The 62,086-nt window shown below is 48.9% G+C and overlaps 1 protein-coding gene and 1 pseudogene across 1 annotated transcript; one reads left to right on the top strand and one right to left on the bottom strand.

The window, feature by feature from the left end:
* Window positions 1-7,120: 7,120 nt before the first annotated feature.
* Window positions 7,121-8,343, bottom strand: LOC116809558 (synaptosomal-associated protein 29-like; annotated as a pseudogene).
* Window positions 8,344-14,596: 6,253 nt separating this feature from the next.
* Window positions 14,597-29,760, top strand: KCTD7 (potassium channel tetramerization domain containing 7). The gene is made up of 4 exons (XM_032757393.2): window positions 14,597-14,928; window positions 18,964-19,133; window positions 24,672-24,850; window positions 25,271-29,760. The coding sequence occupies exons 1-4, from the start codon at window positions 14,785-14,787 to the stop codon at window positions 25,645-25,647; spliced, it is 870 nt and encodes a 289-aa protein (XP_032613284.1). The 5' UTR covers window positions 14,597-14,784; the 3' UTR covers window positions 25,648-29,760.
* The last annotated feature ends 32,326 nt before the right edge of the window (window positions 29,761-62,086 follow it).

Genomic DNA, 62,086 nt, shown 5'->3' with positions numbered 1-62,086 from the left:
TTTGAGACGCAGTCTCACTCTGTTGCCCAGGCTGGAGTGCAGTGGTGCAATCTCGGCTCATTGTAAGTTCTGCCCCCAAGGTTCAAGTGATTCTCCTGCCTCAGCCTCCCAAGTAGCTGGGATTACAGGCACCCACCACCACACCCGGCTAATTTTTGTTGTTTTGGCAGAGACGAGGTTTCACCACGTTGGCCAGGCTGGTCGCAAACTCTTGACCTCAAGTGATCTGCCCACCTCCGTCTCTCAAAGAGCTGGGATTACAGGCGTGAGCCACCGCGCCGGGCCCCCCTGCTCTTACAGATTATTTAAATCATATACTGCCTTGGGATATTTTAATATTTCACTATGCCTTAATGTTTCTAGCCAACCAAAAGAACTCTTAGCTGGCAGTTCCCAACAAATGTCAGAACTCCAGAGCTAGAAGCCACCAAACGGCGAATTGTTTTTCCCTGGTACTCTACTCCTGCCTCTGAGAGAAGCAGGTGCATCCCGGCCTCAATCCAATGCTGTTCTTAAAAGGATGGGGAGGGCTGGGAGAAGGAAGCCTGCAGAGTGGAGAAGCCCTAGAAGATGGAGACATTAGGAGACAGGGTTCATTTTATCTGGGTGTTGGGGATTATATTTCCAGTGAAATTCTTTTTCCACTTAATGGAATCATACTGAGGTAATAGATATTGAAGTTGTTTGGTGCTTAAATCTGAAATGATTCACCAGTGGAGATGACACAGAAACTGGCCATGGGGTGGGAAGAGAACTGAAATAGTGGCTCCAATATACTTACACCCATGAGTGGGATTTGACCACAGTGCTTCCAGAGGTGGCTAGAACAAGAGCTCACTTAGAGACATAACGATTGAGCTAGGCACAGTGGCTCAGGCCTGTAATCTCAGCACTTTGGGAAGCTGAGGCAGGAGGATCACTTGAAGCCAGGAGCTCAGGACAAGCCTGGGCAACATAACAAGACCCTCATCTCTACAAAAAGTTTTAAAAACTGGCCGAGCGCGGTGGCTCACGCTTGTAATCCCAGCACTTTGGGAGGCCGAGGCGGGCGGATCGTGAGGTCAGGAGATCGAGACCACAGTGAAACCCTGTCTCTACTAAAAATACAAAAAATTAGCCGGGCGTGGTGGTGGGCGCCTGTAGTCCCAGCTACTCGGAGAGGCTGAGGCAGGAGAATGATGTGAACCCGGGAGGCGGAGCTTGCAGTGAGCCGAGATCGCGCCACTGCACTCCAGCCTGGGTGACAGAGCGAGACTCCGTCTCAAAAAAAAAAAAAAAAAGTTTTAAAAACTACCCGTGCAGAGTGGCTCGTTCCTGTAGTCCCAGCTACTTGGAAGGCTGAGGTGGGAGGATCCCTTGAGCCCAGGAGTTTGAGGCTGCAGTGAGCTATGATGGTGAAGGGGTGGCCTGCCTCTCCACACCTGTGGGTGTTTCTCGTCGGGTGGAATGAGAGACTTGAGAAAAGAAAGAGACACAGAGACAAAGTATAGAGAAAGAAAAGTGGGCCCAGGGTACCGGTGCTCAGCATACGGAGGACCCGCGCCGGCCCCAGTCTCTGAGTTCCCTCTGTATTTATTGATCATTAGCGGGCGTTTCTGGGAGAGGGGGATGTGGCAGGACAATAGGGTAATAGTGGGAAGACGGTCAGCAGGAAAACATGTGAACAAATGTCTCTGCATCATAAACAAGGTAAAGAAAAAAGTGCGGCCGGGCACGGTGGCTCACGCTTGTAATCCCAGCACTTTGGGAGGCCAAGGCAGGCGGATCATGAGGTCAGGAGATCGAGACCACGGTGAAACCCCGTCTCTATTAAAAATACAAAAAAATTAGCCGGGCGTGGTGGCGGGCGCCTGTAGTCTCAGCTACTCAGAGAGGCTGAGGCAGGAGAATGGCGTGAACCCGGGAGGCGGAGCTTGCAGTGAGCCGAGATTGCGCCACTGCACTCCAGCCTGGGCGACAGAGCGAGACTCCCCCTCAAAAAAAAAAAGAAAAAAGTGCTGTGCTTTTGATGTGCATATACATAAACATCTCAATGCCTTAAAGAGCAGTATTGCTTCCAGTATGTCTCACCTCCAGCCCTAAGGCGGTTTTCCCCTATCTCAGTAGATGGAATATACAATAGGGTTTTACACCAAGACATTCCATTGCCCCAGGGACGAGCAGGAGACAGATGCCTTCCTCTTATATCAACTGCAAAGAGGCCTTCCTCTTTTACTAATCCTCCTCAGCACAGACCCTTTACGGGTGTCGGGCTGGGGGGTGGTCAGGTCTTTCCTTTCCCACGAGGCCATATTTCAGACTATCATATGGGGAGAAACCTTGGACAATACCCGGCTTTCCTAGGCAGAGGTCCCTGCGGCCTTCTGCAGTGTTTTGTGTCCCTGGGTACTTGAGAGTAGGGAGTGGTGATGACTTTTAACAAGAATGCTGCCTTCAAGCATTTGTTTAACAAAGCACATCCTGCATAGCCCTTAATCCATTAAACCTTGAGTGGACAGAGCACATGTTTCTGCGAGCTCAGGGTTGGGGGTAGGGTTACAGATTAACAGCATCTCAAGGCAAAAGAATTTTTCTTAGTACAGAACAAAATGGAGTCTCTTAATGTCTACTTCTTTCTACACAGACACAGTAACAGTCTGATCTCTCTTTTCCCCACATGATGGTGCCACTGTACTCCAGCCTGGGGGACACCGGGAGATCCTGTCTCCAAAAATAAATAAACAAATAAATGAGAAAGAAACATAATGATGAAAAAGTAACATGCAATATTATGTAAGACAACTATGGATTCTCAAACTAACTTCAAGGAACACTATTTTCTTTTTTTTTTTTTTTTGAGACGGAGTCTCGCTCTGTCACCCAGGCTGGAGTGCAGTGGCGCGATCTTGGCTCACTGCAAGCTCCACCTCCCAGATTCACGCCATTCTCCTGCCTCAGCTTACCGAGTAGCTGGGACTACAGGCGCGCGCCACCACGCCCGGCTAATTTTTTGTATTTTCAGTAGAGATGGGTGTTTCACCGTGTTAGCCAGGATGGTCTCGATCTCCTGACCTCATGATCTGCCCACCTTAGCCTCCCAAAATGCTGGGATTACAGGCATGAGCCACTGTGCCCAGCTTTTTTTTTTTTTTGATATGAAGTCTCACTCTGTCACCCAGGCTGGAGTGCAGTGACGTGATCTCAGCTCATTGCAACCTCTGCCTCCCGAGTTCAAGCGATTCTCCTGCCTCAGCCTCCTGAGTAGCTGGGACTACAGGCGCACACCACCACACCTGGCTAATTTTTTGTATTTTTTTGTAGTAGAGACGGGTTCACCATGTTGGCCAGGCTGGTCTCGAACTAGTGACCTCGCAATCCACCTGCCTCGGCCTCACAAAGTGCTGGGATTACAGGCGTGAGCCACCTCAATATAATTATATTAATAATTATATTAAATAAAATAAATAAACAAAAATATAAAACAATTCATCAAAAGCTTACATGTAGGCTGGGCATGGTGCCTTATGCCTGTAATCCCAGCACTTTGGAAGGTTAGGACAAAAGGATCACTTAAGGCCAGAAGTTCGAGACCAGCCTCAGCACCATAGTGGGACCCTGTCTCTACACAAAATTTTAAAACTTTTAAAATTGTCTGGATATGGTGGTGCATGCCTGTAGACCTAGCTCCTCGGGAGGCTAAAATGGGAAGATCACTTGAGCTCAGGAGTTTGAGGCTACAGTGAGCTATGATCACACCACTGCACTCCAGCCTGGGCAACAGAGCGAGACCCTGTCTCAAAGAAAAAAAGACCAGCCTGGGCAATGTAGTGAGACTCCAACTCTATGAAAAATTTTAAAAATCAGCAGAACATGGTGGTGCACTCCAGTAATCCCAGCTACTTGGGAGGCTGAAGTGGGAGAATCACTTGAGCTTGGGAGATCGTGCCTGCAGTGAGCCATGTTCACACCACTGCACTCCAGCCTGGGTGACAGAGTGAGACCTTGTCTCAAAAAACAAAAAACAAAAACAAAGGCTGGGCGCAGTGGCTCAAGCCTGTAATCCCAGCACTTTGGGAGGCCGAGGCAGGCGGATCATGAGGTCAGGAGATCGAGACCATCCTGGCTAACACGGTGAAACCCCGTTTCTACTAAAAATACAAAAAAAAATTAGCCGGGCGTGTTGGCGGGCGCCTGTAGTCCCAGCTACTCGGGAGGCTGAGGCAGGAGAATGGCGTGAACCCGGGAGGCGGAGCTTGCAGTGAGCCAAGACTGCACCTGCGCCACTGCACTCCAGCCTGGGGGACAGAGCAAGACTCCGTCTCAAAAAAAAAAAAAAAAAAAAAAAAAGAAAAAAGAAAAAGAAAGGAAAAAGAAAAGGCCGGGTGCGGTGGCTCATGCCTGTAATCCCAGCACTTTGGGAGGCCAAGGCGAGTGGATCATGAGGTCAGGATAAGGAAGGAGACCACTACTACTCCTGCTGCCCTTCTCCCTCAATGTTGCCTAGTTCACAGAACAGGAGGAAAGAGAGAAAGCAAAAAGTTGGAAAGAAACAGAAGATAAGTAACCAGACAACCTTGGCACCACCATCCGGCCCTAGGAGTTAAAAATAATAATAACATCAACCCCTGACCTAAACTTGTGTTATCTGTAAATTCCACACATTGTATGAAAAAGCATTGCAAGACCTAGCTCCTCGGGAGGCTAAAATGGGAGGATCACTTGAGCCCAGGAGTTTGAGGCTGCAGTGAGCTATGATCACACCACTGCACTCCAGCCTGGGCAACAGAGTGAGACTCTGTTTTTAAAAAAACAACAAAAAGAAAAAGAAGCCTACCTGTAAAGAGCTTGAGTTGAGAGCACTTCAGGACCTGTGTCATTGTGCACAGTGAAGATATCTATGGTAACTAACGTGCATCCCAAACCAAAGAGCCCTCCCTGAATGCTTTGCTCTGGTTAATACTCCCAGGGACACTCACTAGTTAAGCCCATTCCCACCAGCCCAGCATTATAGTATCCTGGGATTCCCTACCTCTATGATATTAATAACAGCAATTTATTCCTCTATATGCTAATAGCACTAATGAAATAGATAAGAAAAAAAACCTACGGTCAGTGGTAATTATTTGAGCTTGATCATAGCACAAACTTCTTTCACATATCAATTTATTGAGTTTCTTTTTTTTTTTTTTTTGAGACGGAGTCTGGCTCTGTCACCCAGGCTGGAGTGCGGTGGCGCGATCTCGGCTCACTGCAAGCTCTGCCTCCCGGGTTCACGCCATTCTCCTGCCTCAGCCTCTCCGAGTAGCTGGGACTACAGGCGCCCGCCGCCACGCCCGGCTAATTTTTTTGTATTTTTAATAGAGACGGGGTTTCACCGTGGTCTCGATCTCCTGACCTCGTGATCCGCCCGCCTCGGCCTCCCAAAGTGCTGGGATTACAAGCGTGAGCCACCGCGCCCGGCCAATTTATTGAGTTTCTACTATGCGCCAGGCATTGTACTAGACCTCGGAGATATTACGGAGATGAATAGAACAGCAAAATGGATGCTTCCATCTGTCTTTTTTTTTTTGAGACAGAGTCTTGCTTTGTCACCCAGGAAGTGCAGTGGTGCGATTTCCGCTCACTGCAACCTCTGCCTCTCAGGTTCAAGCAATTCTCCAGCCTCAGCCTCCTGAGTAGTTAGGATTACAGGCACCCACCACCATGCTCAGGTAATTTTTGTATTTTTAGTAGAGATGAGGTTTCGCCATGTTGGCCAGGCTGGTCTCGAACTCCTGACCTCAGGTGATCCGCCTGCTTTGGCCTCCCAAAGTGCTGGGGTTACAGGCATGAGCCACATGGCACCCATCCATCCATCCAGTCTTTTGACATCCAGAAAGCTGGAGACCAACACTGGGACCTCTGCTACAGCCACAGCAAAAAAGAAAAGTCTTAACATATTCGTGTCCAAGCTTGCCTGCAGAAAGAGCAAAAAGATGGTCTTCAATCCGGTGTTCACGTTTGCCCTCCAAATTGCCAGAGCATTGATCCGCTTGGTGAAGGCTAGGTCACCTGCAGAACCCAGGACACAAGGTACTCCGGGAAAAAGTAACTTTTAGATTTCAAGCTTCCAGCATTCAAGTGAGGCACACTTTAGGGAGGCCAGAAAAGAGATGAGAGGGCTGGGAGAGGTGGCTCACACCTGTAATCCCAGTACTTTGGGAGGCCGAGGCAGGTGGATCACTTGAGATCAGGAGTTCGAGACCAGCCTGGCCAACATGGTAAAATCCCGTCTCCATTAAAATACAAAAAAAAAAAAAATTAGCCGGGCATGGTGGTGTGCGCATGTAATTCCTGCTATTCGGGGGGCTGAGGCAGGAGAATCCCTTGAACCAGGGAGGCGGAGGTTGCAGTGAGCCGAGATTACACCCCTGTACTCCAGCATGGGCAACAAAGTGACACTGTCTCAAAAAAAAAAAAGAGATGAGAAAGCCAATCTGAACTATTGGCCACATTTACGAAGTGGACAATGGGAAGAAAAGTCCAAGCTAAGAAATAACAGTGGGTAATGAATGCGGGTGTATCAGCGACTGAGGGGGAGTTGAGAGCAGTAGGCCCTTAGCCAACCTTTTATGCCAGGGGAGGCTGCTGGCAAAAATAACTTTTTTCTTTTCTTTTTTTTTCTTGAGACAGGGTCTCACTCTGTCACCCAGTCTGGAGTGCAGTGGCACGATCTCAGCTCACTGCCACCGCCACCTTCATGGTTCAAGTGATTCTCCTGCCTCGGCCTCTTGAGTAGCTGGAACTACAGGCACTCGCCACCACACCTGGCTAATTTTTTATTTTTGTATTTTTAGTAGAGACCAGGTTTCACCATGTTGGCCAGGTTGGTCTCTAACTTCTGATCTCAGGTGATCTGCCCTCCTCTGCCTCCCAAAGTGCTGGGATTACAAGTGTGAGGCACTGCATTTAACCCCTTCTCATGGATTCTGCAGTGTTGGATTCTAGAATTAGTCACTGGCTTGCTTCCTTTCCCGTTCTGCATATTCTCTCAAAGTGACTTCATCTGCTTTCTTGGTTTCAGCTACCACCTGTATATAGTAAAGATTCCTAAATTTAAATTTCCAACCCAGAGTTTTCTCTTGAACTTCAATTTTTTTTTTGTCTTAAGACCTACTCTATTATAACATTTGCAAACACACGTTAATTTACATACTAAAATAGTAAATGAGATTTCTTGGAAGTTCAAAAAAAGATCTTTCAATTCTTTTCATCACAATAGAGTGGAAATCCGTCTGTCTTCAGAGTTGTCGAACTTTTCTTTCTGTGCTTTTTATGTTGACATCTAACTTGTCTACTTTGGTTGTCAGCCGGTCAAGAATGTCATCTTACTCCTCAATTTCTGTCTGCATCCCCAGGGCTATGTCCTTCAGACGGCCCAGTCCCATGGACAGCTCATCTAGGTTGCTGTCGATCTTCTGGTGATAGGCTCGAAGGTGATAGGCTCTTTGGGTAAGCATCGGTAGTCATGGCAGAACCAGCCCCTCTGGGGACAGGGTCTGTATCACCCAGCTTTCTAAGGTTTGGGTGGCTGGCCTGGTACTTTGCTTCCTGTTCTTTACTTGTACTTATGGCTTCTTTCAATCTGCTGTTGGGCTGGGAGGCGAGGGTGCCATTCTGTTCGGGTGGGGTCTCTACTGGTTTGGATTTGAAGTAATTGACAAGCCCCCCAAACACACTCTTAATGCTATTGATGTGTTTCTGGCTGGTCTTCGAATCTTTTTTTTTTTTTTTTTTTTTTTGAGACGGAGTCTCGCTCTGTCGCCCAGGCTGGAGTGCAGTGGCGCAGTCTCGGCTCACTGCAAGCTCTGCTTCCCAGGTTCACGCCATTCTCCTGCCTCAGCCTCTCCGAGTAGCTGGGACTACAGGCGCCCGCCACCACGCCCGGCTAATTTTTTTGTATTTTTAGTAGAGACGGGGTTTCACTGTGGTCTCGATCTCCTGACCTCGTGATCCGCCCGCCTCAGCCTCCCAAAGTGCTGGGATTACAAGCGTGAGCCACCGCGCCCGGCTGGTCTTCGAATCTTGGTCCATCTTGTCCACCATCTTCTCTGTGCGCTCTAGGACTCCTCGCTGACCGGCGAGCTCTTCGGAAGAGGCGACCCCAACCTTCTCGGACTCATACATGAGGGCCAGGGACCTGCTGGTGCTGGCGGCCGTGGCCTCGGCCCTGCGGAGGACCTCCTGCCGCAAGTACTACTGCCTGTCTGCGGGCGCGTCGGGCCCGTCGGGGAGGCCTCGGGCGTCCCTCCAAGGGGCTGGCTGGGCGCCTTCGTCCTCCCCGTCGTCCTCGAACGGATTGTAGCTTTTAGGGTAAGCTGACATGGTGCCGGCGCGGCTCTGGGTCTGGGAAGGAGAAGGAGGAGCGCCGCTGCCGCCGCTGTCTAGAGCCTCGCCCCGCCCGCAGACCCCGCAGTCGTCGCGCGAAAACTTCAAATTTTTATCCTACGTAAAACCGACAGCTCCTGCTGATGTCCCCAGGCGCACCTCAAACTTACCATGTCCAAATCTAACATCATCTTCCCACCAAATATTTTCATCTGTCTTTATTTCCCTCAATTTTTCAATTTTTTTTTGACAAAGTCTCACTCTGTCGCACAGCCTGGAGTGCAGTGGTGTGATCTCGGTTCACTGCAACCTCTGCCTCGTGGGTTCAACTGATTCTCATGCCCCAGCCTCCTGAGTAGCTACGATTACAGGTGCCTGCCACCATGCCTGGCTAATTCTTGTATTTTAGTAGAGACGGGGTTTCACCATGTTGGCCAGGCTGGTCTCAAACTCCTGACCTCAGGTGATCCACCCGCCTCGGCCTCCCAGAGTGCTGGGATTACAGGTGTGAGCCACCACGTTCGGCTAGTTCCTTCAATTCTTTCAATTCTTTGTCCCTTATCCATGGGGAATGAAGGGAGAAATATCAGTTGAGAGGGTGGAGTCAGAAGGTTGGCCTTCCCTTGCTCTTTCATCCTTAAAAAGACTTTTTTGGCCAGGCACGGTGGCTCACGCCTGTAATCCCAGCACTTTGGGAGGCCTAGGTAGGTGACCTGTACTCCCAGCTACCTGGGGGCTGAGGTAGGAGGATTTCTTGAGCCCAGCAGGCAGAGGTTGCAGTGAGCTGAGATCACGCCACTGCACTCTAGCCTGGGTGACAAAGTGAGACCCTGGCTCAAAAAAAAAAAAAAAAAATTGATGAGAGGGGAGAATGGGACCTGCAAAAAAGATGGAAATGAGATGGAGATCAGAGGAGAGCCAGAAGAGGGTTGTGAAATTCAAAGGAGTGAAGTGAAGTAGGGCTAGGTGAGGTGGCTCATGCCTGTAATCCCAGAACTTTGGGAGGCTGAGGAGGGCAGATCACCAGAGGTCAAGAGTTCAAGACCAGCCTGGACAACATGGTGAAACCCACATTGGTGGTCCAGCTACTTGGGAGGCTGAGGATGGAGCATCACTTGAACTCAGGGGGTGGAGTTGCAGTGAGCCAAGATCATGCCACCGCACTCCAGCCTGGGCAACAGAGTGAGACCCCATCTCAAAAAATAAAAACAAACAACAACAAAAAAACAAAGGAGTGAGAAAGGAGGTAGGGCTGGACTCTGGAGGTGGAATTCAGACAGCACAACAAATTGAAGACTAGCTGAAACAGGTCTGGGGTGGAAGCAGCTTTCCATAAGATACACCCACAAGTGTGCATTGTCAGTTTACCATTGCCATGGCAACACTGCCTCTTTCCACAGCAGCGACCCAATGACCTGCAAGTTACCACCCTCACCCTAGAAATTTCTATATAAACTGCCCCTCAATTTGCATATACTTAAAAGTTGGTATAAATATAAGTGCAGAACTGCCTCTGAGCTGCTACTCTGGGCACACTGCTTATGGGGTAGCCCTGCTCTGCAAGGAGCAGTATCTCTGCTGCTGCTGTACACTGCTGCTTCAATAAAAGTTGCTGTGTAGGCCAGGCGCGGTGGCTCATGCCTCTAATCCCAGCACTCTGGGAGGCCGAGACAGGCAGATCACCTGAGGTCAGGAGTTCGAGACCAGCCTGGGCAACATGGTAAAACCCCATCTCTACTAAAATTACAAAAATTAGCCAGGCATTGTGGGGTGCACCTGTAATCCCAGCTACTCAGGAGGGTGAGGGAGGAGAATAGCTTGAACCCGGAAGGCGGAGGTTGCAGTGAGCAGAGATCACACCACTGCACTGCAACCTGGGCAACAGAATGAGTGAGACTCTGTCTCAAAAAAAAAAAAAAAATTTTAAAGACAGGGTCTTGCTATGTTGTCCAGGCTGGGCTCAAGCAATCCTCTTTCCTCAGCCTCCTGTATAGTTGGGACTACAAGTGTAGGCCACTGCCACTATGCCCAGCTTTCCTTTTTCTTGTTTTTTGTTTTTGTTTTTTTAGAGACAGGGCCTTGCTCTGTTACTGAGGCTGAAATGCAGTGGCACAACCGATCATAATTCACTGCAGTCTTCATCTCCTGGGCTCAGCGATCCTACTGTCTCAGCCTCCTGAATGGCTAGGAGTACAGCCACTCCCCACCACACACAGCTAATTTATCTTTTTTTTTCTCTTTCTCTCTAGAGATGTGGTCTCACTATGTTGCCCAGACTGCAGTAATAAATAAAAAATATGAATCCTGGTAATTGTTTGTTTTTTTGTTTTTTTGTTTTTTTTTTTTGAGACGGAGTCTTGCTCTGTGGCCCAGGCTGGAGTGCAGTGGCGCAATCTCGGCTCACTGCAAGCTCCGCCTCCCGGGTTCACGCCATTCTCCCGCCTCAGCCTCCCGAGTAGCTGGGACTACAGCCGCCCGCCACCATGCCCGGCTAATTTTTTGTATTTTTAGTAGAGACAGGGTTTTACCGTTTTAGCCAGGATGGTCTCGATCTCCTGACCTCGTGATCTGCCAAGCCTCAGCCTCCCAAAGTGCTGGGATTACAGGCATGAGCCACCGCGCCTGGCCCTTTGGTTTTTTTCTGAGACAGAGTTTTGCTCCTGCTGTGCAGGCTGGAGTGCAGTGGCATGATCTTGGCTCACTGTAACCTCCGCCTCCCAGGTTCAAGTGATTCTCGTGCCTCAGCCTTCCTAGTAGCTGAGATAACAGGATCCTGCCACCATACCCGGCTAATTTTTGTATTTTTTTGTATTTTTACTAGAGATGGAGTTTCACCATCTTGGCCAGGCTGGTCTCGAACTCCTGACCTCAGGAGATCCACCCGCTTCGGCCTCCCAAAGTGCTGGGATTACAGGTGTGAGCCACCACGTCTGGCCTCTTGTTGGGTTACTTAATAAACCAATCCTAAGTCTGCTCAGACTTCCTGTTATGTAAGATAATAAAATTCCTTGGCCGGGTGCGGTGGTTCACGCCTGTAATCCCAGCACTTTGGGAGGCCGAGGCGGGTGGATCACGAGGTCAGGAGATAAAGACCATCTTGGCTAACATGGTGAAACCCCATCTCTACTAAAAAAAAATACAAAAAATTAGCTGAGCGTGGTGGCGGGCGCCTGTAGTCCCAGCTACTCAGGAGGCTGAGGCAGGAGAATGGTGTGAACCCAGGAGGCGAAGGTTGCAGTGAGCCAAGATAGCGCCACTACATTCCAGCCTAGGCGACAGAGCGAGACTCTGTCTCAAAATAAATAAATAAATAAATAAAATAAAAATAAAATAAAATTCCCTGACTGCTTAAACTACTTTTGGTTGCAGTTTCTTAGTACAGCTGAAACATCCCAATTGGCATAAGGATTGAAAGAGGAAATTTTGTTACAGGTATTTTTGAGAAAGACGAGTATAATGGAAGACAAGAGAGGGCCTCAAGGGGCCTCCTTTAGGGCAGTGTTACTCAAAGTGTGGTTCATGGACCGGCAGCATCATAATTATCCTGGGATTTGTTAGAATGCAAATTACCAAGGGCTTCACCCAAGACTGATCAACTCAGATTCTCTGAGGGTGGGACAGGGACTCTATTTTTTTATTTTTACTTTTTATGGATACATAATATTTTACATATTTATGGGGTATCTGTGATATTTTGTTACGTGCATAGGATGTGTAATGATCAAGTCAGAGCATTAGCGGTATCCATCACTTTGGGAATTTACGCATGTGTTGGAAACAATTCAAGTCCTCTTTCCTAGATTTTTGTTATTGTTGTCATTGAGACAGGGTCTCTGTCACCTAGTCACTGGAATGCAGTGGTGCAATCACAGCTCCCTGCAGCTTCGACCTCCCTGGCTCGCACGATCCTCCTTGCTTTAGCCTCCGAGTAGCTGGGACCACAGATGTGAGCCACCACACTCGGCTATATATATATTTTATTTTTTGTAGCAGCAGGGTCTAACTATGTTGTCCAGGCTGGTCTCGAACTCCTGGGCTCAAGGTATCCTCCTGCCTTGGCTTCCCAAAGTGTCTTCCAGCTATTTTGAAATACACAATCCATTGCTGTTAATTATAGTCACTACTCTGCTTTTGAACCATAGAGTATAAACCTTATTATCTAACTGTATGTCCTTCATTAACCTAACTCTCTTAATTTCTCACCCAACCGTTCCCAGCCTCTGGTTTCTTTCTACTCTCTAAATTTATGAGATCGATTTTTTTTAGCTGCCACAGATGAGAATATGCAATATTTATGTCTTTCTGTGCCTGGCTTATTTCACTTAACATAATGACGTCCATCCACTTGTTGCAAATGACGTGATTTCATTCCTTTTCATCTGTGTTTAAACAAGGTCTCCCTCCAGGGATTTTGATGCAACTGAAGTTGGAGAAAACACAGACCTAGGACACTCCTACAGCCGGGAGTGTGATGGTCTAACAGAGAAAGTGTTGTGCCACCAGCTCATCTTTGCCATCCTGGAGCTGTCTAATCTATAACTCAGTTTTCTTTTCTGTCACTACACTGTGAGAATGAGATGAGGAACTGGGTGTGAAAACGGCTTGAAAAGGAGAAGCATGGTTGCGCCTGCCTGCGATCCCAGCACTTTGGGAGGCTGACTAGGGAGGATAGCTTGAGGCAAGGAGTTTGAGACCAGCCTGGGCAACATGACAAGACCCCATTTCTTTTTTTTTTTTTTTTTGAGACGGAGTCTCGCTCTGTCACCCAGGCACCCAGGCACCCAGGCTGGAGTGCAGTGGCGCGATCTCTGCTCCCTGCAAGCTCCGCCTCCGGGGTTCACGCCATTCTCCTGCCTCAGCCTCTCCGAGTAGCTGGGACTACAGGCGCCCGCCACCACGCCCGGCTAATTTTTTGTATTTTTAGTAGAGACGGGGTTTCATCGTGGTCTCTATCTCCTGACCTCGTGATCCACCCGCCTCGGCCTCCCAAAGTGCTGGGATTACAAGCGTGAGCCACCGCGCCCGGCCGACCCCATTTCTTAAAAAAAAAAAAAAAAAAAAAAAAAAAAATTCTTTTTTGAGACAGAGTTTCGCTCTTGTTGCCCAGGCTGGAGTATAGTGGCCGTGATCTCGGCTCACTGCAATTTCCATCTCCTGGGTTCAAGCGATTCTCCTGCCTCAGGCTCCCTAGTAGCTGGGATTGCAGGTGTGCCACCATGCCTGGCTAATTTTGTATTTTTAGTAGAGATGAGGTTTCACCATGTTGGCCAGGCTGGTCTCAACCTCCTGACCTCGGGTGATCCACCCGCATCGCCTACCAAAGAGCCAGGATTGCAGGCGTGAGCCACCGCGCCCGGCCAAAATTTTAAAAAATCAGCTGAGTGTGGTGGGCGCACGCCTATGGTCCCAGCTACTCGGGAGACTGGGGCGGGAGGATCGCTTGAGCCCAGGGGTTGCAATGAGCTATGATTGCGCCACTGCACTTCAGCCTGGGCAACAGAGAGAGAGACCTTGTGTTTTAAAGAAAGGAGAAAATGGCTTGAACGGGCTAAGAACCTTGATACCCAGCAGAGTCCCTGCGCTGACCGAGCCTCTGAGGCTTGACTCCGCCTCCCAGCCTGGGAGCATCTTGGGGAAAAGGCCTGTCTCCATCTGTGTGTCCCGGTGGAAAAACGGTCACAGTGGGGAGTCACTGTCATTATTCACTGAACTCAAGTGCTCCTATTTTGGGTTTTCTCATTCGGATTCCTGCGTGAGTGACTGAGGAAGGACTGGACACCCCGGCGGTGCCCTGAGGCTCGGGGCGGGGCCAGCCGCGGTCGCGGGGCCGCAGCCACCTCAGCCCTCCTCCCGCCACATCTTCCAGGAAAGGCTGCTCAGGCCTTCCATTGAGGAGACAAGGACCAGCTGCCCTGGGGACAGACATACGAAAAAGTCGTGAGCCCTTGTGTGAAGGGATAAGGCGTCCACCCTGACGCGGGTGAGAACCCTCCTCACCTCAGCCTCGGAGGCCCAGTTATGCTAGCGTAGCAGCGCACCACCGCCGGGTCTCTCGGAGAGGGCGCGCCCGCTGGCCAGAGGACCAATCAGTGCACGGCAGGCCCGGAGGCCGTCCCCCCGACCCCCACAGGGACCACTCAGGCGCAGGCCCCAGGCGCTGCCTGCTCTTCGACTGGGCGAGCTTCCTGCCAATCAGGGCGGAACCAGCGCGGCGTCGGCCAGTAGCGGGAGGCGGTCGGGTCAGGCCAGCAGCTGGGCGCTAGCGGGTCGGCGTTGAGGGAGCCGCCGCCCTCCCGCCTGCGCACTGCCTCTCGGCCCCCTCCGGCCCGCCCGCAACCGGCGGCGTCATGCCAGCCGCTGCTTGGCGGTAGGGAGTGCCCGGGGCCGCCGCCTCCGCCCGCCCGCCCGAAGCCGCGCCCACTGCCCAGAGCCAGAGGGATGGTAGTAGTCACGGGGCGGGAGCCAGACAGCCGTCGCCAGGACGGTGCCATGTCCAGCTCCGACGCCGAAGACGACTTTCTGGAGCCGGCCACGCCGACGGCCACGCAGGCTGGGCACGCGCTGCCCCTGCTGCCCCAGGAGGTACCCGGGCGGGCGGCGGGCCGGGGGGTGTGGGGAGGGGCGCGGGGGAGAAGCGGGCGCGGGGCATAGTTGACCTTGGCGGGTGGGCGGTGCCGGGGTTGGGGGCGGGGCCCGCGGACCTGCGCCCCTCCCCCGCTCACCTGCACCCCTCCCCACCCACCTTCAACCCCTGTCAGTTGCACCCACTAGGTGTGCTTCCCCACTCCCTACCCCCTCCGCCCAGTACTCACTCGGGTGATTTGCCCCCATCCCCATGTCACACCTTTACCGAAGACGGGAGGGTGGGCCGTGGGAGGGGGACTCGAGCCCCGAGAGCTGATGGTGTCTGACCAGGCACCGTGGCTCCAGCCTGTAATCCCAACACATTGGGAGGGAGGATCGCTTGAGGGCAGGAGTTGGAGGCCAGCCTGGGCAACATAGCGAGGCCCTGTCCCTACTACGACTGGAAAAAAACAAAAAAAGGCATTTTGGGTTGGATGAATAAAAAAAAGAAAAGAAAAAGATGTCTTCTAGAGAATCCAACAAGATGCTACAGTGGTTGCCCACACCTAGTCTCCAGCTACCTAAGGAACAAGGCAAGGAGCTGTCTGCAGATAAGGGGCAGGCCAGTTCATAGATGTAGGCACGGTCACCTGGCATCCCATGGCTTCCACTCACAGGCTGCTGTGCTCTGGTGCACGGGGGCTTCCACGGGTCTTAATGTGTGTGATACTATCATGTCAACACCTGTGAAAGGACACTCAAGAGACGGGAAAAGATACCAGGCATAGTGGCTCACATCTGTAATCTCAGCACTTTGGGATGCTGAGGTGGTAGGATTGCTTGAGCCCAGGAGTTAGAGACTAGTCAGGGCAACAGTGAGACCCTGCCTCTACAAAACTAAAAATTAGCCAGGCTTGGTGGTGTGTGCTTGTAGTCCCAGGTGCTCAGGAAGGTGAGTTGGGAGGATTGCTTGAGCCCTGGAGGTTGAGGCTGCAGTGAGCCATAATTGTGCCACTGTACTCCAGCCTGGGTGTGACACAATAAGAACGTACCTGCAAACAAACAAAAACAAAAAAAGCAAGAGAAGGAAAACGATGCCAGGTCTGGTGGCCTACACTTATAATCCCAGCACTTTGGGAGGCCAAGGCGGGAGGATCGCTTGAGGCCCGGAGTCTGGGACCAGCTTGGGCAACACAGACTCCGTCTCTACAAATAAAAAATAAACAGGAGGGAAGGTGAAGCATTACTGGACACCGAAGATGGCTTCTAGGCGGCAGGGACTAAGGTAGTGCCAGATCCAGGAGCATGTGATATGCGGGAGTCCCAGGACAATGGATAGAGGCCCTCAATGGGCTGGGCTAGGTGATGCTCTTGGGAAGCAGATAGTGTTGTGCTGAGATTGCAAGCCCTATACACACAATGTCATGGGAAAATGAGCAAAAATCTAGAAGTAATCTCTGCAATTGGAAAAAAGTCATTAGTCACAGTGGTGCTATTTTTTTGTGCACTGTCATTGGGAAAATGATGTGGTTTGAGGGAAAGAGCACAAGACCACAGACTGCAGACCAGGGCCCCACCGCCAGCTCCCCCAACTGATGACATTGCCCCATGTGATCTCCAAAACTGTTTCCAATGGCTTTTGTCCTCTCTGCTTCAATCCTCTCATCTCTAATATGGAGCAAACACTTGGATTGGTATGAAGTATCTTTGGAAAAGGTTTAAAGAGCTCCAGAAATGTTAAGTATTATTATTGCAAAATGATATCTGAGCCCTTGATATACACATAAAATGGTTTTAGAGGACCTACAGAGTAAGCACAAGGTATTTTCATGTCCTACAGGTGCAAAAGAGTAACAGTGCATTCACACATGGAGGTGTAACTGCCTGTCTATTTTGTTCATTCATTCAGTGAATTTTGGGTCTTTATTTGAGCCAGGCACTGCACAAGGCCCTGGGTCAGCTTTATTTAATGTATTTGTACCCTATTTTATTTCACAAAGGATTTGAAAGCTGGGAAAGGGACTGTGTAGATAAGCAGACTTTCACTGGAGCAGGAGAGATGTAATATTGAAAAGGATGCATGGCTATAATCCCAGTACTTTGGGAGGCCAAGGCAGGCAGATCACTTGAGGTTAGGAGTTTGAGACCAGCTTGGCCAACATGGTGAAACCCCATCTCTACTAAAAATACAAAAATTAGTTGGGTGTAGCCATGCCCACCTGTAGTCCCAGCTACTTTGGAGGCTGGGGCAGCAGAATCTCTCGAACCCCGGAGGCAGAGGTTGTAGCGAACCGAGATCATGCCATTGCACTCCAGCCTGGGTGTTGCAGTGAGATTCCGTCTCAAAAAAAAAAAAAAAAAATTCATAGGGATAAAATTTGAATTGATCTGGAGGAAGTTTGTGGGAAGATTAATGAGAACTTAAACTGACCTCATTTCTTTGAAATGCAGTTTGGTAGAAACCACAAGCAGTGCAAAACAGGAAAAAAAAAAAAAAGCCTTGAATTTTAAGGGAAACCTCGAGCTTCTTAGGGCACGTTTTTACCATCATTTTAATGTTCCTCACTCAACCCTTGCCTCCAGAACCTTAGCTGGACCGGAGACCAGTCTCACTCTACAGATTAGGAGAGGAGTATATGCCTGGAAGTATTCAACACACAACTGCTGAGCTCTGCCGTGGGCAGCCCATGATTGGTGACCAAGATGCTTTCCCTGTCTTTGGGAAGCTTGGGGTCTAGTGGAGTGAATTGACGGAGGAAAATAATTGGCAATGTATTGTGCTAGGTGCTATTATAGGGGAGAATATGGCACACGTTCACTGTCGAAGAATGTGTCATTAACTCTATCCTGGGGGCAGGTGAGGGACAGTAGAGTAGAAATGCTCACAGATGAGGGGAACTTGAATAGAAATTTCTAGAATGAGTAGATGCCACTAACCTGTATGGTGCGTTGGTGTGAATTAGAAAAAGGGCACATAGAAGGCCGGGCGCAGTGACTCACGCCTGTAATCCCAGCACTTCGGGAGGCCAAGGTGGGCGGATCATGAGGTCAGGAGATCGAGACCATCCTGGCTAACACAGTGAAACCCCATCTCTGCTAAAAATACAAAAAATTAGCCGCGCGTGGTAGTGGGTGCCTGTAGTCCCAGCTACGTGGGAGGCGAGGCAGGAGAATCACTTGAACCCAGGACGCAGGGGTTGCAGTGAGCCAAGATCGCACCACTGAACTCCGGCCTGGGTGACACAGGCTGAGACTCCATCTCAAAAAAAAAAAAAAAAAAAAAGAAAAGAAAAAGGGCACATAGCAGATGACTCTCATCCAGGTGCTTTTGTGTAGTGAACAACCTATAACACTATATGGGGCCATTTAACTTGCCATATAGACAGAAGAAGAAAGAGAGTGGTAAGAGCACTTTGGGCAAAGAAGACAATGTGAGTAAGAGCACTAAGATAGTAAATTCAGGAAGTGAAAGGACACTGAAGGCTTGAGCTCTAGAGCAGCGATAATGGAGTTGAGGTGGAGAGACCTGATTTAAGAGCCATCGGGGCCAGGCACAGTGGCTCACGCCTGTAATCCCAGCACTTTGGGAGGCCGAGGTGGGTGGATCATGAGGTCAGGAGATCGAGACCATCCTGGCTAACACGGTGAAACCCCATCTCTACTAAAACTAAAAAAAATACAAAAAAATTAGCCGGGAGTGGTGGCAGGTCCCTGTAGTCCCAGCTACTCGGGGAGGCTGAAGCAGGAGAAAGGCATGAACCTGGGAGGCAGAGCTTGCAGTGAGCTGAGATCATGCCACTGCACTCCAGCCTGGCAGACGAGTGAAACTCCATCTAAAAAAAAAAAAGCTATCAGGGTTAGAATGGATAGGACTTGGCAGGTGATGAGGGTGGGGCAGAGGGAGGAGAGAGAAGAAAGTGTTCAGATGGACCCCTGGGCTTGAGTGACTGAATGAATGGTGTGGCACCAATCAGACGCGAGGGACTGAAGATGGAGCAGCCCCAGCTCTCATTCCCTGCTGCCTGCCTGAGAGCCCTGGTGATTTCTTTCCAGTTTCCTGAGGTTGTTCCCCTTAACATTGGAGGGGCTCACTTCACTACACGCCTGTCCACACTGCGGTGCTATGAAGACACCATGTTGGCAGCCATGTTCAGTGGGCGGCACTACATCCCCACGGACTCCGAGGGCCGGTACTTCATCGACCGAGATGGCACACACTTTGGGTATGTCTCTTCCTCTACAATCAACTTTGTAGTCCCAGCAAGTGATTAGCATGGGCTTGAATATGGGACCTTGGTATCTTCCATAGTACCTAGAAGAGGAGATAGCATATTGATGGAATTTAATAAATGGATTTATTGAAAGAGATCAATTTTTTTTTTTTTTTGCCAAAGGAGACAAAGACAGCCAGAGAAATTCGAAATAACACACACAGGCTGCATGAAATTGCTTCAATCATAGGCAATTAAACAATTTTTATTTTCAGCTGGGCGCGGTGGCTCATGCCTGTAATCCCAGCACTGGGAGGCTGAGGCAGGTGGATCACTTGAGGCCAGGAGTTTGAGACCAGCTCATTACAGCATGGTGAAACCCCATCTCTACTAAAAATACAAAAATTAGCTGGGTGTGGTGGCTCATACCTGCAATCCCAGCTACTCAGGAAGCTGAGGTAGAAAAATCGCTTGAACCCAGGAGGCAGAGGTTGCAGTGACCCGAGATCACGCCTCTGCGCTCCAGCCTGGGCGACAGAGCGAGATTCTATCTCAAAAAACAAAACAAAATTTCATTTTTATTTATTTATCTAATTATACACCCACACACACAGATGTACACATACACGCGCACACACACATATATATGTGTATATATATATCTGTATATATATGTGCTGTGATGCACTGGGGCTTCCACTGGTCTTAATGTGTGTGTAGCTAGCTAGCTAGCTAGCTAGCTAGCTAGCTAGCTAGCTATCTATCTATCTATCTATCTATCTATCTATCTATCTATCTATCGAGATAGGATCTTGCTGTGTTGCCCAGACTGGTCTCAAGCTCCTGGCCTTAGGCAGTCCTCCCACCTTGGCCTCCCAAAATGCGGGTATTACAGTACTTATTTAATTTTTAGGTAGTTTTTTTTTTTGGGGGGGGGGGCTGTTTTTTTGGAGATAGGGTCTTGCTATGTTGCCCAGGGTGGAATGTAGTGGCTGTTCACCAGTGCCATCATAGCTCACTGCATCCTTAAACTCCTGGCTCAAGCAGTCTTCTCACCTCTGCCTCCTGAATAGCTGGGACTACAGGCGTGTGCCACCATACCTGGCTATCCTACGCAATATGAGACCAGGAAGTTGTCATCTGTGTGGAGAGGAATAAGTGTAATCCCACGTAGGGGGGTAGTCTAAAACAACATGGAGAGTACCTTTAGATCTGGATTTCGGGGCTCAGCCTTGCCATGGGAAAGAGGCATGGTGTGTAGCAGTGGTTACCAGACTTCTTTCAGTAGTTTAAAACAATAAAAAAGATGAAAGACTGATGAAGTGTTGTTCTCCTTTAATTTTGCCAAGGAAAGTCTTTAAAAAAAAACCTCTGTTGTTCCTGTCACTTAACACTAAAATGTGGAAAAACACAATGTCAACAACAGCAAAATAGCAGCCAGGCGTAGTGGCACTTGCCTGTAGTCACAGCTGCTTGTGAGGCTGAGGTGGGAGGATTGGTTGAGCCCAGGAGTTGGAGGCTGCAGTGAGCCATGATCCTACCACTGTGCTCCAGCCAGGGCAACAGAGTGAGGCTGTCTTTTTTTTTTTGAGTCAGCATCTTGCTCTGTTGCCCAAGCTGAGTGCAGTGGTGCGAGCACAGCTCACTACAGCCTTGACCTCCCAGGTACAAGCAATTCTCCTGCCTCAGCTTCCCGAGTAGCTGGGACTAGAGGTGCACACCACCACGCCTGGCTAATTTTTGATGTTTTGTAGAGATGAGGTTTCACTATGTTGGCCAGGATGTTCTTGAACACCTGGGCTCAAGTGAGCCTCCTGCCTCAGTCTCCCAAAGTGCTGGGATTACAGGTTGTGCCCGGCCGAGACTCTGTGTCTTAAAAAAGAAAACAAAACCTTTCCCAAGAAAGGACTTCTGACAGTCTTACACGTAAACAATTTAAAGACTTTATGTCTCAGGGGTTCCATGTTTGTGAAATGAGAAATAATCATAGCTGCTGCACAGGCTTGTCAATGAGGATTATATAAAGAGCCTTGGTGTGACCCCTAGCCATGTCCTTTTCAGAGTATGTGGCTGGAACTCTTAACTCCTTCAGTCTGACATTGGAGATGACTAGAGACCTTGAACCAAGTTCCCAGGAGGCAGAAACTCTCCAACCACTACATCTCTGTACTGGCCTCCAAGTAGGATTGCCCACATTGTGGGAAAGATCATTTTTATTCTCAGAAAGGAGCCCCTGGTCAGATAACTTGCTTGGAAGCATCTGGGTTTCCCCAGTGGGCTATCAGCTGCCTCCAATGCTGAGAAAACAAAGTGTCACATTGCTCTGCAGAACTATAAAAAGATGTTTGTTTGCAGGCTGTTTGGGGAAGGAAATTGCCGGCCCCAGCTGGCAGCTCCCACAGCACCCTTAGCTGGGCCTTGCCCCAGGGTTTTGTTTTTCAGAGCTCACCAGGGTTTGCTGAAGATCTAGAAGGGATTTTGGGGAGGGGAGTCTGGGTTTGACTTGAGGTGCATGTGCCCATGCCCAGGTGGCCACAGCTAGAGAGTGACAGCGCCAGGCAAGGGCGTGGCAGAAAGCAGGAGATGGTGACATTCTTACTTTGGCTGATAAGCTCCTGTGACCTATGATTCATCAGCAGCAGATGAAGTTGTTGAATGACTCAGATAAAATAGGGGGATCAGGGCATTTCGTAGGGTGCGTTTCTTACTATACAGCTTATGTACGCCTAGCATCCACCGTGAAGGCTGCTTGGGCCTCCACCTGGCATCATTCCCCATTGTTATCAGCTTGCCACACTCTGGTCTAAATGCTGCTGAAGCTGGACCATGGTGGATGTGGGTGTAGAGTCAGCCATGGCTGGATCTGAGCCTCTGGCAGCGGTGGCTGCTTGAGCAAGCATGTTCCTGAACCTGTCTGGGTCCCACTTGAGCCTCATTTATGACATAGAGATAAGATAGCACACACCCCCAATGTCATTGAGAGGATTACATGGGATAACCCATGAATAGCGGCTGGCACCGAGTAATACTTAGCGAGTGTTAGCTGGTGTTGTATTAGGTCATATACTAAGCTGTTATTGAGGTAGCAGCATAATCTTGGGGTTTACTCACTGTCTTCCGCACGTACCAGTGATGTATCTGATTACTCTTAGCACTAAATAATCTAAAAAGCTGGTGGCTTGCACCTATGGTCCCAGCTATTCAGGAGGCTGAGGCAAGAGGACTGCTTGAGCCTAGGAGTTAGAGGCTGCCTTGAACTATGATTGCACCACTGCCCTGTAGCCTGGGTGACAGAACAAGACCCTATCTCTTAAAAAAGAAGAAAAAAAATCGGAAAAGTGAATTAGAAGGACTGAATTTTTATTTTAAGAAAATGCAATATGTGGTTTTATTCAGCCCTGGAACCAGTTTGTTCAGACATTAGAGTTAGGCATTTTACCTGCTCTGCATAGCTACAGAATAATACTAGTGGCAAGCATGGGGAACACCTAGAACTCTTCTGCATTGCTGGTGGGAATGTAAAATGCTGCAACCACTTTGTTACCACATGCTTGCCCTATGACTGAATGACTCTACTGCTAATACTTAAAAGAAATTTGTGCTTGTGTCCACTAAAGGTTTTTTTTTTTTTTTAAGATGGAGTCTCACTCTGTCACCCAGACTGGAGTGCAGTGGCGTGATCTTAGCTCACTGCAACCTCTGCTTCCCAGGTTTAAGCAGTTCCTCTGCCTCAGCCTCCTGACTAGCTGGGATTACAGACGCCCACCACCATACCCGGCTAATTTTTGTATTTTTAGTAGAGATGGAGTTTCACCATTTTGGCTAGGCTGGTCTTGAACTCCTGAGCTCAGGTAATCCACCCACCTCGGCCTCCCAAAGTGCTGGAATCACACGTGTGAGTCACCGTGCCTGGCCTAAAGGTCTTATATAGGAATGTTCATCCTAGCTTTACTCATAATAGCCAAAAACTGGGCTGGGCGTGGTGGCTCACGCCTGTAATCCCAGCACTTTGGGAGGCCGAGGCAGGCGGATCATGAGGTCAGGAGATCAAGACCATCCTGGCTAACACAGTGAAACCCCGTCTCTACTAAAAATACAAAAAATTAGGGGCCGGGCGCGGTGGCTCACGCTTGTAATCCCAGCACTTTGGGAGGCCGAGGCGGGCGGATCACAAGGTCAGGAGATCGAGACCACGGTGAAACCCCGTCTCTACTAAAAATACAAAAAAATTAGCCGGGCGTGGTGGCAGGCGCCTGTAGTCCCAGCTACTTGGGAGGTTGAGGCAGGAGAATGGTGTGAACTCGGGAGGCAGAGCTTGCAGTGAGCCAAGATGGCGCCACTGCACTCCAGCCTGGGCAACAGAGCGAGACTCCGTCTCAAACAAACAAACAAACAAACAAAAAAAGCCAAAAACTGGAAACAACCCAAATGTTCATCAACAAGACAACAGGGTAAATAAATTATACCATATTCATGCAAGGGTATGCTTACATAATGAATAATAATAAATAATAAAAACAAACTACTGGTTTGTTTTTATTATTTATTTGGTGGATACATTTCAAAAACATTATGTTGAAGGAAAGAAGCCAGGTACGACAGAGAACATACTATATAATTCTATTTATATGTATTTCAAGAAAAGGCAGAACTCATCTTTACTGATCAAAGGAGAAGTTAGAGTGGTTGCTTCCGTAGGGATTAATTGGGACGTGGCATGAGGAACCTTAAGGAATGGAAATGTTTCATCTTGATCTAGGTGGTGGTTGGATGGGTATATTCATACTTAAAAAAAAAACAATTGAACTGTACAGTTAATATTTGTAGATTTATTGAATATTTCCTTTTTTTTTTCTTTTTTTTTTTTGAGACGGAGTCTCGCTCTGTTGCCTAGGCTAGAGTGCAATGGCACGATCTGGGCTCACCTCAAGCTCCACCTCCCAGGTTCACACCATTCTCCTGCCTCAGCCTCCCGAGTAGCTGGGACTACAGGCGCCCGCCACCACTCCTGGCTAATTTTTAGTACTTTTAGTAGAGACGGGGTTTCACCATGTTAGCCAGGATGGTCTCGATCTCCTGACCTCGTGATCTGCCCACCTCGGCCTCCCAAAGTGCTGGGATTACAGGTGTGAGCCACTGCACCCGGCCTATTTCACCTCAATTCTAAAACTATATATATATATAAAGGGCTAGATGTCATATCTTTCCACTATACTTACGTATACCTAATAATACCTAATATTATACCTAGTAATATATTATACCTAATAATAGTAATTATAGTTGCTTACTGATAACAACAACTAATAACACTTATTGAGGCCCTACTCTGTGCCAGGGATTTTCTAATCACTTAATTCCCTAACACATGAGATTTTATTGTTTTCTCCAATTTTACAGACAGGGAAACTGAGGCATGGAGTGGTTAAGTTCATTTACCCAGTGTAACACAGCTGGCAGTCTGATTTTAGATTTTGTCCAATGCACACTGTGTGGTACTGCCCAGGAGCATGAGCTCCTTGTCACCAACCCTCTTTTCTTCCTGCTCAGAGATGTGCTGAATTTCCTGCGCTCAGGGGACCTCCCACCCAGGGAGCGTGTTCGGGCTGTGTACAAAGAGGCCCAGTACTATGCCATTGGGCCCCTCCTGGAGCAGCTGGAGAACATGCAGCCACTGAAGGGCGAGAAGGTGCGCCAAGCGTTTCTGGGACTCATGCCCTATTACAAAGGTGAGGGTCAGCTGCCCAGGATGGTGAGTATGTGGGAGGTCTGCAAGGCATCCGTGAGTGTTAGGTCTCCATCAGAATACCGGGGGCAGCATTCATCCAGATTACTCAAGATGGGACGGAGTGTCGTCCCTTCCCAGTCACGCTGGGGAGATTCAGGTTAATGTGGGCCTACCTGGCCTATGACAGTCAGCAAATTGTGTTTCAGAAGGATAGCCCTCGTCCCATTGGCTTCCCTTTGCTGTGGAGAACCATGACCCTTGTTTAAGTTTGTGCCCTTCATTGACCCCCTGAGTCCCTTCCCTGGGAAATCTGTTTTTCCCCTCCTGCATCCTGCCATCTTCAGGACTATTTCTCTGTGCATCTCTGCCGCCCTGTCCTGCCCCTTCACCCCAGTGATTGGTGTTGTGTTCATCCTTATAGACCACTTGGAGCGGATTGTGGAGATTGCCCGGCTGCGTGCGGTCCAGCGGAAGGCCCGCTTTGCCAAGCTTAAGGTCTGTGTCTTCAAGGAGGAGATGCCCATCACCCCCTATGAGTGTCCGCTCCTCAACTCCCTGCGCTTTGAGCGGAGTGAGAGTGACGGGCAGCTTTTTGAGCACCACTGTGAAGTGGATGTGTCTTTTGGGCCCTGGGAGGCTGTGGCTGATGTTTATGACCTGCTGCACTGCCTGGTCACGGACCTCTCGGCCCAGGGCCTCACCGTGGACCACCAGTGCATCGGAGTGTGTGATAAGCACCTCGTGAACCACTACTACTGCAAGCGCCCCATCTATGAGTTCAAGATCACATGGTGGTGAGTAGCCCTGGTAGGCGAGAGTCCCATCAGGGAGGATGTCCGCCCTGCTTGGTGGCTCTGGGAGTAAGATCCCTAAAGGGGCTGCTGACTGCCCCAGAATCTGCCGAGGTGAGGACCGCGTCCTGAGGCACAGCTCCCATGGGACAGAGGTGTAGCTCCAGTCTCCCTGACTGTACCTCAGGGTTGGGCTCAGGGCTTGCGGCCTGCAGGCACTCCGGCCAGCGCTCACCTGGCCTTTCCTCAAGGCATGGTAGTCTTTCCTTGAGGCTGATAGCTAGGGCTTGACCAGGAAGTTCCGAGAAGTTTTGTCACCTTCTTGACCTTGCAAGAGAGTTTCTGCCCATTTTAGAGCCACGTTACCAAATCGATGTAGGCCTGATCACTTCCTCAACCCTGTTCAAGCATCCCTCCCTTGTGCTCAGTGTATTGGTGTGAACACGGAACATAATGGGGGATTTATCTGACCAGCCACCCCATAGACCCTGGCTGAAGAAGAAAGAGCATCTTCTCTCCCACTGCACCCCTTCTCCTCCAAGAATAGTTGCCCACATTCCGAAAATGTGGAAAGACTTTTCTTTTCCTTCTGGAACATGGTCTTCACCACCTTTTGGAGATTTAACCATAGCTGCCAAAGCTATGCACCCAGTTGGCCTTAGAAAACCACAATGTTTACAGCCCTGTCTTAGGGCCATGGCTTCTCCTATCTTCCACCACCCTCCTTGCTTGCAGGGTTATCTTCTCACAGGGCTGGAATGCAAATTTCAGAGGCTTCTTTTGAAGATTCCCAAAGTCAAGCAGGCAAGATGCCTAGATCTGTTATCTTTGACATGTAACATCCTTTTTAGAGGCTCAGAACACCTCCTTGGCTGCTATCTCATGTGTTAGAATCCAATCTGTGGTGAACCTCTTTGGAAGGGGACCCCCTCTTTAAACCCTGTTGCTCTGTCCTGGTAACGTTCTCCTTTTAGGAGAGCATCTCTTCTGAGAAGGTAAAGGATGGGCTGGGTAAGACACACAGCTATCCTAGGAGCCGTAGGAAGACAAAACTTCCCTTTTGTTTTAGTCCTCACTCATCTATTTTTGTTTTACTCACTTCTCTTTTTTTTTTTTTGAGACGGAGTCTCGCTCTGTCACCCAAGCTGGAGTGCAGTGGTGCGATCTCGGCTCACTGCAAGCTCCACCTCCCGGGTTCATGCCATTCTCCTGGCTCAGCCTCCTAGGTAGCTGGGACTACAGGCAGCCGCCACCACACTGGCTAATTTTTTGTACTTTTTAGTAGAGACGGGGTTTCGCCGTGTTAGCCAGGATGGTCTCGATCTCCTGACCTCGTGATCCACCTGCCTCGGCCTCCCAAAGTGCTGGGATTACAGGCATGAGCCACTGTGCCCGGCCTACTCACTTCTCTATATTTTGTTTCACTCCTCACTCCTCTATATTTTGTTTTACTTACTCCTCTATTTCAGAAATTGAAAAAGATCCCCAAGGATCTGTTACTACTGCATTTCCTTCTTGCTCTGTCTATAGCCTGGGCCAACTAGTCAGGGTCTGGACATGCATCTCCTAAAGGAAGAACTGTGTAGCACCATTGTTCACAATGTAACATTTCTGTGCTGCATTAGGGTGTCTCTCTCTAATCATGATTGTACCTGTCTCTTCCTGGGTAAAGGGATATATATATATTTTTTTTAATGTGTAAAGAATTGATGCGAGCCAGGAACATGCCTGTAGTCCCAGCTGCTTGGGCACACACCTGTAGTCCAGGCCACTCGAGCACACACCTGTACTACCAGCTACTCCGGAGGCTGAGGCAGGAGGATCACTTGAGCCCAAGAGATTAAGACTGTAGTGTACCATGATCATGCCTATGGCTAGCCACTGTGCTCCAGCCTGGGCAACACCATCGTAAAAATAAATAAATAAATAAACTGGGGAGAACAGCCTCACTGGTCTCAGACTTACAGGACCAGATAGTTGAGACGGGTATGGGGGAGCTGAAGTCTGTGTTCATATGAGGAAGAGAAGACCAAGCCCTGGGACCTTGACTGAATTCCTCCGTGGGGCTGGAAGGCAGTGACCTCCTGTTCCCTATGTGTAAACAAAGATTCCAGGGCATGGTTTTGCACTCCTGTTGTACTCTTAGAGGTGGAAAAGAGGTGGATACTGAGATCTAAGAGGAAAGGACAGTCATTCATGTTCTGAGATATGTGCTCTCTCTATTGTTCTCATACACAAAGGGATGGTCTCTTTTCTGGAGCTGATGTCCCTGCTTGGAGGTTAGCCCAAAAACATGGCTCTTGTATTGTTCTAAGAGAAAAGTCTTTCATTTTGGTTCTTCTGGTTGGTGTTACCTACTGCCTAATATGTGTTCATTTTTTGACAGAGAGGCAGACTATTGAAAAAGTCTGTGTGAACAGAGAGCAATTCATTAAGCCCAGTGCTTTCAGTAATGTGGCCTTGACCCCTTCTGCTTCCCGCCTCTCCCATGGAGCATTGCAGGGCTTGGTTATTTAGAGTCCATACATGCAAGCCAGGGAGAAACTTGTTTGCTCAAATGCAAGTTTGCTCAAAAACAGGTCCTGAAGGCTTGCTTAGGGTTACAGGGATGCTGGGTAAGAACACCGTTCCTGTGTCTCTCGCTGGAGAAACCCCTGTTTTTCTGACTCCCTTTGTGATCCTCACAATAATGTATTCTGTGCCACTGTAGGACACAAGGCTCTGGGCCAGTAGAGCAGGCAGAGAGGTGACACTGGGCAGCAAGCTGAGAGCTCTTTATAAATGGAGTGAACGAATTCAGTGGCCTAGTTTTGCCATTCGCTGATGAGAAACCAACGCCAGGCCGAAAAGTGCAATTAGATGTGGTGGATTGTGGTAACGGCCTCCAAATAAAGGGGTTATCCCTGTGGAAGTGACTTCTCCCCATTTGATCCCTTTTCAACTCTAAATGGCCAGGCCCAGAGCAGAAGAAGGGTTGGGTCTGGAAGGAAGGCTCCAAAGGATGAAAGCTTCTCCCTGATCATAAGGAAGTGCATCTTTATAGAATTGTTGTGCGTAATGTCAGTAAATCCCTCTCACTTGACAAGGGACTGGATTCATCTTGCCTTGAGACAGGCCAGTAGTTATCAGTGAGTCAAAACAAAGTGAAAGTTTCAGGAGATGGGACCATATGGTGCAATGCTCGCCATAACAAAATTCCTTAAAAATAAAAAAGCTAATGTTACAGCAACGAAAAAGACTGAAGCAAAACCACACTGAAATACATCCCATTCTAGGAGAGGAATTCTTTGCGTAACACTCTAAGTAAATGGAAGGAATCATCACCTTCCTTATTCTACCTCTGCCTTGTTCACCAGGCTGCCCAGTGCTTACCATGCAGAAAGCAGTCAGCTGTACTCTGGAAGTTTCTGTTCTTCTTTCCTGGGGCTTAGGATATTCTGGGAGCTGTCTGAGCCTTGTACCTCAGGCTTATCAGGTGATATAATCTTCCTGTTCTGGGCTGCTTGCTGGAGGAATAGGAAGTGACATTTATAAGACACAGGCGGCGTGAGCATCCACGTGTGGTCTTGGTCTGAACCAGCTCTTGAACAGGTTAAAGCAAAGAGCAATAACAAAACAAAAACTACCCATGCTGAGCATTTTGATCCCAGTAATGTTTCAAATATTGTCCTTCTGCATATGTTCTATCCATATTTGATTCCAATATACATTATTAAGCTTTCTTGGGTACTATTTTGCTGGGGCTCTTGCATGAAGGTGGTGCCTGTCTCATGATCCTTAAAAGAGAGAGGCTTTTTTCATCCAAGGCTGGAATGTTGGGAACTGGGGTGGGAGAGGCACTTTTTGGAATTCTGAAAGAATCATATCTGTGTATATACATATTGAGTGGGGAACGATGGGGGTTGGCGGGTTGAGGGAGGTGGGAACAAACAGTGGGTATGGGAACAGGCGGTCACCTCGAGTGTGGGAGGTCACCTGGGTCCATCGTCTTACTTCTGTACGGTGTTGGGTTTATGTACACACTATAACACTTCCTGTGTGAGTTCATATACCTGTCTGTGAGTGCTTTGGTGTATGGAGCCTCAGTACACTCCAAGGGCATTAAAGTCAAGAACTAGAACCTGGGTGCTGTGCCTTTCTTTTTTAGAGATGTGCTCTCATCCCTTCTCTGACCCCCACTTTGCCAGCAAATATTTTTTATTTCTGCTTAAAATGTGGTACGTTTGGGGATGCCCCACACAACAAGACAGGCTTTTCCCTGAGACCAACAGCTGAATTTCTGCCCTGAAAGGGAGGTGGGCCTCTTGAGGACCCTTCTGGAGTTACTCTAGACTTGTCTCTGTTTCATGTAGGCATGTGCCCACCCCAGCCTAGGCAAAATCTCTGTCCTCTTCTGTTGAGAGTTCTCCAAGGAAAGGAGAGACTACAGGTGCAGTCGTGTGTGGCTCACAACCATGTCAGGTAGTTCTAAAATAAATTCCTCCTGTCATATCACCACTTCCTTTTCAACAGGGAAATTAGTAGCTCTAAATTTCTGTGAGCCTCAGTGGTTAAGACCCTTAAGGAAAATGGACGTAAGTTGCCCTTCCTTTGAAAGCAGAGCTTGACACCTTCTTGGCTAATGAGTGTCCTCATCAAGATGCCCTCTGGAGTCACATCATGGATTAACGCAGAAAGGTGAGTTCTGAAGCTCTGAGTAGCTTCATACCCTCCAATTGCTTCCCTCTGATTATTCTGGCTTTTAAACAAAAACACTGTATCATCTGTGCCAAATGTATTCCCTGATCTAATTACTGAGTACAGTCACATAGTAATAGTACACTAATAATACAGGCTGGAAACTGAAGCTCATAGAGATATAGTTTCCCCAAGAGCACAGAGCTAGTAAGTGGAAGAGTCAGGATTCAAACCCAGAGCCCCTTTCTGAAATCCTCAGGGGTGTTCAACAGCATGATCCTCCCTGCCTCTTGACAGCTCAGTATCCTCCTCCTCAGGTTCAGGGCTTCACTCTACCTGACCTGTGAAGATTTGGAAAGCACATATCTAGGACAAGTATTAGAAAGTCTTCATACTTCAGGAAAGGATTCTAGGAAAAAAGGAAAAAAATTCTCCCATAGATGTTGTATTGGTCCATTTTCTTTTTTTTTTTTTTTTTTTTGAGACAGAGTCTCGCTCCGTCACCCAGACTGGAGTGCAGTGGCGCAGTCTCGGCTCACTGCAAGCTCCGCCTCCCGGGTTCACGCTATTCTCCTGCCTCAGCCTCTCCGAGTAGCTGGGACTACAGGCGCCCGCCACCACGCCCAGCTAATTTTTTTGTATTTTTAGTAGAGACAGGGTTTCACCGTGGTCTCGATCTCCTGACCTCGTGATCCGCCCGCCTCGGCCTCCCAAAGTGCTGGGATTACAAGCGTGAGCCACCGCGCCTGGCCTGTATTGGTCCATTTTCACACTGCTATAAAGAACTACCTGAGACTGGGTAATTTATAAAGAAAAGAGGTTTAATTGACCCACAGTTCGCATGGCTGGGGGGCCTCAGGAAACATAATCATGGCAGAAGACGAAGTTAGAAGCAAGGCATGTCTTACATGGCAGCAGGAGAGAGAGAGTGGGGAGGCCAGGTGGGGTGGCTCATGCCTGTATAATCTCAGCACTTTGGGAGGCTGAGGCAGGCAGATCACGAGGTCAAGAGATCGAGACCATCCTGGCCAACATGGTGAAACCCCATCTCTACTAAAAAACAAGATACAAGAAAATTAGCTGGGCATGGTGGCATGCGCCTGTAGTCCCAGCTACTCAGGAGTCTGAGGCAGGAGAATCACTTGAACTCAGGAGGCGAAGGTTGCAATGAGCCGAGATCACGCCACTGCACTCCAGCCTGGAAACAGAGTGAGACTCCATCTCAAAAAAAAAAAAAAAAGAGAGACAGTGGGGAAATGCCACACTTATAAACCATCAGAGCTCATGAAAACTCACTCACTATTACAAGAACAGCATAGGGGAAATCTACCTCCATGATCCAATCACCTTCCTCCAGGTCCCTCCCCTGACAAGTGGGGATTACAGTTCAACATGAGATTTGGGTGGGAACACAGAGCCAAACCACATCAAATGTGTAGTCCTTACGTAGCCCCTGTGTTAAGGGGGTAGATGGGGCTCCCAATTTACTGACCTTCTTAGTGAGGGACACATATCCACTAGGTGAAGGAGGCCCTGCTCACAGGGTGATGAATGGAGTATGACAGAGTAGGTGAGTCATGGCTCCTTGGCTGGACCCCAAGGGTGGGATGATCTGGAACCACCTGAGTTAATGAGACTCCTGAAGCCCGACAGGTGTCCCTGCATAGACAAGCTGTATAGCCTACTTCTGACATCAGAAGCGTAACAGAATGGGAGTCTCCTTAGTGTAGTTCAGGGGATGCCATGTGCCTGGATTGGGACTCGTGGCCCTTGGACTCTATATACTGCCAAGTGTCCCTTCTTTATTATTGTGTAGATGACCTCTTCACTAGCTTTACTTAATTTTGGTTTGTTGAACTCACAGCATGTTTCCTTAGCTTTTATTTACTTACCCTTAGCTTTCTTTTAATTCCTTACCATTTTGTTTTTCCTATCATGTACTATGGCTTAATTTCTGTTTTTTATTTTTTTTATTTTATTATTTATTTATTTATTTATTTTTTTGAGACGGAGTTTTGCTCTTGTTGCCCAGGCTGGAGTGCAATGGCACGATCTCGGCTCACCACAACCTCTGCCTCCCAGGTTCAAGTGATTCTCCTGCCTCAGCCCCCCGAAAAGCTGGGATTACAGGCACGCACCACCACGCCTGGCTAATTTTGTATTTTTAGTAGAGATGAGGTTTCTCCATGTTAGTCAGGCTGGTCTCGAACTCCCAATCTCAGGTGATCCGCCCACCTCGGCCTCCCAAAGTGCTGGGATTACAGGCGTGAGCCACTGCGCCTGGCCAATTTCTGTTTTTTAAACATAAGTTTAAACGTTCTTTTTTTTTTTTTTTTTTTTTTTTTTAGACCGTCTTGCTCTGTTGTCCAGGCCCTGCAGTGGTGCAATCTTAGCTCACTACATCCTCCTCCAGCTGGGTTCAAGCGATCCTCCTTCGTCAGCCTCCCAAGTAGCTGGGATTACAGACACGCCACCAAGCCCGGCTAATTTTTGTATTTTTAGTAGAGACAGGGTTTCACCCTATTGGCCAGATTGGTCTCGAACTCCTGACCTCAGGTGATCTGCCCACCTTGGCCTCCCAAAGTGCTGGGAGTACAGGCATGAGCCACCACACCCAGCCTAGTAGTTTTGTTCTGAGCAAGGATAGTTATGTGCTTTTCTTTTCCCTTCCCTAGTCACGTCTACAGTGATCTTATTAGCTGTGAACTCACGTACCTCATTTTTTCTCAGATGAATATCTGCTTCTAAAATCTAAATGCAAAGGAAGACTGTCAGTATTACTATAAAATTCATAGATGTGCATTATCTAGGTAGATTCAAAGGAAAGAATTTTATGTCTTCTTCCAAAATGCACCCCCGACCCTCCAACACACCACACCCACACACACACACACACAAAGTAATAAACAGAGCAGCCTTAGGAAGAGGGCAGTTCAATTCCTGGACTGCAAAGGACTTCTTCCCTCACGCACTTGTTTTTCTTGAGGAATGACATGATCTGGAGATCCTAGGTGTCCCCCTTCTCCAACCACTTGACACCAGGTGGACACAGAGCTATTTATTGTACACGAGGAGAAGATCTAGTCAGCTGTGGGAAAGACTGAACCATCCAGAAACACTCCATAACAGGGGCCTGTCATCAGATTATGATGTACCTTTTCTAGCCACCTCTGGCCTCTATATCAACCTTATTCACCCCTCAACAAACTATGACTTCTAGAGGATTCTTTTTTTTTTTTTTTTTTTTTTTTGAGACAGAGTCATGCTCTGTTGCCCAGGCTGGAATGCAGTGTTGCAATCTCGGCTGACTGCAACCGCCGCATCCTGGGTTCAAGCAGTTCCCTGCCTGAGCCTCCCAAGTAGCTGGGATTACAGGCACTCTGCACCACACCCGGATAATTTTTGTATTTTTAGTAGAGATGGAGTTTCACCATCTTGGCCAGGCTAGTCTTGAACTCCTGACCTTGTGATCCACCTGCCTCAGCCTCCCAAAGTGCTGGGATTACAGGCGTGACCCACCGTACTCGGCCAGGATTCTCTTAATGTAATACAGACCCTCATTTCTTCCCTGTATCATATGATCCTGGCAGATGGCCCAGCCCCAGTAGATTTTTGGAATGGAAGTATCCATACTTTTCTCAGTCATTATTAAAATCAAGAAATAGAATCACATAGCAACACAAAACTTGGAGCTTGACCCTCATTAAAAGAAATTTACAGGTTCAGAGTCCAGTTGAAGAAATCTTTATATCTTCAGTATTTTTGTAAGGAGGTCAGGGTGGTATCATGAGTAGGTTTAAGTCCCTACGATGTGTATGAACTTTTATAAATGCCTTGGATATCCAGTTTCTCAACATAGCATCTTCATCACCAACTGTACCTCAGCTGACTCTGCCCCAAGGGCCCACCCATGTGTGCACATGTTGCAGGTGTTGACTGTCCCTGTCACCATGTCCTCTCCACCTCTCCCCTCTGTAACTGTCCTGTCTTTGGCATTTAAAAGCTGGTTGGCCACTTCTGGCCATGCCTTATCTGGTACCTGTTAGCCAATCATGACAGTGATGCCATACCCAGGACTGTCTGCTTCTTATTCTCAGGCAGGTAGGTGCTCTCAGCACTGATGTCCCTTGCTTTCCATGTCAGCTTTTACATCTGGCCTGGTAGGAACTGGAGAGCATTTTCAGTCTCCATACAGCAGCAGTAGCAGCAGCAGCAGCAGCAGAGGATCCTGCAGGCTCTATATCCACCTAAGTTAAGGTAAGGTGGATACACATCCTGGAAGCTCTGTATCTACCTCCACAACAGTGGCAGAGGATACCTGCAGGATCCCACTGAGCAGACACACTAGTTTCACCTGCACCAGAAAGGAAGAATCTAATTATTTTGCCTGGCCAGGCATGGTGGTTCACACCTGTAATCCTATAGCACTTTGAGAGGCAGAGGCAAGAGGATTGCCTGAGTCCAGGAGACCAGGACCAGCCTGGGCAACATAGCAAGATCCTGTGTCTAAAAAAACAAAATTCAGAAACATAAGCCAGGCATGGTGGTGTGCACCTGCAGTCCCAGCTACTTGGGAGCCTGAGGTGGGAGGTTCACTTGAGCCCATGAGGTTGAGGTTGCAGTGAGCCATGATTGCACCGCTGCAGTCCAGCCTCAGTGACAGAGCAAGACCCTGTCTCTAAAATAAAAAGTAAAATAAATAAATAAATATGTTACCTGGAAACTGATTTCACCATGAGTTTCCTAACAAAAATATGAACTTCACTAATGAGCTGACCACATCGCTATTAGATGAAATGAGGGTGGCATTATTCAGTCAGCACTCCCAGGAGTCAAGGCAGAATGTAATTGCTTCCAGACATATTCAGGGGTTATTCCACCCAATTACCTCATTTTATTCTTCAAAGGCAGCTGTATTTGGAAACTCCCATTTGTCCAGAGAGGCAGAACAATGAGAAGAAATCCCCGTCCAGTTACCTGCAGGAATATTCCACCACTTCCATGGGCTAGAGGATTCCATTGAGATAGGGTTTACGACTTGATTTTGAACACCTGTCAGCATATTATCTGTATGTATGGCAATTCTGACCCTTCTATGGCAACAACACCTCTGGGACAACCTGGATTTGTGGATTGAGATCCAAAGGTAGAATTTCCAGACAGTCCAACCAAGGTATCAAGTGATGTTTCCAGAGTGGAAGGCTCTCACTGTGTCCCAGGATTTCTGGGGTTTATAAGCAGTACTGGCCATTTGTGACCCTGTTTTTTACCTAATCATTCTGTCTTTTTAGGACATGGGTTTACCCGATCCCTGGCCAAGGATCCAGCATTCCAATAGCTGAAAACCCTGTATATCTTTTCTCCTATCCGGCCTTACCCAGGACACACTTGAACCCCTCAGGAAGGCTGTACAGAGGGCTATGAGCAGGGGCAGCCTCTCCCTTGTTTTTGCAGCTTCACGATGAGGGGTTCGCTGAGGCCAGCAGTCCTTGTAGGTGTGACAGTTGCAATATAATCAATAGTTTCAAGATCCAGAGGCACCTTTTGAAAGAAGCCCTTCAGGGATATCTATCCACAGCAGCCTGGAGCAGCGAAGGTGAACCTGAGATTTTGACCCACACAATAAGTTGTTGGGGGGGGGGCCACATTGTTTTGCAAATATTTTGGCTTCAGAAGACAATTACATACGCAAATATTGAGAGATTAACAGAAATTCCAGCTCTTATGCCTGACTGAGAAGAGCCACTGCAAGTTGCATTTAGGTACCCATGTGCAGCAGAGGCCAGCTGAATCCCAGAGCTTCCCAAAGTGGACACCAGCGGGGACTGTTCCTGATGTCCCACCCAAGAGAGGAAGATGAACTCAAGCGCTGCTGCTCTGCCCAAATGCCATCCCATGTGCATTTGCATGTCACCCGTTCAAAATAACATGGAATTCTTGGAACCTTATATCTGACATGTAAGACATTGGGCTGTGTGCAGGGGCTCACACCTGTAATCCTAGCACTTTGGAAAGCTGAGATGGCAGATTGCTTGAGCACAGGAGTTCCAGACCAGCCTGAGCAGCATGGTGACATCCTGTCTCTTCAAGAAATTAAAAAAAAAAAATGGCTGCTGTGGTGGTACATAGTCCCAGCTACTCAGGAGGCTGAGGTGGGAGGATTGCCTGTGCCAAGGAGGTCGAGGCTGCAGTGAGTTGTTTTATTTTATTTTTTTTGAGGAGGAGTCTCGCTCTCGCCCAGGCTGGAGTGCAGTGGTGCGATCTTGGCTCACTGCAAGCTCCGCCTCCCAGGTTCACGCCATTCTCCTGCCTCAGCCTCCCAAGTAGCTGGGACTACGGGTGCCCACTACCATGCCCGGCTAACTTTTTGTATTTTTAGTAGAGACAGGGTTTCACCGTGTTGGCCAGGATGGTCTGGATCTCGTGACCACGTGATCCACCCGCCTGTGCCTCCCACAAGTGCTGGGATTACAGGCGTGAGCCACCACGCCTGGTGAGGCTGCAGTGAGTTGTAATCAGGCCACTGCACTCCAGCCTGGGCAACAGAGTGAGACCCAGTCTCAAAAAAAAAAAAAAAAAAAAAAAATCTACACTCATTGTCTCCTTGGGTCATCTGGCCTGTATTGTATTTAGGATCATTTGTATTAGTAGAAAGAAATCACGGAGTAATTTGAATATACCTTTAGAGAAGTGAGGGACAGCAAATAAAGATAACTGTAAAGAAATAGGCAGGTCTGGCCGGGCGCGGTGGGTCACGCTTGTAATCCCAGCACTTTGGGAGGCCGAGGAGGGCAGATCACGAGGTCAGGAGATCGAGACCACGGTGAAACCCTGTCTCTACTAAAAATACAAAAAAATTATCCGGGCGTGGTGGCGGGCGCCTGTAGTCCCAGCTACTTGGGAGGCTGAGGCAGGAGAATGGCGTGAACCCGGGAGGCGGAGCTGGCAGTGAGGCGAGATCGCGCCACTGCACTCCAGCCTGGGCGACAGAGCGAGACTCCGTCTCAAAAAAAAAAAAAAAAAAAGAAATAGGCAGGTCAAGAAAGCGGCTGGAGCAAAGTGGTGACATTCTGGGCTAGCCATTGTGGGAGAGAGAGGAAACTGCGTGACGACAAACAGAATAACTGCCAAGCAGCACTGAGGACCTGGATGAAGTGAGAAAACCAGCTCTGATGAGTTGTAGTAACTCAGATCAGATCAGCTTTTCATTTGTCTCACAAGGCCCAGAGATCAGCATTGGGAGAGGAAGAAAGCCAGATAGCTGGGGGGTCCTGGCAAGATGATGAGTAGAGGCAGTGTGCGAGCAGTGAGCATCAAAGGACGGGGCTAACCTGTGGGAGTGTGGTTGGAATGATGAGACCTGGGTGAAGTAAAGAAGAAATAAGACGGGCCAGTTTCTGGACTCTGCAGCTTGGAAAGGTGTACAGGTCCAAAGCCTGATAGGGTCTGAAAGCAAGCTTATGACACAAGGGTGTTGAGGAAGTGAGATGATGGTCATCAGATGGGGATTCCGTAAGACTAGATTTTGGATGGGATCAACTCTACCTAACTCTATGAGAGGAGGTGGCAGTTAGAAGCCAGAAGGTGAGAATATCAAATGGGCCGTTGTTAGCTGGGCGTGATGGTACGTACCTGTAATCCCAGCTACTTAGGAGGCTGAGGCAGGAGAATCCCTTGAATCTGGGAGTGGAGGTTCAAGTGAGCCCCGATCGTGCCACTGCACTCTGGCCTGGGCAACAGAGCTAGAATTTGTCTCAAAAAACAAAACAAAACCAAAAAATCAAATGGGCTGTTGTCATGGATGTCCAGCATGGAGATCCACTGTGTGCCAAGTGCCCACAAACTATTGGATTTGGGGAGCAACCTGGAGGTCAGTGGGTGACTGAAATGAGGAAGGGAATGGCTGTACCACACCACTGTTGGCTCGAAGTGGCCAAGGAGTAATTGTGAACTTCATAGTGAACTTGAGTCCAAGCTGCCATTTGTCTGAAAAAATGAACAAGCATTATGAGCTGAAATAGAATGTAAAGAAAAATAAGAGGCAGAAATCAGACTTTGATTTCTTCTAGTTTAGGCCCCAAAGCTTGAGAGAAGTAATACAGAGGGCTTGATTTTTAGAAAACCTTAAAAATGATTAAATAGGCCGGGCGTGGTGGCTCACGCCTGTATTCCCAGCACTTTGGGAGGCCGAGGTGGGCAGATCACGAGGTCAGGAGTTCAAGACCAGCCTGGCCAACATGGTGAAACCCCATCTCTGCTAAAAATACAAAAATTAGCTGGGCGTGGTGGCACATGCCTGTAATCCCAGCTACTCAGGAGGCTGAGGCAGGAGAATCGCTTGAACCCAGGAGGTGGAGCCTGCACCACTGCATTCCAGCCTGGTGATAGAGCGAGACTCCATCTCAAAAAAAAAAAAAAAAAAAAAAAAATGTTTAAATAGATATGATCACATTCAGAGCTAAATTAACCAGAATCTAACATTGTTTTCCAGATGAAGAGTTTGGCAAAGCCGACTAACTAGCCCAGTTGAGTCCCTAGGCTGGTGGGTAGCAGAGTGGGGGCATGTCTGTGTCCTGAGCCTTGGTGTGTCCTTGTCTTGAAGCCCAGGGCCTGGCTCTGCACTGCCAGGTTACCCAGATCCAGTTACAGAAAAGAAGCCAAAACAACTTGCGGAAAATAAGTCTACAGAAAAGATAAATAATAGTATTCCAATACATGAACAGACTTGTGACATCTCTTCCGTGGGGACAGAACAGGAGGATACAGGTTTATATCCCAGCAAGAGGGAGTCTACATTACAAGGAAACTTTCTAACTGGGAGATATGAGATGAGCTACACAAGAAGAAGCCAAAACATTTGCACTGGTGCTGCATTTTTATTTTTTTGAGATGGAGTTTCACTCGTTGCCCAGGCTGGAGTGCAATGGCGCAATCTCAGCTCACCGCAACCTCTGCCTCCCATGTTCAAGCGATTCTCCTCTCTCGGCCTCCTCAATAGCTGGGATTACAGGTGTGCACTACCACGCCCAGCTAATTTTTGTATTTTTAGTAGAGACGGGGTTTCAGCATTTGGCCAGAGCTGGTCTCGAACTCCTGACCTCAGGTGATCCGTCCACCTCGGCCTCCCAAAGTGCTGGGATTACAGTCACGAGCCACCCTGCCCTGGTGCTGGATTTTTGCTTAGTCCTACCATTTTCTGAGTCCCAAGAGTTTTCATATTTGGATTAGTGACCATTCTGAAAGTCATTTAAGTCCTGTCTAACCTCCAGGACTGTCTGGCATCTTCCTTCTCCTCTTCCTTCCCACATGGCTTCACCCTCACAGTCCCTTATGGTGTCAACTTGGTGCCATCATCTTATTAGGTTCTCCCTAGGCTCCCAAAACCTCACTCCTGCCTCCTTATTCTATACCACTATTATTTATTTTTTAAGTAATTATGATTATGTTATAGGCTTGTGATCCCCACCAAATTTATATGTTGAAGTCCTAACTCCATTACCTCAGAATGTGACTGTATTTAGGAATAGGGTCTCTAAAGAGGTGAGTTAAGATGATGCCAGTAGGGTGGGCCCTAGTCCAATTTGACTGGTGACTTTATAAAAAGAGGAAATTTGGATACACACAGAGACACCAAGAATGCATGTTCACAGAGAAAAGGCCATGTGAGGACACAGTGAAAAGGTGACCATCTATAAACCAAGGAGAGAGGCCTCAGGAGAAACCAAACCTGCCAGTTCTATGATCTGATCTTGGATTTCTTTTATTTTCATGCCTAAGTTTCGTATTTTTAGTAGAGACGGGGTTTTGCCATGTTGGCCAGGCCAGTCTGGAACTCCTGACCTCCGGTGATCCATCTGCCTCGGCCTTCCAAAGTGCTGAGATCACAGGCGTGAGCCACTGCGTCCAGCCCTTAACTTGGATTTCTAGACTCCCTAACCAAGAAAATAAATTTCTGTTGTTTAAGCGCCCCCCACCCCCCCATAAAAGAAGAAGAATATAGGCCATGAGTGGTAGCATGTGCCTGCAGTCCAGGCTACTCAGGCAGTTGAGGTGATAGGGTCACTTGAGCCCAGGAGAGACTAGTAGAATGATTTAATGAAAAGGTGGATGACAGAGCCTTGGGAAATGTAAAAAAATAAGTAAAATAAAATACAACATGATCCATCTGTATACTGTCTGTAAGAGACTCAATTTAGATACAAAGACACAAAGAGATTGAAAACAAAAGAATGAAAAAATAAATTCCATGCAAAAAGTAACCAAATGAGGCTGGGCTTGGTGGCTCATGCCTGGGACACTGAGGCAGGTGGATAACCTGAGGTCAGGAGTTTGAGACCAGCCTGACAACATGGAGGAACCCCCTCTCTACTAAAAATACAAAGTTGGCTGGGCGCAGTGGCTCACGCCTGTAATCCCAGCACTTTGGGAGGCTGAGGCGGGCAGATCACAAGGTCAGGAGATGGAGACCATCCTGGCTAACACGATGAAAACCCCGTCCCTATTAAAAATACAAAAATTAGCCGGGCGTGGTGGCGGGTGCCTGTAGTCCCAGCTACTTGGGAGGCTGAGGCAGGAGAATGGCGTGAACCCGGGAGGCTGAGTGCAGTGAGCCAAGACCATGCCACCACACTCCAGCCTGGGCGATAGAGCGAGACTGCCTCAAAAAAAAAAAAAAAATAGCTAGGCGTGGTGGTGCATGCCTGTAATCCCAGCTACTCGGTAGGCTGAGGCAGGAGAATTGCTTGAACCTGGGAGGTGGAGGTTGTGGTGAGCCGAGATCGTGCCATTGCACTCCAGCCTGGGCAACAAGAGCGAACAAAGAAATTCAGGCTGGGCACGGTGGCTGATGCCTGTAATCCCAGCACTTTGGGAGACCAAGGCAGGTGGACGATTTGAGGTTAGGAGTTCAAGACTAGCCTGGCCAATATGGTGAAACCCTGTCTCTAGTAAAAATACATTAATTAGCCAGGCGCAGTGGCTCACCCCTGTAATCCTAACACTTTGGGATGCCAAGGGGGGGTGGATCATTTGAAGTCAGGATTTGAAACCAGCCAGGCCAACATGGTGAAACCCCGTCTCGACTAAAAATACAATATTAGCTGGGTGTGGTGGTGGGCGCCTGCAATTCCAGCTACTTGGGAGGCTGAGGTGGGAGGATCCCTTCAACCTCGGAGGCGATGAGCCGAGATCGCACCACTGCATTCTAGTATGGGCCACAAAGTGAGACTCTCAAAAAAAAAACAAAACTGAAAACTTAGGCAACCTGTCCAAGAACACAGCAGCGATAATTAGCAAAGCTGGGATTCCAACCCAGGCCTATCTCAGAGCCACAGCTTAGTATTTTCTTTTTTTTCTTGCTGACTGCACCTTACGCCATAGATGGCATCCAGGACACAGAGCAATCAGTATTTAGATACTGTTTTTAACATTCCTTACATGGGAATCACGTAAAGAATCACGTAAACAGGATTGAATTTGTGACTCAACTATTAACTCTGTGACACTGGCTAATTTATTGCACTTCTGGGTCTCGGTTATGCTTTTTTTGGGGGGGAGGGGGTGGGCAGGGTCTCGCTCTGCTCTGTCACCGGGGCTGGAGTTTAGTGGAGGGATCTCTGTAGCCTCAACTTCCTGGGCTATCAAGCGATCCTCCCACCTCAGCCTCCCCAGTAGCTGGGACCACAGGTGCGCGCCATCATGCCCGGCTGATTTGTAAAATTTCTTTTTTTCTTTTCTTTTTTTTTGACAGAGTCTTGCTCTGTCGCCCAGGCTGGAGTGCAGCGCGGGCTCATTGCAAGCTCCGCGTCCCAGGTTCACGCCATTCTCCTGCCTCAGCCTCCCGAGTAACTGGGACTACAGGCGCCCGCCACCACGTCTGGCTAATTTTTTTGTATTTTTTAGAAGAGACGGGGTTTCACCGTGTTAGCCAGGATGGTCTTGATCTCCTGACATCGTGATCCGCCCGCCTCGGCCTCCCAGAGTGCTGGGATTACAGGCGTGAGCCACCGCGCCAAGCGAGTAAAATTTCTTTTGTAGAGACGGTGATCTTGCTCTGTGGCCCAGGCTAGTCTCGAACTCCTGGCCTGAAGGAATCCTCCTGCCTGGGCTTCCTAAAGATTCAGCTGCTTTTGGATCAACCGATCGCCTTAAGACCCTTTAACTCGAACACCTGTCACATCCTCGCATCCGCGAAGGGCTGAAACTCAAGAGTTTTTAAAGCGTCCATCGGCGCAGTGACCCCGCTCCACCTCTCATTCGCGCTACCACCGCGGTCGCAGCGCCAGGATCGCCGTGGGGCCAGCGTCGCCCTCCGGCTGCTGCGCGTCGGAAGCCGGAAGCAGGGACTGAGCCACAGACTAGAAAAGACAGGTTTCTCCAGGGCTCCCCAGTGCCCCAGCTTTAGCCTGGAGGCCGCCCTCTTCTATGCTCTTAAACGTCAGGGCGGTACCCCACACCACTAGACCCTTTCGATCCGGCTCGCATTTCTTTCGGTGAAGAGCAAAGGCCCCGGAAGTGACGTTTGCGCGGCTTGCGTATCGTGCGAGCGCAGGCGGTTCCGAGGGCGGGGCGAGCAGGAGGGTGAGTGTGAGGCGGGAGCGGACCGCGGAGACCAGATCTACTCCAGCTGCGCTGGCGGGAGGCTGTTTGGATGCCGGCGAAGCCGCGGGCGAGGTACGGAGCGGACGGACTGGGTTAAGAGCGTCGCGGCTCTCAGCTACGGGAGCGGGGCGGCGGGGCGGTCGGTCCGTGCCGTCCGCACGGCCGGGGCACTTGCGCGTCGGTGCCTCCCGCTGTCCCTTCGTCCCACAATCCGTCCCGGTCGGCGCCACCTTCCCCGTTCCAGGCCACCCTCGGCTCCCTTAATCCTCACAATGCGCGGCCTCTCCGTGCAAGGCGCTCGTTGCCGGGATCTCCAGCGCGGCGGCCGATCCCCGACGGCCTGACGCGGAGCATTTCCTGGCTGACTCCCTCTTCAGCGGCTCTCCTCGGCCCGGCTCCCACTTCCCTGTCCAGGACGCAGGCTCCGAAGCAACATCTGTGGTCGCGCGGGGCCCCTCCCAGGACCTCCCCGGAACGCGCCTGGATGGGACGCTCGGACCCAGACCACAGCCCCCGGCAGCTGCAGGGGCGCCGGGACTTGGTCCCCCGTCGCCCTGAGGGGACAGAAGCGTCCCGGAGTTGGGAGGGGATTTGAAGCCTGTGGTCCTGACTTCCACCCCGTGGCTGAGGGCGAGGCTGCGGGGCTGGGGTTAGGAGCAGAAGTCCCTACTTCCCGAACCGTCTGGGAGGGGAGCCCAGGGATGCCCATCACTGCAGTTTAGGGAGAGAGAGGGAGGGACTCTGCCACTTTTAAGGCTGGGTCATAGGCAGCTGGCGGTGTCTCTGTGCGGGTGACCAATCTTTGTGGTTGGGAAATGCGTCGTGGGCGCCCGTGAGCTCGTTTGCCTTTGAGATAAGATAGGAAATTTTCCCAGCACGAGTTTACAGGAGCACCTTGGGAGTTGGTTTTTGGCTTGGAGAGCTGCTTTTCCCCCTAGACCTAGAACTGCTTTGTTTTTCTTTATTATATTTTTTGAGATGGGCTCTCACAATGTTGCCCAGGCAGGTGTCAAACTCCTGGCCTTAAGCGATCCTCCCGCCTTGCCCTCCTAGAGTGCTGGGATTATAGGCGTGAGCTATCGGGCGGCTTTAACTGCTGTTAAAGAGTCTTCCTTAAAATTGCTGTACCAAGAAACTTGCCAGAGGTGCAAGAAAATGTGATTATATTGTTAATATTTAATGATAAATAACATTTTGCTTTTAAGAGTTACTGATTCATATCCACAGGATTAAGTAATGTTCAGGATTTGAATTTTTAATGACCTTCCAAGCAGTCATGTTTCTGCTCTCTAGAAGTTAGCCAGTTGAGGAGAAGGGACAGTCAAGATACTTTCCATACAGTGTGGTAAGGAGTGTGAGCTAAGATGGAGCACTGAGGAAGGAACCGGGCATTTAGGCCATGCTCTTGGGTGTGGAGCCTGGAAGGGATCAGGGAATACTTTCTGCAAGTGTCTTGAAGAATGAGTAACATTCAGACTAACAGGGTGGAGTGAGGGAGAGGGGGGAACCAAAGGAGAGGAGGCCAGTAAGTACAAGGAGGTGCTTATTTATTTATTTATTTAGAGAGAGGGTCTCACTTTGTCACCGAGGCTGGAGTACAGTGACGCGATCACGAGTCACTGAAGTCTCAACTGGCTGGGCTCAAGCGATCCTCCCACTTCAGCCTCCCAAGTAGTTAAGACTTCAGATGTGTGCCGCCACACTCAGCTGATTTTTAAAGATTTTGTAAAGATGTTAGTCTTGCTGTGTTGCCCAGGCTGGTCTCAAACTCCTGGACTCAAGCAATCCTCCTGCCTCAAGTCTCCCAGAGTGCTGAAATTACAGGCGTCAGCTACTGAGCCTGGAGTGTCATTATTAAAGTGAAAAAGTACAGGGCAGAGATGTAGGAGCTTAGGCTTTATCTGATGGTGACAGAACCAGGGAAGGGTTTTTAGCTGGGTCCTCGTGTGGTTAAAATGGGTCTCTCTGGCTGGGCGTGGTGGCTCATGCCTGTAATCCCAGCACTTTGGAAAGCCGAGGCAGGTGGATCACGAGGTCAGGAGTTTGAGACCAGCCTGACCAACATGGTGAAACCCCGTCTCTACTAAAAACACACATATTAGCTGGGCATGATGGCTCCTGCTTGTAATCCCAGCTACTCAGGAGGCTGAGGCAGGAGAATTGCTTGAACCTGGGAGACAGAGGTTGTGGTGAGCTGAGATCACGCCATTGCACTCCAGCCTGGGCAACAAGAGCGAAACTCCATCTCAAAAAAAAAAAAAAAAAAAAGTAACCAAACGAGACCAGGAGTGGCCATGTGTTAGGCAAAATAGGTTTTAAGCCAAAAATGGTTATGAGAGACAAGGGAATTCTATACTGATAAGAAGTTTAATCCAACAAGAAGATATAATAATTTAAAACATATATGCACCTAACAACAGAGCACCACAACATATTAAGTAAAAAAGGATAGAATTGAAGGGAGAAATAGAGTTTCCCGACGATCATTGGCAACCTCACTACCTCAATGTTAATAATACAGAGACCAGATCAATAGGAAAGAGCACTTGAACAACATGATAATCCAATTAGATCTAATGGACATATACAGACACCGACCCAACAACAGCAAAATACACATTCTTTTCAAGAGCATGTGGGATATTGTCCAGAGTATACAGTGTATTAGGCCGCAAAACAAATATTAATGTTTTAAAAGTTTGAAAGTAGGCAAAGTGCTAAGTATTTTATAATCATGATGGAATGAAACTAAAAATCAGTAAAAGGAAAACTTGAAAACTCACAACTGTATGGAAAGTAAACACTCTTAATCACTGGTTGAAGATGAAATCATACAGGAAATTAGAAAACACTTTGAGATGAATGAAAATGAAAACACAACATACCAGAACTTATGGGATGCAGTTAAAGCAGCGTTCAGACGGAAATGTATAGCTGTAAGCATCTACCTTTAAAAATAAGAAAGCCAGGAGTGGGTGGCTCATGCCAACATCCCAGTATTTTGGGAGGCCAAAGTGGGAGGATCACCTGAGGTCAGGAGTTCAAGACCAGTCTAACCAACATGGCAAAAGCCCATCACTACTAAAAACACAAAAATTAGCCAGGCATGGTGATGCAGGCCTGTAATCCCAGCTACTTGGGAGGCTGGGGCAGGAGAATCACTTGAGCTTGGGAGAGGGAGGTTGCAGTGAGCCGAGATCGCACCACTGCATTCCAGCCTGGGTGACAGTGAGACTCTATCTCAAAAAAAAAAAAAAAAAAAAATCAATAAAAATAAAAAAGATCTCAAATCAGCCACTTAACTATACACTTTAAAGGATCTAGAAAAAGAAGAGGTAACCCCAACCTAGCAGAACACAAGAAACAAAGATTAGAGTGGAAATAAATAAAGGAAAATCAGAGAATAGGTAAAATTAAAAGTTTTTTTACAGGTCAGCAAAATTGACAAATTTTTAGCTAGATTGACTACGAAACAAAAGAAGACTCAAATAGCCAAAATCAGAAATGAAAATGAGGGCATTACTGTGACTTTACAGCAATTAAGGTGATTATAAGAGAATAGTATAAACATATGTACACTAGTAAATTGAATAACCAAATGAAATGGCAAATCTCTAGAAACACAAACCTACCAAGACTGAATCACAAAGAAAAAATATGGGTAAACCGGCCAGGCGCAGTGGCTCAGGCCTGTAATCCCAGCACTTTGGGAGGCCAAGGTGGGCGGATCACCTGAGATCAGGAGTTCAAGACCAGCCTGGCCAACATGGTGAAACCCTGTCACTACTAAAAATACAAAAATAATCTGGGCGTGGTGGCAGGTGCCTGCAATCACAGTAACTCAGGAGGCTGAGGCAGGAGAATCACTTGAACCGGGAGGTGGAGGTTGCAGTGAGCTGAGATCGCACCATTGCACTCCAGCCTGGGGGACAAGAGTGAGACTTCGTCTCAAAAAAAAAAAGAAAAAGAAAATATGGGTAAACCTGTAACTAGTAAGAAGATTAAATTACCAATTAAAATCTTCCCAACAAAGAAATACCCTTGACTGGATGGCTTTACCAGTGAATTCTACCAGACATTGTTTTTTTTTTTTTTTTGAGACGGAGTCTAGCTCTGTCACCCAAGCTCCACCTCCCAGGTTCTCGCCATTCTCCTGCCTCAGCCTCCCAAGTAGCTAGGACTACAGGCGCCCGCCACCACACCCGGCTAATTTTTTTGTACTTTTACTAGAGACAGGGTTTCACCGTGTTAGCCAGGATGGTCTCAATCTCCTGACCTTGTTATCCGCCCGCCTTGGCCTCCCAAAGTGCTGGGATTACAGGCTTGAGCCACTGCGCCCGGCCTCTACCAGACGTTGAAAGGAAAAATTAATGCCAATCCTTTGCAAAGTATTTAAAAAACTTGAAGAGGAGGAAATACTTTCTTTTTTTGGTTTGTTTTGAGATGGAGTCTGGCTCTGTCCTCCAGGCTGGAGTGCAGTGGCCCAATCTCGGCTCACTGCAAGCTCCGCCTCCCGGGTTCACGCCATTCTTCTGCCTCAGCCTCCCGAGTAGCTGGGACTACAGGCGCCTGCCACAACGGCCGGCTAATTTTTTGTATTTTTAGTAGAGGCGGGGTTTCACCGTGTTCCACAGGATGGTCTCTATCTCCTGACCTCGTGATCCGCCCGCCTTGGCCTTCCAAAGTGCTGGGATTACAGGCATGAGCCACAGCACCCGGCCGAGGAGGAAATACTTTCTAACTCATTCTATGAGGACAGTGTTGCCTTGATACTAGGGTCAGACAAAGGCAGTACAAGAAAACAGCTGACCAATATTGCTTTTGAACATTGATAAAAAAAATTCTCAAGAAAACACTGCTGGCTGGGTGCGGTGGCTCACGCCTGGAAACCCAGCACTTTGGGAGGCCAAGGCGGGTGGATCACGAGGTCAGGAGTTCGAGACCAGCCTGGTCAAGATGGTGAAACCCTGTCTCTCCTAAAAATAAAGAAAATTAGCTAGGCGTGGTGGTGGGTGCCTGTAACCCCAGCTGCTTGGGAGGCTGCGGCAGGGGAATCGCTTGAATCCGGGAGGCGGAGGTGGCTGTGAGCCGAGATTGCGCCACTGCACTCCAGCCTGGGCAACAGAGTGAGACTTCATCTCAAAAAAAAAAAAAAAAAAAAAAAAGAAGAAGAAAAAAGAAAACACTGCCAAACTGGCTGGGCACAGTGGCTCAGGCGGGTAGTCCCAGCACCTTGGGAGGCCAAGGCAGGTGGATCACTTGCGTTCAAGAGTTCAAGACCAGCCTGGGGAACATAGTGAAACCCCACCTCTACCTAAAATACAAAAATCAGTTAGGTGTGGTGTTACCTGGCTGCGGTTCCAGCTACTTGGGAGGCTGAGGTGGGAGGATCACTGGAACCAGGAAGTTGAGGCTGCAGTGAGCCAAGATTGCACCATGGCATACCAGCCTGCACGACAGAGTAAGACTCCATCTCAAAAAAAAAAATAAAAATAAAAATAAAAAATAAAAGAAAGATCTCAAATCAGTCACCTAACTATACACTTTAAAGGATCTAGAAAAAGAAGAGCTAAACCCAAGCTAGCAGAATATGGGAACCAAAGATTAGAGTGGAAATAAATAAAGAAAAAGAAAAGAAGAGAATAGGTAAAATTAAAAGTTTTTTTACAGGTCAGCAAAATTGACAGATTTTTAGCTAGATTGACTAAGAAAAAAAAAAAGACTCAAATATCCAAAATCAGAAATGAAAATGAGGGCATTAAGCCGGGCGCGGTGGCTCATGACTGTAATCCCAGCACTTTAGGAGGCTGAGGTGGGCAGATCACGAGGTCAGGAGATCGAGACCATCCTGGCTAACATGGTGAAACCCCATCTCTGCTAAAAATACAAAAAAATTAGCCGGGGGTGGTGGCGGGCACCTGTAGTCCCAGCTACTCAGGAGGCTGAGGCAGGAAAATGGCATAAACCCAGGAGGCTGAGCTTGCAGTCAGCCGAGATAGTGCCACTGTACTCCAGCCTGGGTGAAAAAGCGAGATTCCATCTCAAAAAAAAAAAAAAAGAAAGAAAATGAGGGCATTACTGTGACTTTACAGCAATTAAAGTGATTATAAGATAATACTATAAACATAGGAACACCAGCAAATTGAATAACCAAATCAAACGGGAAATCTCTAGAAACACAAAGCCTACCAAGACTGAATCACAAATACAGAAAAAATGTGGGTAAACCAGCTGGGCACGGTGGCTCCCGCCTGTAATCCCAGCACTTTCGGAGTGCACTCCATTGCACTCCAGCCTGGGGGACAAGAGCGAGACTTCTCACAAAAAAAGAAAGTAGTTAACAATGGAAATACTTTCTAACTTATTCTATGAGGCCAGTATTGCCTTGATGCTAGGGCCAGACAAAGGCACTACAAGAAAACAACTGACCAATATTGCTTATGGACATTGATTAAAAAATTCTTAGGAAAACACTGCCAAACTGCCTGGGCACAGTGGCTCATGCTGGTAATCCCAGCACTTTGGGAGGTTAAGGCAGGTGGGTCACTCGAGCTCAAGTTCAAGACCGGCTGGGCGTGGTGGCCTGTGCCTGTAATCTCAGCACTTTGGGAGGCCGAGGCGGTGGATCACAAGGTCAGGAGATTGAGACCACAGTGAAACCCCGTTTCTACTAAAAAATACAAAAAAATTAGCCGGGCACGGTGGCGTGCACCTGTAGTCCCAGCTACTAAGGAGGCTGAGGCAGGAGAATGGGGTAAACCCAGGAGGCTGAGCTTACAGTCAGCCAAGATTGTGCCACTGCACTCCAGCCTGGGTGACAAAGCGAGACTCCATCTCCAAAAAAAAAAAAAAAGAAAAAAAGAAAATGAGGGCATTAGGCTGGGCGCGGTGGCTCACGCTTGTAATCCCAGCACTTTGGGAGGCCGAGGCGGGTGGATCACGAGGTCAGGAGATCGAGACCACGGTAAAACCCCGTCTCTACTAAAAATGCAAAAAATGAGCTGGGCATGGTGGTGGGCGCCTGTAGTCCCAGTTACTCGGAGAGACTGAGGCAGGAGAATGGTGTGACCCCGGGAGGCGGAGCTTGCAGTGAGCCGAGATATCGCGCCACTGCACTCCAGCCTGGGTGCCTGGGTGACAGAGCGAGACTCCGTCTCAAAAAAAAAAAGAAAATGAGGGCATTACTGTGACTTTATAGCAATTAAAGTGATTATAAGATAATACTATAAACATAGATACACTACCAAGTTGAATAACCAAATGAAATGGCAAATTTCTAGAAACACAAAGCCTACCAAGACTGAATCACAAATAAAGAAAAAATATGGGTAAACCAGCTGGGCACGGTGGCTCCCGCCTGTAATCCCAGCACTTTCGGAGTGCACTCCATTGCGCTTCAGCCTGGGGGACAAGAGCGAGACTTCTCAAAAAAAAGAAAGTAGGGGTAAACCTATAACTAGTAAGAACATTAAATTACTAATTAAAATCCTTTCAACAAAGAAATACCCCTGACTAGATGGCTTTACTAGTCCATTCTACTAGATATTTAATGAAAATTAATGCCAATCCTTTGCAAACTCTTTCAAAAACTTGAAGAGGAGGAAATACTTTCTAACTTACTCTATGAGGCCAGCATTGCCTTGATGCAAGGGCCAGACAAAGGCACTACAAGAAAACAACTGACCAATATTGCTTATGAACATTGATTTAAAAATTCTTAGGAAAACACTGCCAAACTGACTGGGCACAGTGGCTCATGCTGGTAATCCCAGCACTTTGGGAGGTTAAGGCAGGTGGGTCACTTGAGCTCAAGTTCAAGACCGGCTGGGCGTGGTGGCCTGTGCCTGCAATCCCAGCACTTTGGGAGGCCGAGGCGGGTGGATCACAAGGTCAGGAGATTGAGACCACAGTGAAACCCTGTCTCTACTAAAAAATACAAAAAAATTAGCTGGGCGCGGTGGCGGACACCTGTAGTCCCAGCTACTCAGGAGGCTGAGGCAGGAGAATGGCATGAACCCGGGAGGGGCAGCTTGCAGTGAGCTGAGATCGTGCCACTGCACTCCAGCCTGGGCGACAGAGCGAGACTCTGTCTCAAAAAAAAAAAAAGTTCAAGACCAGCCTGTGCAACATAGTGAAACCCCATCTCTACCTAAAATACAAAAATTACCTGGGTGTGGTGTTACATGCCTGTGGTTCCAGCTACTTGTGAGGCTGAGGTGAAAGGATCTGGGAAATTGAGGCTGCAGTGAGCCTGAGGTGATCAGGCTGGATAATCCTCTCTCCCTGTTCCCCTCATTTGGCTGCTCCAGACCCTGAGAAACTTCCACCTGTCCCATACCAGCTGAGGGTGTCTGAGGAGCTGACATCAACCCCACGGATCTCCTGAACTGTGCTGGAAGGTAGAGACAGGCAGGGAGGCCTCCCAATGGGTCAGGAGACCCTGATTCCACAAATCAACTGATCTTAGAGACAGGCTGGAGGGAGGGATCATTCCAGAGAACCCTGCTCCTTGTTCCTCCCTGTGGCAAAATCTAGCGCCAGGAAGAGTTTGAGTGTGCAGGCGTGTGTGTGCAGCTGTGTATGTACAGATGTGTGTGCAGCTGTGTATGTACAGACGTGTGTGCAAGCGTGTGTGCAGGTGTATGTATGCAGGTGTGTGTGTGCAGGCATGTGTGTGTAGGTGTGCATCTGCAGGTGTGTATGTACAGACGTGTGTGCAGGCATGTGTGTGCAGGTGTGTATGTGCAAGGTGTGTGTTTGCAGGCATGCATGTGCAGGTGTGCAGGCATGCGTGTGCAGGTGTGTATGTTCATAATGGCCCTAACGCCCAAGCTGGCAGGTTGTGGATTTACGGGAATGGCGGCAAGGAACACCTGGCCCATCCAGGGCGGAAAACGGCTTAAAGGCATTCTTAAGCCACAAACAATAGCATGAGCGATCTGTGTCTTAAGGGCGTGTTCCTGCTGTAGTTAACTAGCCCAACTTATTCCTTTAATTCGGCCCATCCCTTCATTTCCCATAAGGGATACTTTTAGTTAATTGAATATCTCTAGAAACAATGCTAATGACTGGTTTGCTGTTAATAAATATGTGGGTAAATCTCTGTTTGGGGCTCTCAGCTCTGAAGGCTGTGAGACCCCTGATTTCTCACTTCACACCTCTATATTTCTGTGTGTGTGTCTTTAATTCCTATAGCGCCGCTGGGTTAGGGTCTCACCGACTGAGCTGGTCTCCGCATTGGTCTCTACTAAAAATACAATAATTAGCTGGGCGTGGTGGTGGGCGCCTGTAATCCTCAGCTACTCGGGAGGCTGAGGCAGGAGAATCACTTGAACCTGGGAGGTGGAGGTTGAAGTGAGCTGAGATCACGCCACTGCACTCCAGCCTGGTGACAGAGCGAAACTCCGTCTCACACAAAAAAAAATAAAACTAGTGTGAATGGCCGGGCATGGTGGCTCATGCCTGTAATCCCAGGAGGCCAAGGTGAGTGGATCACCTAAGCGCAGGACTTCAAAACCAGCCTGGGCAACCTGGTAAAACCTTATCTCTACTAAAACTACAAAATTTAGCCAGGCGTAGTGGTGCACACCTGTAGTCCCAGCTACTTGGGAAGCTGAGGTGGGAGAATTGCTTGAACCCGGGAGGTGGAGGTTGCAGTGAGCCAAGATTGTGCTACTGCACTTGAGCCTGGGTGACAGTGAGACTTCGTTTCAAAAAGAAAAAAGAAGAAAAAAAAGCTAGCATGAAATGCTGCAGCAATTTTGAGTAAAATAAGGAGTGAAAAGAGTTCACAAGATTGATCCACAGAAAGATCATTGGTGAACTTGAATTGAGGAGTTTTGGTGGAATAGGGGTGACAGAAACCAGATTGGAGGGCATGAAGGAGGAAAGTAGTAAGTGAAATGTGTAAACAGTGAACACAGGCAACTCTTAAAATTACTTTGGGCCAGGCACAGTGACTCACACCTGTAATCCTAGCACTTTGGGAGGCCAACTTGAGGTCAGGAGTTCAAGACCAGCCTGGGAAATATAGCAAGACCTCATCTCTACAAAAGTTTTTTTTTTTTTTTTTTTTTAAATTAGTCGGGTAGTGGAGTGCACCTGTAGTCCCAGCTACTCAGGAGGCTGAGGTGGGAGGATTAGCCTTAAAATCCTTGAGCCCAGGAGGTTGAGGCTGCAGTGAGCCATGATTGTGCCACTGCACTCCAGCCTGGACAACAGAGCGAGACCCTGTCTCTTAAATTTAAATTAAAATAAAAGAGACAGTGGCTCTCTACAGATGGCGACCACAGTCCCTGCCTCCCCCTGAGCCGGGGCTTTGGGCCCATCTGGCTCCCTTCTGGTGGCTCCCCTCATGGCCATCACGCAGCCCGTGCTGACAGATTGGGTGTCTTTGGTACGCCGGTGGCTGCCGCCTAAGTAGCTTCCTGTCGGGGAGTCAGGGATCACCTCATCCCCGCTCTGTTCAAAACAGCACTGGCCTCTTCGGGGTGCCTCCCACACCTGTCTACTGCACGAGGATGTGTTTAGTATCAACTCTGCAATCCAGACCCTGCCTGGTGACTCTTGGGGGAGCAGCTTTAGGAGCCCGTGGCCCCCGGGGCAGGTGGCTCCCAGGCCAGAGGGGCAGGGTTCCTGCACTCGTGAGCTGGCGAGTCTTGCCACATGCATCCACTGTATGCTACACAGACAGGGACCATGTATGTCCCGAGTGCCAGCTTCTTGGTTCCACTGTCTAGAGTTAGGCCCCTGGCTCTGGGCAAGTCCTTGTTCTCAGAATTCTTTTTTTTTTTTTTTTTTTAAACCAGAATCTCACTGTGTCACCCAGACTGGAGTGCAGTGGTGCAGTCTTGGCTAACTGCAGCCTCAACCTCCTGGGCTCAAGCAATCCTCTCACCTCAGCCTCCCTAGTAGCTGGGACTACAGGTGCACACCACCATGCCTTGCTAATTTTTTTTTTTTGTAGAGGTGGGGTCTCGCTATGTTGCCCAAGCTGGTTTCAAACTCCTGTACTCAAGCGGTGCTCTCACCTTGGCTTCCCAAAGTACTGGGATGACAGGCGTGAGCCACCGCACCTGGCCTTGAATTTTTCTTAACTTCATGCAGTGTGTGTCCTGCTGGGGGACGGGATGAGCTGGAGACTGTGGTCCCATGGGGTCAGCGAGGTTTGCAAAATGATCACAGGGGTTGCCAGGCCAACCTCACCACCTCTGAGCTGAGTGACCCTGGGCGAGTCAGTTCCCTTCCCTGGGACTCAGTCTTCTCCTTTGAAGAAAGGGGACAAGAGAACGTAGAACGTCGTAGGACTTCAGCAAATGTCGGTCCCTTTCCCCCACACTCCAAAGGTGACGTCCCCTGAGACATGTTAGTCTGGGCAAGTGTGTTGTTGTAGCTTGGGATGTGGCCTGGCCCCGTGGCCTGTCCTGCTCAGCCAGCAGCCCTTGGCTGGCTCAGTATGGGAGGTTCAGACACGGTCTCAGTTCTTGACAAGCTCCTAGCCAGAGGAGAGGCGATTTTATTCCAGTGTGATGAGCACTAGTAGAAGATATGTTGGAACAGAGGGACCACAAGGACCAGGCGGAGGTCAAGGAAGTCTTCTTGGAGGCGACATAGGAGCTGGCTTGCAAGGCTGAGTGGGAATATTTTGGGTAGAAAGGAGACCACGGAACAAGCATTTCCAACAGAAGAGGCAGCTCTTGACGAGGGAAGGTAGTTGTGTGCTGGGGAAACATATGTGGTTCTCCATGGTCATAACAGAGGATGCCTGGGGCATTGGGGGGCAGAATGTCAGCCGGCAAAGTGGGGACCTGAGTACCCGGGAAGCTGGGATGAAGGAGCCTCTCTCTGCAGGTAGGGACAAGGCCCTCTGAAGCCAGGGAGGGGACGGGGAAATGGGGAAGGGACCAGAGTGGAGTCTCTCCAGTTGTGCTTAGAGACCACCTGCCTTCATATCACCCAAGGAGTCCCAAAATGCAGATTCCAGGGCCTCGGTCTCCACCATCCCAGCTCTGTTGGTTGCAAAAAACCTGAGAGGGAAGAGAGATAGCCCCCTCTTAGCCTAGTCAGGGCCTGGTGCAGTTTGGGGACTGTTTGCTGAGGGCAACTGAGGCTGAAGTGAGCCAGGCAGGCCCTAGGGTGCCCACCACACACCCCATCTGTGCCAGGCTCACAGCTCAGGGTATCGGTGGGCACTCCAGTGATGTTTCCTGGCAGGCAGAGGGCTCATTTCTTGCCTCCTTCTGAGGAAAGGAGGGGCAGATGTTGAGCCTCTGGGGTCCCTGGCCCAAGGCTGCAGGTCCTGGCTGCTCACAGCCGGCAGGTGGAGCCCTGTCTGGCCAACACTCTTGCTCTTTGTCTATGTCTCAGCAGGGGAAGGTACCCAGGGTAGTGTCCTGCTGGGTGGGTGTCCAGGCTTTGGCAGCAGTGCCAGCCTCCCATCCGGCCCTGGAGATGGTCCCCTGAGTTCTGGGGCTCCTTGGAGAGGTCAGGATGGGCAGAAATTTGCAGGGGCAGGGAGCTGGCACTGGGGTTGGGGAGGCCTTGGGCAGACACAGCCTCTCCACCACAGTAGGGAGCTGGCCTCAGGCAGCAAGGCACTGCGGGTGCCCCAGAGACACAGACAGGCTGTGTCAGGCTGAACCCCAGACCAGTTGAGCCAGGGTGGGAAATCCCATGTCCACTCCAGACAGCCCTGGGGCTCTGAATTTGCACTTGGGAGCATGCAATTGTCTCCTCCAAGGCTCTGGTGGAGGAGATTTGAAATAATCCCAGCTCAGGGAGGGTGGAGCATAGGGACAGGGCCCAGGGAGGGTCCAAGGGCACCACAGGAGGTTTGCCACCTGAACCCGAACCCGGGGATCAGGTCAGGCGGGGCTTGGCCAGCACTGAGCACCCTTAGTGCCAGGCACGGGCTGAGCCTCAGGGACCGGCCGCGCCTCTCCTGAAGCAGTCCCTGTTGGCGGGTAGGTGGGTAGGTGGGTGGGGCTGGCTGGGGGCTGTGTGCGCCCACTCATATCTTCCCTGTTACTTCATCCATTTTGTTCCCACTGATCCCTTGTTTATCTCACTGGGAATGCAGCCGCGGTGGAAGATGGGGCCAAGGGAAAGTCCGGAGCCTGGCTCACTCGCCCTCCTCCCTCACCTGGTCCCTGGGCTGAGAACCATGGCCTGGCCTGAGAACCCCTAAGGCAGCATGCAGAGGCCGGGTCTGCACCGTGCCCTGACACTGACAGGCTGTGTGACAACGGCTGAGACCTAACCCTCTCTAGTTTTACTTTCTGTAAGTGACTTGGAAGGTTGTTCTAAATGATCTTTGAGAAGGATGAAAAATTGGTATTCATAAGCGTGTCATTTCATAAGCATCTACTCTGTCCAGCCCTGTGTAGGTCCCTGGAGTCTCCTCTCTCACTGAATGCTCCCACGTCCCCATTATCCCATTTTACTTACTTATTTGTTTGTTTATTTATTTTTGAGATGGAGTCTTGCCCTGTCACTCAGGCTGGAGTGCAATGGTACAATCTCGGCTCACTGCAACCTCCACCACCCAGGTTCAAGTGATTCTCCTGCGTCAGCCTCCCTAGTAGCTGGAATTATAGGCACACACCACGACGCCTGGCTAATTTTTGTATTTTTAGTAGAGACGGGGTTTCGCCATGTTGAGAACACTGGTCTCGAACTTCTGACCTCAGGTGATCCACCCGCCTCGGCTTCCCAAATGGCTGGGATTACAGGTGTGAGCCACCACGCCCAGCCCCATTTTACTTATTTTTAGAAACAGAGTTTTGCTCTGTCACCCAAGCTGGAGTACAGTGGTGCAAATATAGCTCACTGTAGCCTTGAACTCCTGGACTCAAGTAATCCTCCTGCCTCAGCCTACTGAGTAGCTGGGACCATACACCACCATGCCCAGCTAATTTTTAAAATTTTTTTGTAGAGATGGGGTCTGGCTATGTTGCCCAGGCTGATCTCAAACTCCTGGCCTCTAGCCATCCTTCTGCCTTGGCCTCCCAAAGTGTTGGGATTACAGCCGTTAGCCACCATGCCCAGCCCCACTATCCCATTTTAGACATGAGACTGAGAGAATGGCTGGGAGTCCCTCCAGCTGGCATCTTGCAACTTGAATTGCTGAGGTTTCTGGTGCAGGGGTGTCCCCAGATGGTTGTGGAGATGGAGACCAGGTTGGAGAAGACCCTCTGGGGAGGGGGGAATTGGCATAGGAAGTGAGGGCTGCTGTGGGCAGGGGTGAAAGCCCAGCAGGACCAGTGTGGGAGAATGTCACTTAGGAAGCTACCAGAAAGATATGCCAGCCTCGTACCAGGCCTCGTCACTGCAGAGCCCCTGGCAAGAGAGGGATGTTTATGGACCCTGGAGGCTTACGTGGGATGGGCCTTAATCCCCACTGTCTTCCCTGGAAGATCACTCCTTTAAAGGCAGAGCAGTGGGCGCGGGTGCCATGGCTTGAAGCAGGCCTTTCTGAATTCTTAGCAGCGATCTCTAAGGGCACTATAACCTTGCAAGAAAGAGGCTGCCAGTCCTGCATCAGATGCAGAAACCAGGGCCCAGAAAAGGTGAGTAATCTGCTTAGAGCCACACAGCTGTGAGTAGCAGATCCAAGTGCAACCTGTCTGTCCCAGGAGCTTGCGGGCTAGCTAGACCTTTGCTGCCTAGAAGACCCTCTTGTGAGTCCCCTCCCTGGGCTCAGCAACCCAGGAGGGCATGACTTCTGGCTGGGTCCTAGGGCTGGAGCCTCAGTGTCCTCTTGTTTTCTTTCCTTGTGCGGCTTGGTTTTCCAGTCTGTGAAATGGGGTGGGTGCGTCCAACTCCAAGCCTGTCTCTGTCCTGGGTCCTGGAGCCTGGAGGAGGAATGAGGTCATGTTTGTCTAGGAGCTACAGCATCTTGGACGGAGAAACCTTGGCAAAGTCAAAGCCCCATTGTCCCCCTTCCCCGGCCTTCTGCCAGCTCCCTCCCCAGTCACCAGAGGAGGCCAACCCTGCCCACGGCCCCCAGAGGCTGCCACACGCCAATATGGGGTAACTCAGTGCCCCCTCCCTTCCTATTGTTTGACGATGCCTGGAATCCCACCATCAGAGCTTTGTAAGGTTGCTATGGGATGGGTGGGGTGGGGAGGCAGCAAAAGACAAGAAGGTGGTGGGGGCCTCTGGCTTATGGATTTCATAATCAGACCTTCATGGTGGGCTTGGGTGGGAGATTAGGCAATACTAAATAATAAAAACAACAAATTTCATAGTTGGTTTTCAGTAGCTTTGGCATGAAACCTTTATAAGCATTATCTCAATGAATGCTCACCACACCCCTAAGGGAACGTTGTTGAATACCCCATTCCACAGACCCAGAACACTCACATAACTAGTAGATATGGATGGCAGAGGCAGGGTTCCAACTGGAATCTATGTGGTTCTAAAGAGATCTGCAGGGGCCGGGCGGGGTGGCTTAGGCCTGTAATCCCAGCACTTTGGGAGACCGAGGCAGGCAGATCACGAGGTCAGGAGATCGAGACCACAGTGAAACCTGTGGGCTTGGGTGGGAGATCAGGCAATACTATATAATAAAAACAACAAATTTCACACTTGCTTTTCAGTAGCTTTGGCATGAAAACTTTATAAGCATTATCTCAATGAATGCTCACCACACCTCTAAGGGACCTGGCTAACATGATGAGACCCCGTCTCTACTAAAAATACAAAAAATTAGCCGGGCGTGGTGGTGGGTGCCTGTAGTCCCAGCTACTCGGGAGGCTGAGGCAGGAGAATGGCATGAACCCGGGAGGTGGAGCTTGCAGAGAGCCAAGATCGCACCACTGCACTCCAGCCTGGGTGACAGAGTGAGACTCTGTCTCAAAAAAAAAAAAAAAAAAAAAAAAGTTCTGCAGGGCTAAGTGTGGTGGCTCAGGCCTGTAATCCCAGCACTTTGGGAGGCTGGAGCTGGAGGATTGCTGGAGGCCAGGAGTTGGAGACCAGCCTGGGCAACATAGCAAGACCTTCTCTCTATAAAAATTTAAAACTTAGCTGGCTATGGTGGCATGTGCCTATAATCCCAGCACTTTGGGAGGCTGAGGTGGGAGGATTGCTTGAGGCCAGTTCAAGACCAGCCTGGGCAACATAGCAAGACCCCGTGTCTATAAAAATTTAATAGCCAGGCGTAGTTGCGTATGCCTGTGATCCCAGCTACTTAGGAGGCTGAGGTTGGAGGATGGCTTGAGCCCAGAAGTTCAAGGATGCAGGGAGCTGTGATCCCACCACTGCACTCCAGCCTGGGTGACAGAGACCCTGTCTCTAAAAAACTAATAAAGAGTTCTGCAGAGCGGATCCAGGGGGTGGGGGCTGAACTGAGGGGACAGGGAAAGGGGCAGGCCCAAGGCCCGGAGCTCACAGCACTCAAGGGATCCCAACAGAGACATGCACACCTTCCCACTGAGCCTGTGGACAAGGCTGAGGGTCCTTCCTTGCTTCAGAATGAAGTGGTTGGCTCTGTGTGACCTAATGATTAATCAGCAGCAGATGAAGTTGTTGAATGACTCAGATAAAATAGGGGGTTCAGGGCATTTCGTAGGGTGCATTTCTTGCTATACAGCTTATGTACCCCTAGTATCCACCGTGAAGGCTGCTTGGGCCTCCACCTGGGGTTGTTCCCCATTGTTATCAGCTTGCCACACTCTGGTCTAAATGCTGCTGAAGCTGGACCATGGTGGATGTGGGTGTAGAGTCAGCCATGGCTGGATCTGAGCCTCTGGCAGCGGTGGCTGCTTGAGCAAGCATGTTCCTGAACCTGTCTGGGACCCACTTGAGCCTCATTTATGACATAGAGATAAGATAGCACACACCCCCAATGTCATTGAGAGGATTACATGGGATAACCCATGAATAGCGGCTGGCACCGAGTAATACTTAGCGAGTGTTAGCTGGTGTTGTATTAGGTCATAGACTAAGCTGTTATTGAGGTAGCAGCATAATCTTGGGGTTTACTCACTCTCTTCCACACATACCAGTGATGTATCTGATTACTCTTAGCACTAAATAATCTAAAAAGCTGGTGGCTTGCACCTATGGTCCCAGCTATTCAGGAGGCTGAGGCAAGAGGACTGCTTGAGCCTAGGAGTTAGAGGCCCTCCAGCCTGGGTGACAGAACAAGACCCTATCTCTTAAAAAAAAAAAAAAAAAAATCTAAAAAGTGAATTAGGACTGACTTTTTATTTTAAGAAAATGCAATATGTGATTTTATTCAACCCTGGAACCAGTTCGTTCAGACATTATGGTTAGGCATTTTACCTGCTCTGCATAGCTACAGAATAATACTAGTGGCAAGGATGGGGAACACCTAGAACTCTTCTGCATTGCTGTTGGGAAGTAAAATGCTGCAACCACTTTGTTAACTATGCGCTTACCCTATGACTGAACAATTCTACTCCTAATACTTACTCAAAAGAAATTCGTGTCCACTAAAGGCTTTTTTTTTTTTTTTTTTTTGAGATGGAGTCTTACTCTGTCACCCAGACTGGAGTACAGGGGCGTGATGTCGGCTCACTGCAACCTCCACTTCCCAGGTTCAAGCAGTTCCCCTGCCTCAGCCTCCTGAGTAGATGGGATTACAGGCACCCACCACCACACCTGGCTAATTTTTTTTTTTTTTAGTAGAGATGGAGTTTCACGGTTTTGGCTAGGCTGGTCTTGAACTCCTGAGCTCAGGTGATCCACCCACCTCGGCCTCCCAAAGTGTTGGGATCACAGGCTTGAGTCACTGTGCTCGGCCTAAAGGTCTTACATAGGAATGTTCATCCCAGCTTTACTCATCATAGCCAAAAACTGGAAACAACCCAAATGTCCATCAACAAGACAACAGGTATTCATGCAAGGGTATACTTACATAATAAATAATAATAAATAATAAAAACAAACTACTGGTACACACAATATGGTGGATAAATTTCAAAAACATTATGTTGAAGGAAAGAAGCCAAGTACAAAAGAGAACATACTATAGAATTCTATTTATATGAATTTCAAGAAAAGGCAAAACTCATCTTTACTGATCGAAGGAGATGTTAGAGTGGTTGCTTCCGTAGGGATTAACTGGGAAGTGGCATGAGGAACCTTAAGGCATGGAAAAGTTTCATTTTGATCTGGGTGGTGGTTGGACGGGTATATTCATACTTAAAAAAATTGAACTGTACAGTTAATATTTGTACATTTGTTGAATATTTTACCTCAATTCTAAAACTATATAAAGGGCTAGATTTTTCCATTACACTTACATATACCTAATAATACCAAATATTATACCTAATAATAGTAATTATAGTTGCCTACTGATAACAACTAATAACACTTATTGAAGCCCTACTCTGTGCCAGGGATTTTCTAATCACTTAATTCCCTAATACATTATGAGATCTTATTATTTTCTCCAATTTTACAGGCAGGGAAACTGAGGCACAGAGAGGTTAAGTTTGTTTACCCAGTGTAACACAGCTGGCAGTCTGGTTTCTAGACCAGCCTGGCCAAGATGATGAAACTCTGTCTCTGCTAAAAATGCAAAAATTAGCCAAGCAGGGTGGCAGGAGCCTGTCATCCTAGCTACTCGGGGGGCCAAGGCAGGAGAATCGCTTGAACCTGGGAGGTGGAGGTTGCAGTGAGCCAAGATCACACCGTCGCACTCCAGCCTGGGGGACAAGAGTAAGACTTCGTCTGGCTCACGCTTGTAATCCCAGCACTTTGGGAGGCCGAGGCGGGCGGATCACGAGGTCAGGAGATCGAGACCACGGTGAAACCCCCTCTCTACGAAAAATACAAAAAATTAGCCGGGCGTGGTGGCGGGCGCCTGTAGTCCCAGCTACTCGGAGAGGCTGAGGCAGGAGAATGGCGTGAACCCGGGAGGCGGAGCTTGCAGTGAGCTGAGATTGCGCCACTGCACTCCAGCCTGGGCGACAGAGCAAGACTCCGTCTCAAAAAAAAAAAAAAAAAAGACTTCGTCTCAAAAACAAACAAAAAACCCAAAAAACTCCCCACAGCTAATATACTCAGTGGTGAAAGATTGGAAGCTTTTCCATTAAAATCATGAACAAGACAAGGATACCAATTTGTGCCAATTCTATTCAACAGAGCATTGGAAGTTCTAGTCAGGACAATTCAGCAAGAAAAATTTAAAAGATTGA

The sequence above is a fragment of the Hylobates moloch genome, unplaced genomic scaffold (assembly GCF_009828535.3).
Source record: "Hylobates moloch isolate HMO894 unplaced genomic scaffold, HMol_V3 SCAFFOLD_1, whole genome shotgun sequence".
Classification (NCBI taxonomy): Eukaryota; Metazoa; Chordata; class Mammalia; order Primates; family Hylobatidae; genus Hylobates; species Hylobates moloch.
This window is presented reverse-complemented; position numbering and strand designations above follow the sequence as displayed.

Excerpts from the sequence above, each read along its gene's own strand:
- KCTD7 (XM_032757393.2), top strand. The coding sequence starts at position 14,785 with ATGGTAGTAGTCACGGGGCGGGAGCCAGACAGCCGTCGCCAGGACGGT. Across the intron at positions 14,929-18,963 it reads TGCCCCTGCTGCCCCAGGAG|TTTCCTGAGGTTGTTCCCCT; the intron begins GTACCCGGGCGG and ends ATTTCTTTCCAG. Across the intron at positions 24,851-25,270 it reads ACTCATGCCCTATTACAAAG|ACCACTTGGAGCGGATTGTG; the intron begins GTGAGGGTCAGC and ends TCATCCTTATAG.